This window comes from Hibiscus syriacus, unplaced genomic scaffold, assembly GCF_006381635.1.
Source record: "Hibiscus syriacus cultivar Baekdansim isolate YM2019G1 unplaced genomic scaffold, ASM638163v2 tig00004159_pilon, whole genome shotgun sequence".
Lineage (NCBI taxonomy): Eukaryota > Viridiplantae > Streptophyta > Magnoliopsida > Malvales > Malvaceae > Hibiscus > Hibiscus syriacus.
In genome coordinates this window covers 85,881-146,967 of record NW_024062003.1, presented here as the reverse complement: position 1 = coordinate 146,967, position 61,087 = coordinate 85,881, and the positions used below count along the sequence as shown (strand labels likewise).

The following is a 61,087-nucleotide window of genomic DNA, read 5'->3' as shown; positions in this document are numbered from 1 at the left end:
CCAAATAAATTTATTTCTGTAGTAGAGTAGTCCCCATCCAATTCATTAACTTAGATTCATCTGCTTACCTTTTTAGATTATTCTGCTTGATATAACCGAGATAAAATACGGTACTAGTTTTAACATGATAAATTCTTATTGTGACTCGTAGACTTGTAGTACATGAAAAACTAGGTCTTAGGCATCTCAGTCGAATACAATGAACTGAAAGATTAAGCGAAAAAGATGTGTTAAGAAGAGTTTCACTCTTTCTGAATTCTCATTCATAAAAAGCTTACAGAAAATTGCCTGATTAAAAAGGCTGTGTAGAGTCCTATTAGGTTAGTGTTTACATTAGAGTTCTACTTATCTAAACAACTTAATGGATGTCTAACTATCTCCTAAGTAGATAAACATAAAATACTCTTAAATACAAGGCAGAACTTATTTAATACTCGACTACATTCTACATGAACTAAGTACTGAATCCTTATTTTCTTGTGCTTTTCTATTTTGTTCGGCCTTATTTTCCCAGATACAATGTCGAATCTATACTCGAACAGAATATTTGGCTTATCGAACCTGTCCCATTTTTGTATAGTTGAAGGAAATTGATAAAAAGAAAGATATGGATTCATCACTCACGACTGTTTGATGTTCTTATATGCATTACCTGTAATAATTTTTACAGGAAGGTGGTTCAGGTTTGGAAGCTCTGGCCAGTGGACTCTTGACGCTTCTTTCTGGGAGGTAACAATATGTGAATAATCCAAATTATCTCATCATATATTTCTATGATATAGAGGTTCCGCTCTTGCTTGAGGTTTAAGTAAAAAGTGACTTTCCTATGGTTCTCGGCTCGGGAATGTTATTTTTCAACCACCCACAAGTCCGAAGTTACACTTGTTGTTGGTAAACTTTTTACTTGTTGACTTAAACACTCACTTTAGGCCGCATATATATCTAAATGGACATTTTTCCTCTCTTAATGTTGATGTTGATGAGGAAGACGGGGGTTAACACGAGAGCCATGATTCCAGTAGTTATTTGTTTAGCATTACATTCTGTATTTTTGCAGGACATCACATGGTTGAAATCTATTACAAAAACTTGCCAATTGATCAAGGGGTGCTTACTCGTGAAGATGGTAAGGTCCAGGCAATAAAATTATTCCTCTCCTTTTCTGCTTATTAGAAGAGTATCTCTCTCTCTTACTTATTTGTGTCCGTACGTTCCTCTTGGCTTGTCTGCTAATTGAATAACTTGAACTAACAGCAATAAAGTCCCTGGAAGTAGGTGTTGCTGGGATTATCGTCTCCAATCATGGAGGTCGGCAGCTGGATTATTCTCTTGCTACCATTTCTGTTCTGGAAGAGGTGCTCTACTCACTATAGTTGGTGGCTGTTGCATAGTTGCAGATCTAGAATTTTATACATTCCAAGTTAGTTAAGAATATAGATCATCTGTCAATTTTGTCCTCATTGAGGTCACAGGTGGTTCTTGCTGTTAGAGGAAAAGTTCCTGTTTTGTTGATGGAGGAATACGGCGAGGAACAGACATTTTCAAGGCAATGGCTATTGGTGCTCAGGCTGTCCTAGTAAGCTCTTAAACTCCCATCTAAAACTTCATCTAGGAAATAAATCCCATGTTTTGTTATCGGACTCTCTTATGCTAATAATTTTTATGAGTTTATGACAGATCTATAAGAGAACTTTGTGTGCTAATGGCGTTTTCCAGGTGGGAAGGCAGTCGTGTTCGGACTCACAGCAAAAGGGGAATATGGAGTGAAACGAGTGCTTGAAATGCTTAAAGATGAGCTTGAACTCACAATGGCCCTCTCTGGCTGTTCTAGTGTGAAGGAAATTACTAGGAGCCATGTCAGAACAAACATGAGCAGCACCTTGCCTCAATGCTTTAACAATGTTATTAACATTGTCACAAATATTTCTATGTACACTGTACCTGATAAACTTTTTTTAGTATCATGAGATAAAATTTTCTCAATGCCTTTACATGCAATCAATGTATAACATAAATGAAGTTATTTGGGGAAGATTTAGAAACTAATTTTGTTTTGAAAAGAGGGGATTCAAGTGCCAATGCCAAGCCTTTAAATATCACATCACTTGCAATAAATGTTACAATTAATCAATCAGAATTCATAAATTGTATAAAAGTCACTAAAAACATGAAGTCAAACTTATAAGTCATGCCCTATATCGTCATAATTAACCATTAACATGGAGGTTACCATCTGGGTATGTAAAAGTAGAGAGTACCAAATATGCTCAAACATCCAAACCTTAAGGAGAAAACACATTAAGAAGCTTCCTAGTAGACAAATTTTAGAACTCGAATATAATCTGGAATTAAAACACTAAAAGCCTTCTACTTTGAACTCGAATTAAAACCCACAAATGCAGGAAATAAGGATATTACCACAAACACTTTATTTCTTTATATGTTCACTGATAGTACATTAGCTGCTGGGCCGCAGCCACATTCTGAAATCCCCCATCATATATTGCCTGGCTTCCTCCAGCAGCACCCATTCCCATTGTTCCCGGCTTGAGATGCTGCTCCTGAGGGTGCATTAGGGCATGAACACCCATTTTGTTCATGGCAAGTTGCCGCTCGTAAGCTAAAAGGTCAGTGGCTGAAAGGCTGAGTAAAGGTGCTGCAGGTGGGGAAGCGGATTGAGCTTGTCCCGTGGTGTGGGCTTGCTGCCCCAAGAACACTGCACAAACAAATTAAAGATGTCAATTTCAAGGAGTTGAAAACTACAAGATTGAATCTAAGAAACATCAACCATCCCACAATCATCAAAACCTCTCAGTATGACTCGTTTCAGTATATTTACGGGTCAATGATTCAATGAACGTAATACCCAGTGGAAAAGAACACCTCATCCGAAGGTAAAAAAATACACATTATGTTACATGACAAACCTTTATTTGCTTGCCAAATAGGAATGACTGAGTGTTCCCCATCTGAATGGCCAAAGCTGCCTCACCATGAGTACTGTATCTCACAAAGCCAAAGCCTTTATCACGCTGAACCCGAACCTCCTCAATGACCCCAGCACCAAGAGAATGGAAGTGACGATGGAGTTCATGTTGGGTGACCTGCAGTAATGAAAAATAATTGGTTTTAATGGAGAACATAAGATGCTTAACAGTATAAAGACACTGGAGCTTTCAGAACACGACCAAATCTCACACAGTAAAAACCTTATCAGAGAGTAGTTCTCAGTGTCAAATACCAAAAACATTTCCCCTACATGGTTCAAAACTCACACCAAAAACAGTTGAAAAGCTTGAATCGAGGTAAAAGATCAATTATTCTTTATACTCCAGATTGTTCAAACCCATTTCACTTGTCCTATGAAGGTAACTCATAATGCTTTGTAGCACCCATTCCTTTTTTTCTTTTTTTTGTTTGAAAAATGTAGCACCCATTCCAGAATAGCTTGAATGTGCAATAAATAGAAGAGCAGTTGGAAAGTGTCACTTGCTCTGGAGCAAGATTGCCCACGTAAACCGTAGTATATTGAGGATTATTCTCAGGACCCTCACTATTGGTTGTCTCTTTAGCCTCCTCTGCATACCAAGGTAATAGATGTACATTAATTTCGCATTTGGCACAAAAATAAAGATCATAATAGGTTAAATAAAATGAAGTACTAATAGTTATGGGGTTTGCATTGAACAAAAGATTATGATTATCATAATGTTTGATTCTTTTGAATAAAAGATAATAATTATCATAAATGTTTGATTCTTTTGAATAAAAGATGATGATTTGCAACAAAAAAAAGGGCACCGGATGAGCCATGGGTTAGTTCCACCACACTTTTGGCATCAGAGCTCTGCTTGTCATCATTGCCAGTAGCACCCTTTGTTGCCCAGTTACAACGAATTTGTCGACTGCCAAGCCACTTCCCTAAAAGTATAAATTAAAAGCAAGATTGAAATTGACTGCAATGTCAATAATAAGAATTCACGCAAGTGATAATTCATCTAAAAAATCAGAGCTAAATACAATTCTTACAGCGCAACCACAAACAATTTAATGAATAAATACTCTACGCATGGTGATTTTACAGAAAATTTAAGGAATGGCATAATAATAGAAAAGACATTTTTTATTTTTAGTTTACTATTTCAGCAACCTATTATCACAACATGTGAAGAATATGAAAGAAAATTTTATTACAGATATAAATCAAAGCTTTATTTGATGAGCTCAAACCTACTGACTAGTGAAGACATCAATCTTACCACTTAAGTCATTAATTGCACTTGTGCTTCCTGAACAGAGAAGGGGGGGAAATGAACATCATTAGATGAAACAACATTATAATAGAAGAGACACAGTCACCGCAAACTTAACCAAGGAACAGCACCTGCTGGTTGCGGAATGAAAACAAACCCAAATCCTCTTGAACGCCCAGTTTTCTGATCCCACATAACCCTTGAATCCCTTAAATCAGTAAAGACGTACAGGTTTGTTATTCACTTTGACACCAATAAATCAATGTTGTATCATTTTAACACGAAAAACACTAATTAAGGTTTACTAACTAAAAAATTTGCAATTATAATAGTCTAGGATTTAGTTTTGAAAAGTTACAACGTCAAGCATCTACGGAAATCGAGATTAAAAAGAGAACACTTACGAACAACTAGGATAGACAGAAAAACAAGCAAACAGCGTTGCATCAGTAACTTCGGGACTGAGATCCCCAACAAAAATGTTGAAGTGACCTGCACAGGTTATGATACTATCAAACAGCATAATTATGAAAAGAAATAGTCGCCAGCACACCATAAATATAAGCTTCAGCAAACCTGATGTATCTTCTCTCTGACCACTAGCATATGCCCAATTGACCTTGATCGGCTGTCCAAACCTGCAGATTGAATTATATGATGGAAATGCACACTCAAAATAAAGAGGGAGATGAAAAAGTTAATACTTACAAGTGCCTTCCATTTTAGACAAATAGCAAGAGCTGCTGATCTACGATCGAAGTAGTGGACAAATCCATATGATGACTGCTCAAGTAGAGTAAAGAAACAAAAGAAAATCAAAAGGCTAAAGGAAACAAAAGAAAATCAAAAGGCTAAAGGAAACAAAGAAAAATACCATGCAATAAAGATAATCATTAGAACACCCTCACAATTTCAGATAGATAAAAAAAAGGTGCAATATTGAAAATAATACCTTGTCCTTTCTGACAAGCTTGCAACCTTCAACAGGACCAGTACTTGCAAAAACCTCTTGAAGTAGTGGTTCAGTCACCTGTGTATGTATGTTTCCACATACCTGCAGTTTCTCAAAAACTAAATAGATAAATAAATAGAAGGCTACAAGTAACTTTCTGAGTTGTTCGAAAGATGCAACAACATACAAGTATCTATCAAATTCCCAAAACCATTAAGCTATCAACCAAAGAAGCCATTAGCTTAAAATTTTGCACTAAGGACATTGGAAACATTTTTTAATCACCAGATTCATGGAGGAAAAGTGTCTCCAATGATATAATCACAAGCATAAAAGCAACTTGTACAGTTGTTTTAGCAGAAGGGAAATAACATACACAAATATAAAACAACAAAAGAGAAAATTTAAGCAAACACTCACACTGCGGCAAGTACTTGGATCAAAACCAGGAGGCAGATTTCCACTTGGAATTGGCTCTATCTGCAAAATTAAAAGAAAAAAATTGAGAGAGAATAAAAAAGAGGAAGAAGAAATGATGTACAGAAAAGTCCCTTCCACTGAACCAAATTCTAAAGCATTCAAAACCAGAAATGAATATTGAGTTCTATGAGGTATCCAACAGTCAACCTAAGAGATAACCATCAGAAATGAGAACATCACTTCTCCAAGCTCACTGATACTTTCAACTTAATGAAAAAATAGGCAACATGCTTCTTGCTTTAACCATGATCTTTTTTTCACCTTTGTTTTTTTTTTCAGTGACAAGAATAGCAAAGAGTTTCCGCCTAATCTAAGTACAACATGCTTCCAGCAGAACTGTAGTCTGCATGTCAGTAAAGGATAAATGCAACTCAAAATTCTTTTTAAGTTTGAACCCACCTCCAAATTGATAAAAAATACCCGTTGTTCTATAAAATTCAAACAAAGAGGTCTGCCAGAAATCTAACTTTGACAAACGGACAACACACTGAAAGTTTTCATATACTTTTTAAATTTGCTCATGATGATATATCAGAGGACTATAAGTTATAAACTTAAAGACCCGCAATGATTCAGGAACCAGTTTTATGCTCCACAACTTGGACTCTTGGGTGGGGGGGGGGAGAGAGAGATTTTAGACGTTCTTTCCTAATATTAGAAACAGGAGATACATATAGATAGATACATACATACACACATATACAAATAGATTGATTGATTAATTGATTGATTATAGGAGTGTGAAAGAAAAATGGCAACTAAGTTTACCTAAAACTTATTTAATCATTTCTCAACATTTGCAAAACAACGTGTAGCTTTCGATTAAAGTGGACAAAATAAAACCAAAGAGGTAAGAAACACAAGTTAATGAGAAAGAAAACACCAAAGCAAAAACTTTCAGCATGAGGGCTGCAATTTCATATACGAGAAATAACAACACTGGAATTTCACGCATTGAAAAAGTAAATACTAAGAAACAAAACAATCTCATCAAATTTAACCAAAATTATGAGCTTCAGTTTGCATCAAGAGCAATTAAAGACACAGACTTAGTCAACCTAAATGCAAATAATTCAACTTTCCGACAAACAAAAAGAAGAAAGATAACTATTAATGAACAAAAAAACACACACATTCAAAGCTCTCAAATCAGCAAAATAGAAACAAATCCACCAAATTCGAGCAAACTATGAAAAAAGCCATCACCACATAAAGTTATCAAACTACTCAAGCTCTACGAATCAATCACAAAGAAGTGAGCAAACACGAGCTCGAAGATCAAAATACGATATAAAAACACAAGAAGTCCCTAAATACGGGAATATACGTCAATAACCGACTAAAATAGAAATTGACAAAAAAATCGAAGGCATAAAAGAGATAAAGAAACAAAAAAAATAGCGGAGAAACCTGAGCAGGAGCTAAGATGCCAGGGTGATAAAGAGACTGTTGTTGAAGAAGAGCTTGTTGCATCAAGGCTTGTTGCTGTTGCTTCATCCTCTGGTGCTGCATTTTTTCTTTTTTTTCTCGGCGATTTACTGGGGAATAATTTAATCGAGGTGTCTGGTTTGCAAGAAATTTATGTTCCTTTTTTCCTCCAGCTAGGGTTCAAAGGATGGGAGGCCTCGAGAAAGTGAGAGAAGAAAATTTTGAAGAAAAAAATAAAAGAAAAGAAAAACTGGAAAAATAGAAGAGGCCCCTCAAGAGTGGAAGGGGATACGAGTGGTTCCAAAAATGTATGTATTTATAGCGGGATCATATTGAGGAAAGGGGAAAGATAAACTTACCACTCTATATTCCTTGTGTTTTGCTAACGGCAAATATAACAAAGCCACGTTTGCACGTGTCTTTTTCCTTTTATTTTAATATTATAAATGATAACTGCATGTTTATTATCTAAATTACAGTTTTAATATCTAACATTTTTTTTTTTAAATCATATCAAATGTATATCAAATGTTTTAGTTTAAGTTTCATTTTGATTCTCGTCATTAAGAATTTAACGGTAAACATTGATATATTATCATCAGATAATATCACATCATCATTGAAAAAAGTCACATTAGAAGTTATGATAATTTTTTAACGGTGGAATACTAAATTGAAATATAAACTAAACGTTATGCATGATTTTAGAAAAAATAAAATTTAGACACCAAAATAAAATAAAAGTAATAATGTGAGCATTAAATATGTAGTTTACCCTATTATAAAAGGCTGGTAAGATAACTGCAGGTTCTAACGGAATATATAATTATTTATAGGAATAAGGTTATGAAACTTCAGATTCACCATTTATTATATTATATTATAAAAAAGAGAAAGGAAAGGAGAATTGTATACTATTACTAGTTATTGAATCTATAAGTTGGGGGGAGGGAAGATGTAAATTTAGAGTTTTTAATCCTCTGTTGTAGAGATTGTTGATTGAAATGTATGACTTAATGTTTAATTAATAAAATGTAAAAACTTTAAAAGTCTATTATATTAAATTGCTTTTATAGTTTTTAACTTTCAACTTAAGTTATAGATTTAATATATTGATATATTAATAAGTATGAAAATAATTGCACGTATTTTAATTATAGTTATTATATTTTTTTAGTTGTCCTCTTAGCTGCATTGCATACTTGGTTTTCGTGGATGAGTCTCCCAATAAGAATCTTTTGCATACAAAAGGACTCATACTTGAGACATTGCTTAAGCGATATCAAGCTACTTACTACTTGAACCAACCCCTGTTGGTAATTATAGTTAATATATATATATGCATTTTATTTGTGGTTCAAACTTTTTATTTAGTATTTTTTACATGTGCAGTGTGTAAAATCAGTGTGTATAAATTAAAAGAATAATTTTTTTGATATATAAATTGTGTAAGTTTATATATATATATTTATTTAAATTTTAAAATCTATTTTTAAATCTTAAAATCTTAAACGGGCAGAGCCAATTACATAGTATAAAACTTTTTAGTTTTACACTTTTTAGGATCATTGGATGAGGGAAAATCAAAGGCTATGATTAACATTATGAAATGTGAAGATATTCACTGAGAAAAAATAATGAGTTAATCTCAACCTTTGATTTTTTTCATCTAACGATCATAAAAAGGTGTAAAACTAAAAGTTTCACACTAGGTGTAAGTGGATCTAACACATATTGAATTATGTACTCTATATTTTAAACCTAAACCCCTTAAGATAAAAAGTAAAAGTGTACTTGTCAAATGATCTAATTATCTAATTAAACATTAAAGTACACTTGATAGTGGTTTGATCAAATGAGTGTCATTTTAAGAATTGATTTAAAATTAATGTTTGGTTAAAAAAAAAGAATTATTAGTTAGGTGATATTTGGACAAAGAAGCCTGACAAAGAAATAGACCCATTTAGAAACAGAAATGGCTGAAACCGGACTCCAACATTGAGGCCCAGGATTGGCTAGACCTATTTTTTTTAATTCTTTGTGTTATTTTTCTTTACACATGTATAATATACTATATAAAAATTAAATATACGATATTATAATGCAAATATTTAAAAATTATTATCATTTAATAAAATAACTAGATTTTTAATAGAAATAATATATGAGAAAAACCTAATCATAATTGAATGGCGTAGATTTTAACTTAATTTGATATTTATTTTGAATCAATTTGAATATATATAAATAATTTGGGGTTAAAGGATTTGATTAATTACGATTTTTTTTTCGTATATGATAAAATAAGTACCAATGGATTAAAGTTGCATGAAAAGAGGGGGGAAATCAGATCTCAATTCAGTTGTGTCAGATTAGTTAAAAAAAAGAAACATATTGGTAAAAAGTAAAAAAAAAATGGCGAGCGACAATAGTTAATAATTTAGCATCCTTGTGCATATAATCACTAAAAGGTATAACGAAGTTACAACATATTGAACTCTCTATATAGACTATAAATTGAGATCATGCCTCTTGGGTGTGTCTTTTGATGATCGACCTTCCTCGCACGACGGCTTGTTTCCGTCGGGTTAGACGGAGGCAGCGAGACTCGGTTGTTGTTCGACTGGTACGGTGCTCTGCAGCCGCCCTGAAAACAATGCAGCATCAATTCAGTGAGATACCATTCAACAATATTGTAGTGAAGAGCAACAAGGTCGAATATGAACAACTTAAAATCTCTACCTGTCTTTTCTCTTCTCGAAGAACTGTGAAGTGAATTCCTTCTCGCGCGATCTGCAAATCCGAACCACCGTATTGACGTTGCTCAACCGAAGTGTCCTGAGCCGGAGTAATCGCAGTTGCGGAGGCGACGTTCAAGTCAGGATATCGGTATCGATTTTATCGACGTTAGAGCTCGGTTTTTCCATGGTGGGGTCGGAAACATACATCGGTGCATGTAGTTGAGCTTCCTTGGTTAGCTAAGGCCATGATTTCCTTCACCTTGTCCGGAGGGAAATCGTTGTATACACCACTTGGCCATTGAAAAATATGGTCAGCTGAGCATTCTTGTTTCCCCTGCTACCCGTTTCCTACACCGACAAAACAAACATTCCTAGTTCATACACGTTGTCTCAAAGTTCATACATGTTGTTCACCGGAAAACAAAACACAAACACACCTGAGAACTGTCTGTTATGGTGTCTTCCTTGGAACCGTGGCACCAAAGCTGCCTGGAAGAATCTGCAGCTTCACATTTGATGTAGGTGACAAGAGATTTGGTCTTGAACTCTCTGAAGAATCAACCATGGAGGACAAAAGATTCATTGTCTTTGCTTGTTTCCCTGCAAATAAAACCAATCATGAATATTATAACCATCCTTCTTCTCAAACCTGAGAACTTTCTTTCTTTCTAAAACACCCACATGACAAAAAGGAAACAAATCTTTGACAATCAACCAAAAGCCCCCATTATACCAATAGAAAAGCTAACAAAAAAAAAGGTACCTTTAGCATCAGGTTTTGAAGAGATTCCAACGCTGAAATCCCCAAGATTCCTCTTTTCTTTCAAGTACTGGCTTAGAAGATTGACAAAGCTTGCTCTGTCAAGACTTCTGCCCTAATTAGACATTCTGCTCCCTTGTTTCTTCTCCTGTTTGTTGTCTGAAAATCACCGTCGAATTTCTTACAAGATCTGGAATGGAAAATGATTTGTCTGTCAAAAAATCTACTGAAACATCAAAGATTCAGGATGGTACATATGTTTTTGCCTTAAAAGGAGCAAGACAGGAAGAAATATGAGGAGGAGAAGCAAGTTTCCACAAATGTCTCTCACGCCATGTATTTGAACCTGATTAGCTGTGAGTTTTCCTGGTTTCTTCATCATTTAATTATTATTATTTTATATTTTATTTAAAACACGTTTTTATTTCCATTGAATAATAGAATAACAAGGAGAAAAAGTCAAGTTGGATGGACATAGGGCTTTCCTTGCAATTGCCTACCTCTCTTTTTTTCCATGGTTGCCCTTTAACTGTAAATGGCTGTCTTTGTTCCCATATATAATGGGGTAAGAGGGAGGTGAGATAATAGGCTGTCCCCAACACTAGGTTGAGAGCAGCTTCTGTAGGAGACCTTTAAATTATGAAATGCCCTCCATGGGACTCGATCCCACGACCTCAAGATTAAGAACCTTGTGCTCTCCTTTAACTTTGTTTTCTTTATATATATTTGTGTTTCAATCATTTTTACTTTTATGGATTTTTATTTTTTTTATAATTTGAAAATAAATATTTTCATATTTATTTTTTAATTCAATTTTTTCTTATTTTAATAACCATTGAATTTAAGTAAAATGATATGAATACAAAAAAATATGAAAAAAATGTTTTAATTTCAATATGTTATTAATTTTTAATTTAGAAACAATTCTTTACAAAGAAAACAATCAACCTAATTAAATGACAATAAAATAACAATAACAATAACAATAAAATATTTTATTTTATTTTATTAAAAATACATGTAAATAATTAATTTCATAATAAGAAATCATTATTTCAAATAAAACTTAAAATGTTTTAATTTTTATCAATAATTGTAGTTATTTTTTATTTTTGATTTAAGTGATGAATAATATGATATTTATTAAATAAATTTTTTAATTAAAATATTATAAATAGACAAAATTAACATAGTGTCTTAATCATTGTCAAAATACATTCGAAAAATACAGTTGTCCGAATTTGAAATCTTTACATTATTGATCACGTTCAATAAGTTCATAATTTAATTAAATTAAATCTATAATATATATATATATATATATATATAATTTAATTTTTTTTATCACATTAGATAACAATTTACATAAACAAAATATTAAAACCAAAATAAAATTTCTATAGAAAAATCAAACTCTAATTAAATAAATATTTTTTATGAGATTACAGGATAATAAGGGTGGTTTAGTAATTCAAAGCAACATAAGTCCCCAGAAGCAGACGGAGCTTAGGCGCCATTTCAGAAGGTGTTAGTTAGGTAGATGCCAAGTGCCGACTGTTGGAGAGGCACACGTGGGCCCCATGAGCCTCAATTTTTTATTTGAAATGAATATTAATATGTTAGTTACAAACATTGACTAGTTTCGTGCAGATTAATACAGCACGTGATAAATAATAAAGGGGCAGTTACACTAACTAGTATTCGGATATTTTTTATTATTAAATTTGTAAAAGAATATTTTATAGATTTGTAACAAAATAATTATTTTATCAACTTTAAGACTAAAAAGTAAAATAAATAAAAAAAATGTTGAGAGAAAAAGAATATCATTAACATAATAATAATTGATCTGCTTGCCTTGACCTAAATTATAGATTTAAGTATTTAACTCATAGGTATTTAACCCATTTACGCATTATTTTAATTGAATGTACAAAAAATTAAATTTCCGACGCCTGAGATATTCGAACTCTCGCGGGTAAATACTTATCCAATTTATGAATTTGCTTTCATACAAACTAAGTAATGCAATTATTGAAGAAGGAAACATTTTCTAACATTGTCAACCCCACTTAGATTCACTGTTGTTGAACGCTATTGCGAATCACACGCCAGTCATGTTAGAATTCCTTAATACAATGAAAAAGCATAGCCATTTGCAAAACAAGGGTCCTCCCCAAATTTATTAACACACTAGAATCTGCGAATCAGATGGTATCTTGGGAGTCCCTGAAGCCACCTAACAGCACTGGAACTCACAAGATGAACTCCGTCGATCGATTGAGTCCTTGCGATGCAATGCCATACCCTCACTTGCAAACGTAATCTCATAGCTCAGCATCTGGTTCACAGCGATGAATTCAAGCTTACTCGGCGAAACAATGATTTCGACACCAGGTGGAGCATTCACGTTAGCCGTATAAACTGCATCAACTGAAATCCCAACAATCTTTACCCTCATCCTGTACTTAACATCATCATTAGAATGGACCGAAACTAATGTTGTGGAAAAGACATTTTCAAGCTAGAACTATAGCATGGGGAGTTTCGATGTCTTCTTCATTTGATTCTTTAATTTCACTTTGTTTATCTTCTTCTGTTGTTTCATGTGTTGGTGCGGCACAAGATCCAAACTTGGACCGATCTAACTCTATTTGTAACGGATAATATGTGAATTTTATTTTAAAAATCGAGTCGAATGAAAGACTAAAAATTCGATTTATGTCCATCACTAGTTGTAACAGTTTTCTACCCAATCTCTTTGGCTTTGTCTCACAGCACCGCGTGTACTATTCAATTGTTAGAATAATTTCATTTTAGACATTGACTTTTGTATACAAATTTTCCCAAAATCGTAAAGGTTGGTAGATATTGTGTTTGAATCGCAGAACGAAGATTCAAAGCTCATTTCACTATATGATATCACAACCATTAATATTAAAAACACAATTGGATACCATACAAACTCAAAAAGAAAATCAAGCACAAAAGAGCGAATTAAAACCTTAACCAAAACCCACAATGCCCAATCGAAGCAGTATCAACCACCACCAACCATTTTCTCAAACCTCGTCCTCAAGTAAAGCATATTCGAATTCCCTTATTAACCGGAAACTTCCGGCCGGTCTCGGGACAAAGAGGCGCTCCTTCCTCGAAATGAAGCTCTAAGAGGGCATGATGAAACCTCCTAAAAAACTCGACGTCCGTCTCTAAGATTTTAAAACTTTTATATAACTTAGAAATTTGTTATATTTTTCGTTAGTAATATAATTTTATATCTTTTAAAATTTTATAATTTTATATCCTAATTTTTAACTATAATTTATTAAAATCTGAAATAAAGTTTGACAAGCAAATTATATTAATAAAAAGAGTTAATTGCATCATATGTCTTCGAAATATGACTCTTATCTTAAATTGGTCTCTAAACTTTTAATATTTCAATTTCATATCTAAACTATGACTCTATGACTGTCATTTTAAATTAATCATCAAACTTTTAAATATTTCAATTTCATCCTCAAACTATGACCTTTGTTCTAAATTGGTCCCTAAACTTTTGAACATTCCAATTCTATCCCAAAATATATGTATACTATCACATCCCCTGTTAATAAAATCATTAGGCCAAGTTATATGTTATATGTTTGAAAAACAATTTAAGTTAAATTATGGTTAAAATTAATTACATATTTGGATTAATTTGGAGATGAAATTGAAATATTCAAAAGTTTGAGGACCAATTTAGAAAGAAGATCATAGTTTAGGGATGCAATTAGAATGTTTAAAAGTTTATAATAATTTAAAATGCGAGTAATAATTTAAGGATGAAATTGAAACATTCAAATAAAAAAAGTTCAATTGTCAACGCAAGCAGGCAAGTTTTCTAGAAACGATTATAAAAAAAAATAGTTCTATTGTATCATTTTTGTTTCTAGATATAAGAATCCCACGTTAAGTGAAAAAAAAATATTACTAAAGATGAACAGAGTTGGTTCAAGTGGTAAGTAGCTTGATATCGCTCAAGTAAGGTCTCGAGTTCGAGTCATTGTGTATACAGAAAATCCTTGTTGAGAGACTCATCCACCAAAACTAGGTGTGTGACGCGGGTCGATTCAGAATAATCAAGAAGAGACTTTAAAATCGTAAGGAAAAAATAAAATATATTACTAAGGGAGTTTATATGATCTTACTTCACTCCTTTATTAAACAGTGAAGTTAAGATGCAACACATGAGTGTCATTAATGTTGTCATCGCCCCGTTCTATTTGTGTACGTATTCATGTAAATATATATTAGGGCGCAAGTATTTATCTTGTGCATGTATTTTTCTAAAGTAAATTCATATTTATTAGGACACTACTCAAATGACAGTTACTATGGGTTGGTGTTAATATAATTGTCATACTTTTAATTTTATCAATATGATTACATAACTATTTAAGTGGTTTCAATCAAGCCACTTGTCGTTAACATTTGATAGAAGTGTTGACGTGACAGTTAATAAAATTGATCATTTGAGTAGTTTACCCTATTTATTATTATAAAGATTAAATAAAATTTTGGGTTGTTTTTAATTATTAAATAATATTAAGAAATATTTTATAGTTTTCTAAATTTATATTCGTTTTTTTTATATTTTTCGTATAATTTAGTCAATATTTTGTAGCATTTTCTATACATTGTAATTTACTGTCTATCAAACGTGTTCAATTTTGATAGAATGGTCATGAGTTGCATTTTATGACTTACAAATTAGATTTATCATCCATCTATGTTTTTGTAATCTCTTTTGTCTATTTTGTTTCGTTATTTATATCTATCTCTTTTGTTTAACATGTATGCGTGTTATTTTTATTATGTTACGTATGTTTTATTATGATAATGTTAAGGATGTTATGTTATAATAGACTCATGCATGTTAACCTTACGATTTTGGTGTACAATTTATAGTTTGTAATGATATTCTATATTCATGTCCTAACTTAACATGTTGATATGTAAGTAAATAAGGACATGTTGATACGTAAGTAAATAAGTAAGGAATACAATGGTACACGTTTTGATTGAAGGATAAATATCTTAATGTAAGATGATTAATGACTAGATTTAGTAAGTGTAATATGAACTCTGAATAGAATTCGACATACATGATGATTAAATGAATGTATAATTTTTATTTGTAACTTGTTTGTTTGTTGAGACATTGATTTATATCAAGTATACTTTCATATCAAAATTAGTCTACATGTGTTGATAGGTGATTTTAGTAAACTTTTAAGAGGTTAATTGATATAATTAACAATTTGGTCCTCATTTGGTTGTTTGAATATTATTTGAATGTTTAATTGTCTAATCTATTTCTAACTAAGTTTCAATCAGTAAATGTGCCATCTATAGTCCAATTTTTACTAATCCGGGTTGAGGGATGTTATACGTCGCATATCAATTTAATACATGTGATAATCCCCCATAATATTCACCCTACGTAGATATGTCTAGTAAGTGAAAAATGATCATTAAAAGCAGTTGGGTAACATGTCCTTATTAATAAAAGATAGAGATAGTGTTATTCCCTATAGAGGTCACGAGTTCAAACAATTGGGTATGCATGATGTGCGTGCGTTACCAGTGACTAAGAAAGATTCTGAATATATGTTTACAATGTAAATGACTCAAACTATTCTATATATTCGAATTCATGAACTTTAATTACCGAACTATGACAATTGTGTGCCGGCCTTGGCCCTTTCCTTTCCCATGGACATAACAAATTCCACAACATTATGCTCTTGCGTGGAGCTGATCAATTAATAATACATAGATTTTCTTTTTCTCCAAGGTGTCATTTTTGTCCACAAATCTTATTTTCATTTAGGACAATTTGGTGTCCAAAAACCACCATAAACGACTTTGCTTCACTAAACCCTGTCTTTTCGTGTTAGAATATCTCTCACTAATCCAGACGGAAACCTTATATTTCTTTTTCCTTGGCATTTTCTGCACTTCAGGACCAAATCCCAAGTGTTTTGCCCTAAAAAACACTCAATCTTGCGACAGAAAATTTGAGAGCACTTTTATTTTTTTTGAAGATTTCCAAGTTTCCAACTCATTGACAGAGTAGAAGACATTATATTACTCAAAACTCATCTCTCTATTCTACCTCGTATACCTCAACACAGCTGTACATTTCACTACAAAATATTAATAATTTAAACTCACCCTATCTGGCATACAACAATAAACCCTAAACTCTGCATTACAATCCACGTTTAATATTCCAACATGTTGCAGATAGTACCACCACGTTAAACAATACCATCCATACTCAATCGAACGATAAAAAAATTCGATATATTCTAATTTTATAAATAAACAAATAATCGGAAAAATTGCTTTCAGATATAAAAAAAAATTATATAATGATCGAACACCGAAAATCTCATACTAATAATTTAACCGTAAGTTTTGTTTAATATTTTTGAAGCAGAAGAAGATCATTATCATTAGGGTTAGCCGCTCGTGCAACTCATAATTTGAAGAGAAGTTTTTTTTAAAAAAAAACCCAATTCATCTGTTTTTGTTGTAATTAATTATATCTGATCAGTGATTCCTAAAACCCTAAGTTTCATTGTTTGTAATTCTAAGTTTCATTCTCTAGATATTTCGGTTTCAAGCAACTGCATCTAATGGATATGTGCATTATCAATTGATTAAGAAAATTATGAACATGTATTATCTTGTAATCACTCTAATTTTTAAAAAAAATATTTGTAAAATATGTATTTTAAACAATGTTTTAAAATGAGTTAATTCTACCATATGTCCTCAAACCATGGTTCAATTTTTAAATTAGTCTCTATGCTTAAAAATATTCTAATTGAATCCTCAGTCTACCAATACAATTGTAATAAGGTCCTTCCATCAATGTAGTCATAAGCTTGAACATTAAATGCCAACTTTAGATATGTTGCAAACCATATTTAAAACACAATATTCTAAATATTGTACACCAACTCTATGACCAACTTGAATATGTATGTGTTTTAAAAATCGAAGTATCCCTATTAATAAAACCGTTTGTTTCTTGCACACTAGACCCAAACTTACAATGCATATTGCTCAAGCATGTTTTAAATTTTATACTCAATTATAATGTTTTAAAATTTAGAGATCAATTTTAAATTTAGATTTAGTTTAGAGACCAATTAAAATGTTTTTGGAAGAAGCCAACAAGCCTAGTCTAGGGAATGTTAGATGGGCATTGGGCCCTTAAAATTTTAAAAAGAAGGCCCAGTAAGTCATATCGGGCACACTAAATTGGGCAAGCGACCCACCCAAATTTTAAAATACATTTTTTTTTCTTTCAATTATTCATCCACTAAAATTGCACTATTTATTTCTTTAAATATTTTTTCAGTTTCTTTTTCTAAATTAATATTTAAAATAAATCCTTAATTTTTATTCCAAAAAGTTGTGGGAAGTTCACAAGTATTAACCGGGAAATATCTAATCGGCGACTAATATAGCATGGAAATTTACATAGAAGAGTAAAAGGTTAAATTATAGGCTTGATCCTTTTACTATGATCAAATTAGATATTCAGATCCTATAAATTTAATTATTCTATATCAGTGAATGGTCCTACAAATTAACTATTTCAATTAAAACATTGGAGTACATTTTTTATAATGCCCATTCCAACATAAAAAATAATTAATGTCAACCAATATGACAAGTTGTAATGGGGTGGTTTAAGAAAAAACACACATGAACATTTAAATTATTAACTACTTAAATCAAAATAAATCGATACATTACATATAAAATATATACTTAAAATTATTAATTTTGTGTTGTGGAAATAATAATATTATCAATTGAATTAAAATTTAATTAATATATTATAAAATAATTAAATAATAATTTATTTAGACATAATGAAAAAGACAAAAACCATAATAATACCCAAAAGAAATAGTCAAAATAGAGAGTCCAAGAATATAATAAATCCATTTAAAAGGAAATTCCACAAAATAGACCCACTTCTTATTCTCTTTCAAAATTTCAGGTTCAGACAAAATCCCATCAGTTGCCTTACAAGACCACCGCCCACTTTACATCTCATTATTTAAATCTCCCCCTTTCCCTTTCTCTCCGCCAATAATAGAAACCCTCCGCCCCATCTCCGCCGTCTCCGCCCCCGCCAACGCCATAGACACAACTTTTCCTTTATTTTTACAGAAGAAAACAAAACCAAAAAAGGTTCCAAGCTTTGTTATTTTGCTTTATCTAAACTTTTCCCAGATTTCAATTTTTTTTTTGCAAATTCTTCAGTTTTATTGGGTGGTTTAATTAGTGGAAGTTGTTAATGGAGTTGCCGGAGAATCCTAGTAAGGATAATAACGGCTACGAATCGGCGGAGAAATTAATCCTACGGTGGGACTCAACTGTATCGGAGGAAGCAAGAGAGAAAATGATCTTCGAAACGGATCGTCACCAAGCCGATCTTTACCTACAAGCTGTCGATGAAATCCAACGATCCTTATCCAACGCATCAATATCGAACAACTCCAACGCCGCCGCCGTCGATGACCAGTCAAAAGTCAACTCTACGATCCAGATCGCCATGGCTCGTCTCGAGGACGAGTTCCGCAACATCCTCATGACTCACTCTTCCGCTTTGGAAACTGATTCCCTTTTTGATGATCCCTCGTCGTCTTCATTTTCAACGCCTTCTCCCCACGACCTCGAAGAAGACGATACCGTAAGCAACGAAGATAGCAGTCACAACGATCTCCTTCACCTTCAGCTTAAACACTGTGAATCATCGGATAGCTCCACTTACCAATCTACGAGCAGTATCCGAGAAGTGGATCTGATGCCGACCGAAGCGGTTTGCGATTTGCAAGCTATTGCGACGAGGATGATCTCATCTGGGTACTTAAGGGAGTGCATTCAAGTGTACGGAAGCGTCAGGAAATCAGCCATCGACTCGAGTTTTAGGAAACTCGGAATCGAGAAATTCAGTATCGGAGACATCCAAAGGCTTGAATGGGAAGCTTTGGAGAGTAAAATCCGGCGGTGGATTCGAGCTGCCAAAGTTTGCGTTCGGATTTTGTTTGCCAGTGAGAAGAAACTTTGTGAGCAAATCTTCGAGTGTGTTGGAACGGATATTGATGATGCTTGTTTCATGGAAACAGTTAAAGGACCAGCAATTCAGTTGTTTAACTTCGCAGAAGCCGTAAGTATAAGTAGGAGATCCCCCGAGAAGCTTTTCAAGATACTTGATTTACATGATGCTTTGATGGATTTGTTGCCAGGCGGTTTTCGATTCGAAATCATCTGATTCCATTCGAGTTCAGGCTGCCGAGATTTTATCCAGGTTAGCCGAGGCTGCGCGAGGGATTCTGTCCGAATTCGAAAGCGCAATTTTAAGAGAGCCCTCTAGGGTGCCTGTCCCTGGTGGAACCATCCATCCTTTGACTAGGTATGTGATGAATTATATCAGTTTGATATCTGATTATAAGCAGACTTTAATTGATCTCATAATGTTGAAACCATCAACGGGTTCGAGGTATTCCGGTGATCAATCAACCCCGGATATGGAGTTTGCCGAGTTGGAAGGGAAAACTCCTTTAGCTTTGCATTTGATTTGGATTATAGTCGTTCTGCAATTCAATTTAGAGGGGAAGTCCAAGCATTATAGAGATGCTTCTTTGGCACATTTGTTTATCATGAATAATGTTCATTATATTGTTCAAAAGGTTAAAGGGCCACCCGAGTTGAGGGAAATGATCGGGGATGATTATTTGAGGAAGTTGACTGGGAAGTTTAGGCAGGCGGCGACGAGTTATCAGAGAGCTACTTGGGTGAGTGTTTTGTATTGTTTGAGAGATGAAGGGTTGCATGTCAGTGGGAGTTTCTCTTCCGGAGTGTCGAAGAGTGCATTGAGAGAAAGGTTTAAGACTTTCAATGCCATGCTTGAGGAGGTTCATAGGACTCAAGTGACATGGTTGATACCCGATACTCAACTGAGGGAGGAACTAAGGATTTCTATATCCGAGAAGTTGATCCCGGCTTATAGGTCATTTCTCGGGCGTTTCAGGAGCCATATAGAGAGTGGAAAGCATCCGGAGAATTACATCAAGTATTCAGTCGAAGACTTGGAAACTGCCGTGTTGGATTTCTTCGAGGGATACCCACCATGTCACCAGCACTTGAGGAGGAGATCTCAGTGAAAGAGAGATCTGAGGTCAGATGAGACGAGTTTTGCCATGGTAGAAACTAGGAGAACATTCTTTCAATTTTTTGCAGGGTATTTGGGCAAAAAAAATGGTGCATGCTGGACCTGGGGCTGCCCCGAGCTCTCCAATTCGATTAAACGAGACCTGATCTTGTTGCTTCCTCAACATGTAAAAATGGTGCCTGAATGCTTTCTGCACTGTAAGCATTATGTTGGTCAGTTACCAAGTTCTTGATTTTCTTGATTTTGCTCCATTTGTTCATATGGTTTATTGTTGTATTTGTAATTTAGAATTTTGTATGTGTGTTCGCTTTTTACCATTATTAATGATATGAAGAAGCATTTTTTTACGCATCCTTTGTTCCCCAAGTTAAATTCAATCATAGTTTCCCCCAAATTGAAATGTTATGTTAGAACCTGCAACTTATGTTAGTCTCGATATTTGGAGGATCTTTAGAGGTCATATCCTCGTATTCAAGTGTTAGACACGAGTGTCGGACACAGATAATGAAAAATGAAGAGTCCGAGCAACATTAACGGATCACAAAATAGCTGGCCATGGTATTAATATAAAAGAAAGCATGTCATATATTGTGTTTTCCATTGGTGACATGTAACAGATCAAAAACTCAACTAAATTAAATATCTGATGAACAAAAATACAAATAAACAATCTGAATAGCTGACTCTTTTGTTGTGTAATAATTGGCTTGCCATGTCCAGGTTGATACCATTGTGGTCTTTTTTTCTTGTCAGTCTGTCTTGTCTTCTTCTAAATCACCATTTGTTGCTCCATTACTGCCCTGCAATGGTCTAGCCTCTGCTGCGCTTCTAAAATCTTTCAGAGGCGTTGGCGATGGTTTTATGAGTGCCAGATTAGTTTCGTCTCCGACCTCCAAACCGGAATTAAAAACACGGCCAGAGGCTTAGATCTCAACAATATATAGATCTTACCGAGTCAAAGTTCGAGAGGGTGCCCAGAGAATGCAGATGACGCATAGCATAGAGAACGATAAGACTTGCCAAAAGGCCGGGATGATCCAGGCAGTCTGCCATTGCTCATTGTAAACATAGTTCGACTTGAAATAAAGCTGAAAATACAGAGTTGCAAAAGTTGTAAGGTGCAAGTGGTTTGACAACAATGACATTCCTCATTCCTCAGTCACATACTTCCTATTCTAATGATGCGAGACTGCATAATGCTTGCGTGTAAATTATACGAAAGCAGCCGAAAGATAGCATCGAAAATAATGGATTCAACTACCTCGTAACATGTCCAACCCACGGATACGATAACGGCTACAACCAGTGCATTTGTGAATCTCCTGTATATATCCAGTTTTACCATCATCCTTCTGGCCTGTTGCACCAATATACCATTGTTAAACTAGCATCATAGAATTTCGGATGAAGAACCAAAGAATAAAGTTTATTTGACAAAGTTGAGAGAAAAACATACCTGAAGTTTATTTAAAGTTGCAGATAGAGAAGTAAATATCCAAAGAATGAATAAGGCATCTAAGATTGCGACAGGAAGAACCAAAAAGTCTCACCTTTCCCGAAAGATCACTCACCGCACCGGCATTTTCGACCAGTTCAAGAACCTCGGATGCCAAAAAGAAGGTTACTCCAAGCATGATTACCTTCAAAGTAAGCCCGCCGAGGGTCGGCCTCACAACACCATAACCCATGGAAAGCATCAAAATAATAATCCGTGAAACCGTACACTTGATAGTACCGAAGGTAACAGCCCACACGGTGATGGCGACAGGCCTAATACCATTCTCGTTGAATTCAGCATAATCAAAATACCAAAGAGCCATCTCAAGCATGCCGAGCGTTATCACTAATGTTATACAGTTTGCAAAGGAAGTACCTCTCTCCAAAATCTTGCATACTGAGAGAACCAAAAGATTCCGAGGATCACGAAGCAAGAGACATGAACATGCAGAAATTCATAAGCGGCGCCATTCAACCGGGTAGATAGCCGGCAGGATTTTTCCATACAGTCTTCCCCTCCACAGTCAAATCTTTAAGGTTTGCATCACAGTGAATGAAGTACAAGTTATACATCCCGGTTTTTGTAACCTTTATAGACCTATATCTCAAATTTGCAACCTCATCATCTTCCTTAAAAGCAACACCGAACACTTTCGGCCAGTTCGGAGTCACGGCAGAAGGACGATAAATGACTTCTCCTTCCGAACAAACGTCGAGTTTCGCAAGATCTGCTGCGCAACAAACAGCTCTTTGACCCCGTAAGCCGAACCCCCAATCGTCTCCCTATCTTCCACCTCGAAAAGAACTGCTTGTATCGGCTTTGTGCTAAAGTTAGCCAATTCTTTCGGTCTACGGAATGTAACCTTCTCGAAACTGGTTCAATATTACCCACAGTTTAAGGCGTTCAAAGAAGAAAATAAACTGAGAAACTTCTTTAATGTTTAACATTCTTCAAACATCTAAATACAAGCAATTAACACAACAAGTTTGTTGATGGAACAAAGAGGGTTATGTCGGCTAAAGTCGATTCACCCCTTCTAGTTTGGAAAACATTCTACCAGGGCAAAAGACCTTCCCTCATATCTTCTTCGAACACCAGCTGCGACACTCCGTTCAAATTAGAAGATGAACCGACTTTATCGACATAACCCTCCTTGTTCCATCAACAAAGTTCATATTCTCCTTGTTCCATCAACAAAGTTCATATTCAGCTAGAATCCTAGCTTTGAACAAAATTTGACCTTTTGTTTTCTGGGTACTAAAAGATTCAATCTTTCGATTTTGTTTCAGTTCAAAAACATAAACTTCAACACTCCTAATTCAGAATCAGATCCCAACAGTTCTCAAATCCCAAACAATTCAGCCAAAGCACCACTGAAACTATCAACAAAATCAAGAGATGTAAAAGCTAAATTCAGTAGAAACTTACATAAAAAAGGGGGAAATGAAGAACTTACCGAATATAAGAGTCACCGACAGTGGAAGTTACATTTTGGGGGTCGGCCAAATAAGAGCAAATGCCTTCGCTGCCGCCATGGACGACGAATGCATTGCCTTTACTAACGAATTTCACACCATTGTATTCATGGACCGAAGCTTCACCGATGGAAACAAAGCAGAAGCACAAAAGGGGTAGAAAAAAAGAATGAATTTAGAAGCTTCAACATTGCCAATAAACGAAAAACCAGTAACTTTGATAACAAAAAATGAGAAAAGATGGAGACTTCGGTTGGATCTGCTGATTTGCAAAGGAAAGGTAACTTTTTTTTGTTCTAAAGGAGCAAGTAAACTGTTGTAAAATAGAATTTCTTTTATCAGGTGCGGTGGAGTGGAAGCTGGCAGAGATGAAGATGATTTAATCCTGACCCTTAGATGTTTGGCTCTCTGGGTTTAATTTAAGATCATTTTTTATTAACAATTGTGAATTAATTTGGTTTATTAACTTGGAAAATGATCTTCACATGAAACCTTAAGATCAATTCATTGGAACTCAAAAGCAACACTATTTGTACAATCAAAGTGATCCACGGAACCAAATCTCAATAATCTCTTGTCAATCAACTATTCACTTAAATTCATCTTACACAAGGTGAACTTAAGAAAGAAAAATTGAATTCTAGCTGTGCCAGTGCTAATATAGATATCCTCCATTGCAGATATCTCAGAAAACATGGCTTGCACTGCCTCCCCAGTCAAAATCATGTCAAAAAGAAGTGAAACACAGCACAACTAATACAAAACAGAGATTCTTATCTGAAATCATACACCCTTTTCTTCTTGTCCTGTAATAAGTTTGATCCACCACATATAGATTTTATCCCTTCCTCCAAAAGGCCAATTTATATCTCTAGAACAATATCTGCAATATCAAAAACCATGTGATATGCATATGTATATGTATATGTATATGTATATGTATATGTATATGTATATGTATATGTATATGTATATGTATATGTATATGTATATGTATATGTATATGTATATGTATATGTATATGTATATGTATATGTATATGTATATGTATATGTATATGTATATGTATATGTATATGTATATGTATATGTATATGTATATGTATATGTATATGTATATGTATATGTATATGTATATGTATATGTATATGTATATGTATATGTATATGTATATGTGTATGTATATGTATATGTGTATGTGTATGTGTATGTGTATGTGTATATGTATATGTATATGTATATATATATGTATATGTATATATATATGTATATGTGTTTTGGCCAATAATTAGCTTTATTATGAAAATCCCAATATGGAACTTACATTCAGAATCTGTCTTCACCCATTTACCTCCATCTTCACTCTCTCTCCTGTGTTTCATCTGGATTCTTCTGCCTTTTGGGTGATTGCTTGTCCTCCAAGTATTTCTTCGTTGATGAAGCTCGATACTGGTTTTGATTGTAAATCTTCTTGTGAAGCATTACCCTCAAAAGCTATATCCGAATAAATCAATCAATCTCAATCATTATTCAAAGAAGTAAATGAAGTTTTAATACAAAAACAATGTCTGATCTTAATTATTTGTACCTTCTCCATTCTTGATTCTTGTAGTGTGTCTCTCAAGCTCGGTGCAGGTGAAAATCCACTTGAACAAACAAACATCTTCTTCAAAAGGAAAGAAATCGATTTATTACCAATGGCTTTTTTCTTGTTATCTTCACCGCATATGTCATTGCATCTGCCGAGGATAAAGCTGATGGTTCGATCGATGTCTTCCTCCAATCGATCCCCCGAATCGCTGCAAACCGCACTACTAAACCTCCTGTCAACTTCCAAGCTTGATGGACAATTAAGGAATCTATCCAAAGGTAAACTCGCCACTTCCTTTTTCGCGTCGGAGTTTGGTTAATTCTTTTTGCAGTTTCCGACTTCCTCGATCGTAAACTCTTGTAAATTGTCGGACGAAGACGGTTCCTGATCCAGAACATCGAAAGGTTCTTGTTGAATAGTTGTTTGGGATTGAGGGTTTTCTTTAAAGTCATTGTTACCAAATGTTCCTATTGCTAACAATCCATTAGGCCAATCACTGAACTCCTCTCGAGGCTCTTGCTTCATGTGATCTACAAGGGGATAACAAAAACACAACACATTACCCAGTTACTTAAATATGTTCCACTATGTACTCACTTCAGAGTCGAGAGACAAAATCTAACCGGGGACATTACTGAACTTGTGTAATGTACCCCTTTGTACGTGAACTCAAAGGGCTCTCGGTGGAGCGGAGGCATATCAACGCTCTTAAAATCAGATAAAAGAAAAGACAGAGATGCTTACAAGTAGCAGAAACTGTAATTGATTTAGAGCTCCCATGTTTCCTGTTGAGCTTATTTTGCATCCAACCAAAGAACTGCAATCAAACAATTTCAACATTATGCAGATTTTATCTCATCACCACATATAATTCATATCCAGACTGAAAAATCTCCATTCAGCAAAAAGAAAAGAGTAAAGAACTTACCTTCATTGTTAGAAATGCAGATCAAGATAAGCAAAACAGCTTATAGGGAACTTTTTGTAATGAATATTTGAACAATAAGCAGATCTAAAAAGCCAATGAGAAACGAGCTTTGGTGGGATCAAAAAAGGGATTAAACTTTGATGAATTTCATGATCATTTTCATTGGTTCAAGTTCCCAAGTACAGCGGCCTTGTGCAATCACATTCCCCCCTCCGCTTAACTTAAATACCGTCTCTTCACTTAATATATATACCACAACAACATATGCATGCATGTATGTATATACCATGTTAATGGTTTCAGGAACATTCGGTTTCATGGATCCGATATAGTCCATTAGATCCCCAAAATGCAGATTTCAAGACAATAATTTCTGGTAAAAGTGAGTTCCAAATCTCCATGAATTATCAAACGGTTGTGGGAGTGACACAATGGAGGTTTTGCCAAGATATTTTCCCATGAAAAAGGTTTAAACGACAACGTCTAACATGATAATATAAAAGAATATTGTGAACTGTACATATATGACTTATATTCATCATGTGCTGGGGGGATATATACATGTTGCACCTTTAGAAGCCATTAAAGTAATGTTGAAGACTACTTAAAATAATACAGTGCTTGTAGTGGAGAAGGACAATGTTTGTCAAACAAAGTCCATGCATATGGATATTATATGAAGAGAGTTTGAGTGTGGTTTAAATTATCTATTTTCTCTTGTATAATTTGTTTATATTATTATTATTATTATTATTTTAGAAATGGTTGAATTCCAATGCAAATCCCATGTTGATTTAGCAGGATCGCCCTAAAGTAATAGTTTCTTAGGATGATAAAGAGTGGTTTACATGTTATTATTTGTAGTCGTAGCCAAAATTTGTTAAAGATATTGAAGTTTAGGGGAAAATTGATAATGTATAACGTGCGAGATGGTCGTTAAGGTGATCAAGTGAGTTGAAGATGGTGGTGAAATGGTCAATTGATTGTGATTCGTCTCTTTTAGTATAGATGAATATATATATTTCGAAAACAAAGATTTTTGGATGGGATTTCACATGTGAGATCGAAAGATCCAAATAATATGAAAGAATTCTCTCATGTGAGAGAAAATTTGATTACATAATCTATACTAGGTGTGTCACGTGACAGAAAAATATAAGAGAGAATTGATCTCCTCTAATTGAAATCGTTCGAATAACAATAGAAAAATGATTATTTCTTCCAAACTACATTGTTTATTAGCCGACACATCAATGAATTGTGTTTGTTGATTTCAGAACATCGTTTCATAACAATGTCTTATGAATGGAAAGTACAACACTTATCCTTCAATTAATAGAACGTCATACAACGATATAATTAGAATTGTTCATCTTTTGTGCCGAGCCTTACTTTTTTTAACAGGATCGAGTTTCTTAAGAAATTATGTGCTATTAAAATGTTCATCAACTCCCTAAAGTGTTGGATTGACATTGTGACATCCAATTGTTTTATAAAAGGAATTTTGGTTGTTACTAATTTTGTTATATGCATAACTTTTTACTTCTTCCTTTTTTTCGATGGTAAACAAATTTTTAAGCAATTTTGTAAGTGATGTATTGTTCCAGATCATATGCATTATCGAAAATTTCATTTTCCATTTTTTTATATCTTCGTTAGATTTGTTGACATTTTACATGACTACGATCAGGGACAAAGCCAGAATTAAATATTGACATGGACCAAAATATTAGAGTATTTAAAAAAATATATTAAGTATTTAAACTTGAAATTCAGTATGAATCAAGCAACCTTAGCGATTAATGGATTATTGTTATCCTTGAGGTCCCGAGTTCAAGCGCGTATGTAGGGGTATGAGCGTTTATTGTCAAATAGTTGAAAGTTATTATACATATATTATCTTGCATTCACCCTAAATTAAAAAAAAAAAAACTCAAAACTCAAAAGACAAATTCCAATTTGTCTAATATTTAAACTTACAATGACTTAAATTGTAATTAGACCAAAAATTTGAGAACACAAACTTGTAATTCTTTAGTTCGACCTCGATTTGATTAAATATTTAATAAATTTTTATATTTTTAATTTAAATATTTATTTTTATATGAATCAAAATACTATTAAAATAAAATTATATCAAATATATAAATTTTAACAGAAATCCGAAACTCTTAAACGCTAAGGAGCTCCGTCCCTGACTGCGATAAATAGGAATATATATACAAATGTTCGATTACATAAATATAACTATACATCGTAGTCATGTAAAATTACATGTAAGGTGACTATTTTGTATAGTGGAAGTCATGTTTTTAGCCTTGGGATATTCTTATGTTCTTATATATATATTCATGGATTTAACTTGAGTGATGTACTGTATAGTGTATATGCGGTTGTCTCGTACGAGCTAGTTATTTGTATGTCACAGTTTTATTTAGGATTTCAATTAGAGATGAACATGGGTTGGGTTGAGTTGAGTTGAGTTGGGTAAAGTTTCTGATAACTCGATCTGATTCAAAAAAATTATATTTTTTATCTGAAATTTGATCTGAAACTCAACCCGACTTTTGAGATAAAACTCGACTCCAACCCAACTCGAAATAATATAAAATTATTAATTTTATCCAAGAAATAGGGACTTAATTGAAAATAATTAATATAAAGAGGGGTATTATTGTAATTATCTCTAAATATATAAGATATAATTATATTATTTTTCAGGTCGGATTGGGTCGAGTATTTTTCACCCTAAACCCAATTGATACTTTAAAAAATCCGATCCGACCAAACTCGACTTCAAAATGTTTTTAAAAAAATTGATCCAATCAAATCGAGTCTGGTTAGAATCTGTCGGATTCAGATCCCATAGTCATCCCGAACTTCGCTCGCCCATGATATTCCATTACGTCCCTATTAGTATGTAGCACATGTTAGCTTGCAATTGGTCTCTATTCATATATTTGATTTGAAATAACGACGGATCTAAAAAAAATTTAAAGTATACGCACATATATAGACAACATAAAAATTTTGTATGTGGGTGGGCATAATCAACTAAATAAATAATTAAAAGAAGAGAATTCGTATTTTAAGATATACACTTACCCATCCTAATATATGTGTGGATCCGCCACTAGTTTGAATTTAATTTATGAACTTTCGACTCATTTGGAAGAAAATTGTAAAATTTTATTCCTCAGATAATCAATCAAGAACATAATGAAATTTTAGGTTTTATATGATATAAAAATCTAATTGATTTTGTAATTTTTTATTAAAGAGTTTTTAAACCCTTTAAAACATTCTTTTTAATAGTCTAAAATGATTATAAGGCAATATATGTTTATAATTTTTCTTAACTATTGACAACGTATACCCTACAAATACAGCTGATCGAGCCTAATATCTCAAAAGAAAATAACACTCCTTTTAACCACCGAAGTCACTCAATAATTTTTTTTAAAACACTTAGATTAACTTTATAGTGAATTAGAAACAAAACTTTTTAAAAATTATGAAAAAGGCATCCTTTGTTTATTGTGTGGTGTTATGAGGACTAACGTGGCTTAATTTAGTTAATCACTTCGTTTAAGAATAATTTTAAGAACACGATGAGCTATGTGTAGGATGTTCTTTGGCTAAAGCAATGCACAAGGAGGATATGCCTTCAAGACCAAATAAAACAAAACTAAATAAATATTAGTCAAAAAAAATTTATCGTAATTTAAGATTCCATTCTTTTTAGAGATTATTATTAAAAGTATACATGATTTTTTTATCAAATATTATGATAAATATAAATTTTAATTTTATATAAGTATCTATAAATATTTATTCTTATTTAATTATACATATAAAATTTTACTAGTATTTATCCAATTGAATATATTTTAAAATAAATAATTTTTTTGGTGAATTTAAAATAAAATAATTTTGATACTTGAGCAATGTGTAAATGATGATTAATGACGATGTGGCTCAATAATTGAGCGATGTGTGGTAGTGCTTACATGGGTTTTGACTTTTATAGACTTTAAATATTATTTAATCTTAAATTGATAAGAACAGTGGTCTCGCTTCAAATTTTAAACTTTTATAAAATTTAAATATTATTTAATCTTAAATTGATAATATATTTTTCTTTTAAAATTTTATAAATTTATTTCTTAATATAAAATTATGTGTCTATTCTTACTTATGTATTTCCAGAGTTTAGAACGTAAAAATAAATAAAATATCTATATTTAATGTATTAATAATGTATAGCTTTGTATTTTTATTTATAGAAATCACCCTTTTTATTTAAAATAGAAAATTACAATAAAGATTTATAGTCATAATCATAAATTAAGCACATAATTAGGATAATTTCCTATAATCATTGAAACAAAACTAGCAAATTAAGATCATATAAAGACTATACAAGAAAAATTAAAATTTAACCAATAAAAATCGAACAAAGATAGATACAAACAAATCTGATCGCATCGACAAACGTGAAGATACTAATTTTTTACCCATTTTGATTTATTTATTATTATTATTACTATAATTATTATTATTATCTTTATTATTATTATTATAATTATTATTATTATAAATATTATTATTATTATTAAATATATTAAATATATATATATAAATAATAATAAAAAATACAAGCCCAAAAATCAAAGGCCCAATCAAACCGGCCCAAACCAAACTGAAACCCTAAATATTTAGGGTTTTAGCTAGGTTTCTAACCCTAGCGCCGCAGCCGCCTCTGCCTCCAGCCGCCCCACGTCAACGGTCAGCTGCCAGATGCTCGAATCCACTTCAGCCACGACGCCGCCGCCTCGCTGAAGAATCCAGAAGCTTTGTTGCTTCAACACCCGCCGCCCACGTCGCAAGCTCTATGGGGTGAGTCACCACATAGCTCGGTGACTCACCGAACTCCACCTTTCGGACCGGTCCGATGGCCAAACCGGTGATGGCTATAAAGCCATCACCCCATCTGCAAAGAAAAGGAGAACAACAGAAAACAGAGAGACAATACCGAGAGCAAAGATACGAAAACGGAGAGCAACAACCCAATAACCAGCAAGGAAATGAAGAAGAGAGACTTACTGTGAAAGCCACCGCCTTGATCGGAGTCACCACCGGCCTCTAGACGTCACCAAAAACCTTCAAAAACCGAAGGTATTTTTTTAGATTTACTCCGATCGGGAGCCGTTTAAAAGAAAAAACCATCGGAACCGTCATTAGGACGGTCCGATCTACGTTTTAATGTAAAAAAAATTTATTCCGGCCACCGAAGGCGGTGGCCGGCAGCGGGATCAACGCCGGCGAGCGGCTGCCGGCCGGAGAGCTTCTCTCTGTTTTAGAGAGAAGCGAGAGAATTTTTCTCTCTCTCAGAGAAGAGAGAGAGAGGGAAGAGATGAGAAATGAAGCTGGCGCTTCGGGCCAGCTGGATTTGGCTTTAAATAGCCCTTCCTGAACGACGTCGTTTCGGGGAGGACTATTTGTGTAATTTTTAATTGTTAAGTCCCGTCCGCCATCCCTTGAATTTGTAATCCTTACATTTTAGTCACTAAATCGAGTTTATAATCCTTTTAATTCAGATCTTTAATTTTAATTTTATTTATTTTAGTCCTTTGTATTAAAATAATATATTTAGGGTAAATAACAGATTTAGTCCTATAATTTTAATAATTAATATTTTAATCTGAATGGTATGTTTTAATTTATTTTATTCTAATATCTGAATTTTATATAATTTTATTTTAGTCACTAAATTAATAAATAAGAAAATAGCATGTTTAATCCCTATAATTTTAATTAATTATGAATTAGGTATTTAATTTTAATTTTACTATAATTTAGTCACTAATTTTAAATCTTTTCATTTATTTTATTGCTTTTAAATATATAGTTCTAATTGTATTTTTATTGTTTTAATTTTACTTGTTTATATATTTAAATATTTTTATTATTATTATGTAGTCATAAATATATATATAATAAATAATAATTTATATATTTTTTAAAATAAATTATTTTAACATTTATTTGTCAATATCAATTTAAAATAAATTATTTATTTTATTTTAAAATTATATATTATAAAAGAATTATATTTTAATATTTTTATATAATTTTGAAATAATAGGATTATAAATTAAATATATTTTGAATTTTTAAATTTTTAATAATAGAGACAATTTATAATTAAAAAGTACCAATTTTGGGCGTTGTAGGGGTGCTAATCCTTCCCTAAACGTAACCGACCACGAATCCCTTTTTATTATTAAAAAGAACGAATTTTTGGTTATAAACGCATATCAGTTCATTTTTTAATTGATGTTTTCTTAAAACTCTTTTAAAAAAATAATTTTTAGGTATTCGACCTACCTGACCCAAAAGGCCGATGGCGACTCCCAAATTATTTTCAAAACCATTTATTCACATTAATTTTCCCGCCAAATAAAAATTTCATGCCCGGGCGAAAACCGGTTACGACAAAACGAACCACGAAAAGAGATCAAACTACTGAAAGACCACCGACAACCCGTAAATTAAACTCGAGCGACGTTAAAAGTTATCCACAAATGCATAACAGGTATCCAAATTCAACCCGAGAGTCCAAAGCAAAGAAGATCACAATATAACATATAAACATCATCTTAATCAGTCATGAATTAACCCTTAAAAAAATAAATGTAAATTACAAAACTAACAATACGATAAGTAGATATATAAATCTACATGAAAATATAAAAAATATTTTAATTTTTAATAAAATTTAGATTCTTATTAAATTATTAATAATGTGTCTCAATCTATGATGTATGGATTGTGGACTATAGAGAGAAAGGGTTTGTCTGATGACATACACAAATTAATATTTTCTATTATCAAATCAATAATTAAAAGGCTTTATAATGTTAGTTTGATATTTCGTTTGACCGTTTCCATTTCAATACATTATACAATATAATATTTGACTAATTCAATTGTAAAATTATAAAAAAAAATATTAATCAAGCCCCGAGGAAAAGACTAGCAAGTTCATACAAAGAACTTACATCCCATCAATATTTATTATTTTCATATAAAGTATATTCTCTAAAACGATGGTATGTAGAATTATATAGAGTGACGGAGGCTTTTATCTCTAGAGATAATAATTTTGTTTGGATCCAATATTTTTATTTAATTTGATCTAATTAAGTTAAATTTTTATTTTAAAAATTTAAATTAAATTAGATTTAAAATTCAATTTAAAAATTAAATTAGATTATGAGTCAAATGAGATCATTTTGAACATATATTAATATGATACGAGTAGAAGAATTTAATGTTCTAATTGGATTCACATATGTAAACAACGTGACCATCTCTTTTGTCCCTCCTAATTATCAATTTAAATTAAAGTTGAACTATAGCCTCCTTCAATTCATAAAATTAAATATATAATAAATCTTTATTATTTTCGACTATAATTTATCCATGCTAATATTTTATCTAAACTCCCTCTTTAATTTAAAACAATTACATTAAATCGTGCTCAAATCTACCATTTAAATATTACAATTACACCAAATATTTAATCCACATTCCATCTATAAATTTTTAAATAAATATTTATCAAATATAAAATAGTTTCCGTTATAAAATCTAAATTGTAATTGTATTATTTACGAGACTAAAAGCTCGATTTACGGTCTTCCCAATTTTACAATGCTTAGCTGACAATCAAGAGATGAACGGCCAGATTCAATCATTGCCTTCTCACTATCTCTCCCATTTATAGGTGCTTCCGAGTGGAGAATTTTGTGCAACACAAAAACAAAAAGTAATCCCTTGGTTCCAATCTCTTTGTTTTCTGAGTATAAGGTCAATTTGGATCTCTGGGTTCTCTCAAAATTAATTATAAAAAAGGGGTCTTTGAAGAGATACCACAAAGCTACAAGTAAAGGCTTTTGAATAGGAAATGGTTTTCATGTGTGAGATTTTCTTCACAGGAGGAAAGTTAGAAGAAGGAGAATGGGAAAAAGAGAGATAAGAAGAAGAAGAAGAAGAAGAAAAGATCTAATTTTTGTCTTAAAATTCCATAGTTGCAGAAGTGGGGAAAAAGGGGGGATTATTAAGCAAAGAACAAGAACTATAAGTTTTCGTTTCATCTTGCTTAACTACTGGTAATTACTTTGAACAGCCTTTTATTTTCCTTTTAATTTTCTTGTGTTTGTCTGTTTCTTTTATGTGAGCATAGGAAATTCAATAGGATTATGTTAAACTGAAATTTCATGGTTAGCTGCATTTTGGTTATGATAATTGTCCTACGTGAACACAAGATTTTGAACAAATTAGCAGAACTGTCAAATCTCTTTGTTTTTAGTTGAGAAAAAATTATGGGAATTCATTGGTATAATTGTTAATAATGCGATTTCTAGCTTAATCGTAGGTAACCTATAATATAACTCAAGTCAAAGTTTGATACTTTAGGGTATACAAGCTTAACCAAGCTTATGGTATTTTGTTTGGTATCAAACAGGGGAAATTGGCAATGTCTGCTACAATAATTAGCGAGGTTGTATCAGCCCCAACGCAAGAAACTCAAGCAACTCCGGTGAATGCACAAACCGATGTCGAGTTTGCCAATTGCGATTGTTGTGGACTTACCGAGGACTGTACCCCGGCCTATATCGAAACGGTACGCCAACGGTACCAAGGGAAATGGATATGTGGCCTCTGTGCTGAAGCAATCAAAGATGAGATCCTAAGGACTGAAAGGCTTATCAGTACTGAGGAAGCAATGGTTAGGCACATGAACTTTTGCCAAAAATTCGTCTCCTCCGGACCGCCTCCCGATCCTACAGTTCATCTGATATCTTCTATGAGAAATATTCTTCGGAAAAGTTTGGATCCTGCAAGAGGTTTAAGATCTAGCTCTCCGATTAGTCCTACCGGAAAGGTCTGCAAAATCCGAGTCCCGGTTTTACTCGGCCTGAATATTGTTTCACTACCATGTCTGATTGATAGAGGTATAAGAGATGATGGGGAGAGAATAAAGAGCATGGAATGAACATTGGGTGGAACAAAGAAATGGAAATCAAAAGAAAAAAAAAATCAAATTGTCGTTTAAGTGTAAACTTAGAAGCTTATGTAGATTTTAATCTCAAAATATATATAACTTGCTCTGTTGTTTGGAAATCTTTTTCTTCTTTCTCGGGAAAAAAAATTACAGTTCTCTTCGTTTAAATCCTTGTTATTAGAACTTAGGGAAAAGGTAGGGTCTTGGCCTCACTTGGTTAATGGTAAATTTTGAATTTTAGTCCCTTTAAAATTTAATTAGTTGAATTTTGTCTCTGTTAGTTTTTTTAATCAATGGAAATTTTGTATTTTTACACCTCTCACAGATAGTTAAACATATTACGATTGTCTGCGATGTAAATTTTTTATGAGAAAATTTGAGTTTTCTGATTTTGGCAGTTTTTTTTAATTATTTGGATAAAAAGTTATGATCGGTTATTATATTTGTTGAATATAACGATGATCAGTTAAGAGAAATGTACAGAGAGGTTGAGTTAGACCCTCCCTTCTACACCTTTTTCTCAATGATTGTTCCTCGTTGTTTTTAGTCTACATAATCATTGATCGTAATTTTTCCCAAACCTAACAAAAGGATGAAAGATTAAAGATGTCGACCATTGTTGGATTAATGAGACAATTAGGATAGCAACAACATTAATCACTTGGGGACAGCTGGGCTTTAGCCGCAATTGTTAAGTAACCTTAACAGGCAGAAGCTTCTGGAAATGGGGGATTGGGTTGTTAAGTGAAAATGATTGAAACTAACAATTATATAACAAGTGGGGTCTAGGATTTGGACAGATCATCTGACTCAGCTATAGACCCACCACCCCCAACCAAATCAACTTTTGAAATAAAATAATAATTCCAGCACATGTAATATATTATTATATAGGGACATAATCTAATTATAAGGTGTAAAACCTTTTAGTTTTATATTTTTTTTATGATCGTTGGATGAGTGGAGATCAAATGTTGAGATTAACAGTAAAAAATGTGAAGATATTCACTAAAAAAAGAAAATAATAAGTTAATCTCGTTCAACGATTGTAAAACTAAAAGTTTTACACTATGTGTAAATGGATCATAACCCTATTATATATGTATAAAAATAATTTTAATAATTTTAAATATAATTTAAATTAATATATTTTAAATCTTATAATATATTTTTAAAAATAAATATTTTATATTTTTAAAAGTAATTTTTAACAATAATTTTACACAATTAATTTCTAAATCAAACCTTTTAGGATCATCTCTTAAAAGAACTTAGGCACATAACTTTTCATAAGCAATATCAGAAATTTAGTGATTAAATGAATTATTATTATTCATATAATTTTTAAATTTGAACACATCGTCTACGTGAATCTTTAATGTACATTATTAAATGATTAAGATTTTTATTGAATATTTAATAATAATAATACTAATAATAATAATAATAATAAAACTCCAATAATGAGCATCTAAATTATTATATGGATAAGAAGGAACAATTAAATTATTTCTTTTTTTCCTTCTTTCAACCTTTGCTTTTGAACAATATGATTATTTTGTGTTCCGGTTATTCCTACCCAACTTGGGGTTTGATTCAAATAAAGCAAAATAGAATAGCGGTGAATCCTATATGAAAATTGGTACCTTATTTCATAAATCTGTTTTGAAGAACAAATTTGATTAACTTTTTTTTTTTTACAAATTAAATGCTGTTTTTTTATATAAAAAAATATCAAATTGCAAACAATACCTCAATAATCCATCGAAAATCCCAAGTACATGCAATATTCCCCCCAACCCCCAAAACAAATACACATGTATGTTAGAATATCCAATTTTGTTACAAATATCTACCCGACAAGCAAGCAACTACCGATTGATTGATCAAAGTAATATTCATTACACCATTTTTGCCTCTCATTTTTAAAAACAAACTTTAAATTTTATTGTCTGTTCACATTGGTTGTTAGGTCCTTAATCATGTAAGATATAAGATTGAAATCATATTGATCAAGTTAGCTTTGTGGTTAAATGGATTGTTGTTATAGTTAAATGTTTTAGGTTTGAACATGACATCTATAGAAATATTTCAATGTCATTATTTTTTTTGGTAGAGAGAGGATACTATCATATATCTCGTTAAAAACATTCCTAAACCTAGTCGGAGAAAAAGAATACCCATAATAGTATTACAACAACAAAACGTTGAAGAAAATCTCAACAAAACAAACCAAGAAGCCAACAACTTAAATGGCGGAACAAACAAAATATACTAGTAAAAAACCCTAAACCCTAGAACAAACAAAATATACTAATAACAAACTAGTATCAAAACACTAGACATTTCCAGGGACATCACGCTCACTAACAGTAGGAGAAGTAATTATTTCATCAGCATGCAGCAGCTCGAAGGTATTTTGAGGAGGTCGAAAATAGTGAACAATATCAAAGATATCATGGTGCGCTATCTTTGCAAGGCAATCCGCCAGTGCATTGTCATCACGTCGAACATGAAAAAAAAATTAAAAAAAAAATAACCACCCATTCTTTTTACGAAAAAATATTACATTATAATCACTTTATACTAATAAAAAAATTTATTAAAAATTGTGTTTATGTGATTCTATCTTTACTGTGAACAAAAATGGCAAACGTAACACCATACATATCTTCAAAGACTCTCCCTTTCATCCAACCTAATAGATCGATTTAAGTCAGCTTTGAACAAGTTTTATTTTTAAAAATTAATTGTAATATTAACATCTTGGAGTGAGCCATGTAATAGGCAAGCAATTTATTTTGGGTAAACTACACAATTTAGTACCTAAATTATTATTTTTATTTCGTTTTTATACCTAGACTTTATTTTTTTTCCAAAACCATACTTGCATTTAGTTTAGGTTTCATTTTAGTATCTACTGTTAAAAAATTAACAGAACTCTTTTTTTAAAAAAAAATTATTTCAATGACAATGTGGAATTATCTTATGGTGGCACATCAATGTCACAATTAAGATTTTAACGGTTGGGTACCAAAGTGAAATCTAACTAAACGTTAGATATGATTTTAAAAATAAAGATGATACCAAAACATAACAAAGATAATAGTTTAGATACTAAAAATGAAGTTTACCCTTTATTTTATTTTTTTTAACATGAATTCTTCTATCACACGAAAGAAAGAAACTTATTTTTCGAAAAGGATAAGATAATATTTACGATACGTTTGATTTGTTCGAAATGAGTGATCATTCTATGAGAATGAAATACAGTTGTAATTGAATAAAGCGAGTATAACAACAGTTTAGTTGGGCGTAGGGGAGAAATCAGCAAATTTTTAGGGAGGCAAGAATAAAATTATAAGATTTTAAAGAGTTTAAATATAATTTAAATTATAATTTTAAAAGGATTAAACTAAATTTTTATCATATTAAAAGACCAAAATACAATTTTACAATTATCTTGTCTTAAAACTTTAAAGCTTAAAAGGACTATACTTGTAGTTTTAGCATTTAGGGTTTGCCCTTGGTAACATAAGAAAAAAATTTAAATGTCCATGGTTGCTATATTTTTATGCTACTTCCTTTATTTTAAGTATATTTTGATTTTTAAGTTTTATTTTGATTAAATTTGAAGTATATGTTCATGAAGAAAGCATATATAGCTTTAATTCATCTTTTGATAACAAATTTTATATTTTCTCAATTTTGGATGATTTCCTTATTTATTCAATTCATTATTTTTAAGTTTATTTTTTATCAAATCTAAATCGCATGATCCATTATCTTTTGATAAATTGAATTTATTAAATATATTATAATATATCCGATAACGCCATATATTAACCGTATATAAACCCGCATTTTCTGAAAAAATCCAATAAAAGGGATAAAATGGAGACATTCAATTATTATCCTCTTACACCATGCATTGAATATCCCATTTCCCCATATATCAATGACATGTAATATCTTTAAAAAGACAATGAGTGTTACAATTATAATTAAATCGATATCAATTGTCTATAAAAAAAAACTGATTTTTTATTTTATTTTTTTTCCTCTATCAGTTATATTTTCTCTTTTGTTTTTCTTTTTTGCTAATATTGATATTATCCTTGTTACCGATCATCGATCATCTGTATTTATTTTCATCATTATTCTTTTATATTTCACTTTCGTTTGTTATTTTTTATTTGGTTTTCATTCTTTTTATAAAATTATTTTTTATTTGACTTCTTAATTTTCATATATTTTGTGCATGTTTATATGCCTTTTTTATACATTTTAACTCTGCTCGTGTGGCATGTTTTTTATGCCTTATAGTACGTGATTCGTCTATTTTTGTGGTAGATATGTGATTGTGTAAAGATTCTTACGTCAGTCATATTTGATTTACGATTATTGATAATCTTTTAGTGATTATATTATTTTTTGTGATTGTATGCGTTGATATATTCAAATCTAATTGACGAAGTAACATATATGTTTGCTTTGATTTGCTGGCCACTCCAACACTTATAAATTATCGGACAAAGATAAAGGAATACTATTTACTATTATTGAGTTATTTAGAATGATGGACATCATATTTAAAAGAAGGTTTCATCTGCCATTACGTCTTTAGATTTTATTTTATTTTATGTTTGAATTTTTTATAAATAAAATCCTTACAATTATAGTTTAAATTAGTTACATTATTAGTATTGTAACTTCTTTTATTTCAATAAAATTTATTATCATTTGAAGATTAAAAAAATCTATTTTATTTTTTAAATAATTTTTCATATATTTATATATTATCAAAGTTTTTTCATTCATATAAATAAGTAAAAACTAGTATTTGTTGAATCTTAATATTTTACCATCCAAGTTTTTTAGGGCACAATTTTGTTGCTGTCCGCCCAATCAACGATCAAAACCAACAAGGCCGCGGGTGTGGACCATTTTTGCAGCAAATACGCTATCAAAGACATCAGTTAATGTTTCCCCGAAAGAAAGCTAGTTCTAGTAATTTGTTTTTTTTTTGTCGGTTCTTCGTATATTCAACTACTCCTATTATCAACAATTTTCAGGCATAAAGAGGATGATTCAAACTAATTATTGTCTCCCCATTTCTCTCATGGCCACCACCATTTCCATTTTCTTCTTCATTTCTCTCCTCTTAATCCCTTTCTCCTCCTCCTCATCAGACCGTCCACAGAACTTCATCGTCCACGTGTCGAAATCTCACAAGCCCTCTCTTTTTCTCCTCCCACCATCACTGGTATTCCTCCATCCTCCGTTCTCTTCCTCCTTCCCCTCACCCCACCAAGCTCCTCTACAGTTATCAACTCACCATCAATGGATTCTCCGCCCGACTCACTTCCTCCCAAGCAAAGAAGCTCCAGCAACTTCCCGGAATCATTTCTGTGATTCCGGACCAAATTCGATACCTCCACACTACTCGGACACCTCACTTTTTAGGTCTCTCTGACGGGTTAGGTATCTGGGAAAACTCCGATTACGGCGACGGTATTATAATCGGAGTTTTGGATACCGGAATATGGCCGGAAAATCCTAGTTTTACAGACTCCGGGCTGCCTCCTGTTCCGGATAGCTGGAAGGGTATATGTGAGATCGGATCTGAGTTTCCTGCTTCGGCTTGTAATCGGAAAATAATCGGTGCTAGAGCTTTTTACAAAGGCTATGAGGCTCATGATGGACCGATTGATGAAACTAAAGAATCCAAGTCTCCGCGAGATACTGAAGGACATGGCACGCATACAGCTTCCACTGCTGCCGGATCTGTTGTTTCCAATGCCAGTCTTTTCGGGTTTGCAAGCGGAGAAGCTCGGGGGATGGCGGCGAATGCGAGGATTGCTGCTTACAAGATTTGCTGGAAATCTGGTTGTTTTGATTCCGATATACTTGCAGCTTTTGACCAGGCTATTGCGGATGGAGTCGATGTGATATCTTTGTCTGTGGGAGCTACAGGTTTTGCTCCACGATACGATCATGATTCCATTGCCATCGGCGCATTTGCCGCTGTTAACCATGGTGTCCTTGTGTCATGTTCTGCTGGGAATTCTGGTCCTGGTTCATTCACCGCCACTAACATCGCGCCGTGGATTGTAACAGTCGGTGCTTCCACGATTGACAGAGAGTTTCAGGCTGATGTGGTTCTCGGTGACGGTAGGATTTTAGGAGGTGATTCGTTGTATTCCGGTGAACCCTTAGTTGATTCCAAGCTTCCTTTGGTTTATGCTGGTGATTGTGGAGATCGGTTTTGCCATATGGGAAGTCTAAATTCATCAAAAGTCGAAGGAAAAATTGTTGTTTGTGAAAGGGGAGGGAATGCTAGAGTTGAAAAAGGAGCTGCAGTGAAGCTAGCCGGTGGTTCAGGGATGATACTGGCAAACACCGCCGAGAACGGCGAAGAACTCCTTTCCGATGCTCATCTTATCCCGGCTACAATGGTGGGTGAAGCAGCTGGTAATAAGATCCTAGAATACATTAAAACAAGTCAGTCTCCCACAGCTACGATTTCATTCCGTGGAACGGTGATTAGCCCTTCACCACCATCTCCAAAGGTTGCGGCCTTTTCGAGCCGAGGTCCTCACCATTTGACAGCGGAAATTCTCAAACCGGATGTCATCGCCCCCGGTGTTAACATTTTAGCAGGATGGACCGGTGCTGCCGCACCAACCGATTTGGATATCGATCCGAGAAGAGTTGATTACAACATTATTTCAGGCACTTCAATGGCTTGCCCTCATGTTAGTGGATTGGCTGCTCTGCTTAAAAAAGCATACCCCAATTGGTCACCTGCTGCCATAAAATCTGCCCTGATGACAACAGCTTACACTTTAGATAACTCGGGAAACACCATTAATGATCTTGCTACTGGGGAAGAAGCATCACCGTTTGTTTATGGAGCTGGTCACGTGGATCCCAATAGAGCTCTTAATCCAGGATTGGTATACGATATCGAGAACAGTGACTACGTTTCATTCCTTTGCTCGATCGGGTACGATTCGAATAGTATTGCAATTTTTCTCAGGGAGCCTACTAGTTCAGATGTATGTGAAAGCAAATTTGCCACACCAGGGGATCTTAATTATCCATCATTCTCAGTAGTTTTCCATTCTAATGATCACGTTGTCAAGTACCAGAGGAGGGTAAAGAATGTTGGAACCTCAGCTGATGCGGTTTATGTAGCTAAAGTGAATGCTCCACCCGGTGTCGAAATCAGTATTTCGCCGAGTAAGCTCGAGTTCAGCGCCGTAAACCAGACTCTGAACTACGAGATTGTGTTTGCAAGTGACGGTTTGTACTTGTCCGGCATTGCAGCGCGAGGATTCGGATCGATCGAGTGGAGTGACGGAATTCATCTGGTGAGGAGTCCCATTGCAGTTAGGTGGCTTCAGGGACTGCTAGATAGCATATGATTTGCAGATTCAAGTTGGGTAAATAAATTTGGGAAGGACCCTTTGCTTGCAAATGCGTTTTTATGAATCTGCAGTTTTATGATCTGATGAATCAAATTGGAGCATATTGTCATAACATTATCATTGAACTTGAATTTTCTGTAGCATCAATTAAGAAGAATCCATTGTATTGAGGAATGGTAATAGAAATAGTGGGTATTTGTCAACAGTGTTCAACAACAGTGAATCCGCAAAGTTGTTTCTTCAACGATTTCATTGTTTCAATATTTTATTTGACGGCCAATAAAAGAGATTGATAAAGTTTTTATAGAACATGATTTTATTGACGACACTTTGGCCGAGTGGTTAAGGCGTGTGCCTGCTAAGTACATGGGGTTTCTCCGAGAGAGTTCGAATCTCTCAGGCGTCGTTGGATGCTTGCATCTCAAGGGAAATATTTTATAGAAAATATGAGATCAAGAAATATTTGAAATTGTTATGAAAGTTTAAGAGAATAATATTACCTTTAGTTAAACACTTTTTTTTATATATTCCACAAATGGATTAATATATATGTATTTATTTAAGATTTATTTTTTTACATAAAATATAATTATTATATTCAGGTCGGACATAAAATTTTATATTAGAATGCGAATTTCTAAAGTTTTAAGGGAGAGTGAATTTATATAATTCTATGAGGCGAGATTATCGATAAAAAATAAAAAGACATCTAAAATATATATTAATTTAATTTTTTTTAAGGAAGATTATTGTCTCTACTTAATCTCTTCGGTCTATCCTTGTTTGTTCTGGGTGTTTCCTTATCTTGTTTCACTCATGTTTCTGCATCAGATCGCTCTAAAATATTATTGTTTTAAGTTGAGATAACAGTTTCCACAAAATTTATGTGCTTTAACTTAGAATGTAATTATTTCATAAACAATTTTAATTTGACCAATTTTTTTTAACTTAACTTCAATAGATTATTTCAATTCAAATCGATATATATATATATATTTGAATTGAATTGAAAGTAGCTTAGACAATTAAACTATAGTACTAATAATTATGAAACTAGCTAACGGAGAGGTCCCTGGCTAAGATACTTCTCGGGTCTTCAGGTGGGGTGTTGTGGATTACCAACTATAAGCGATGCGGTGGAGCAGTCTTGGTTAATTTGTTGATAACTTGGTTCTCCTCGCGTAGAATCCGACAGATATCCGTTATCCATGCATGTTCCCTCAGACTTGTGATATTTTTAAAATTGAATTAGAATGTTAAAATTATAATTTATTAACTTAGCTAACTATTTCCACTCAACTAGATTAAATGTTCACCTCTAATAGTTATTTAAAACTTTGAGTTTTCGACCAATTGGGTCTCAACGTGTATAATTCTAGTTATATTTTTTTTGGATAAACTACACAAATGATCACTAATGTTTGAGTAAGTTCTTATTTTCCCACTAAAATTTCAAAAGTAATAAATTGGTCATTAATATTATCAATTTATAACAAATCAGTCACTCATTATTAATAATAGTTACTGTAGTAACAAAATGCTATTGACCTTTTTGACATCATTTGACCATGCTCATTGCTTAAAATTCACATTTTATCTTCCATCTTTGTTCTCTCCATGCCTCTCTTACTTCTATATCTAATATCAATGTGCACGTTAATGATGTTTGAGTAAGGATGCACTCTCCATGCTTCTCCCTTCTTTCAATCTAAATAGAACCATACAAGGTGTTGACCTAACACCTCATTTCCGGCCAATTTTGCTTCTCTCCTGAATTAAGTTAAAAAACATGCTTTAAATGTGGTTGAGAATCGAGAAACATGGTTACATTAATGACATTGTAGTCAGGGTTCAAGTTGCTTTGAGTATCAGCTCCATGCAATTGGAGGAAACATCAACCAATGCAGCAGTAACCACAGCTATTCCCATTTCATTTGTTTGTCTTTTCATTGGTTTCATTGCTTCTCCCCTCCATCACGTTTTCCTTCTCTTCTTGATACTTATCTGCAAACCATATATGGTGTAGGAATCCATAGTTGCTCCTATCCGCTAGCTTTTGTACGAGAACAGGTTCGATTTTTTATCATGCAAAAAAGAGTTGCAAATTCACATGTGGTGTGGGGGCAACCACCTTTACTTTTTGGGGATAACCCCATAGATTCCCGAGAGAAGCAAGCTAAAAGAGGATAAAATTAAAATGTCATCAACATATATAAAAAAATGTTTAAAACTTAAATACGATTATAATTTGAGAAACAAAAACGGTAGGACATAAAGAAGGGTAGTTGAAGTTAGCTTTTGTTTTTCGTTAAGGAAAGAAAGTAATTCACATTTATCTTGTAAGAGGTTTTGAGAAAAAATTGGATGATTTCTCTAATCGCATGGAGTTGATACTCAAAGTAACTCGAACCCAGATTACAATGCCATTAATGTAACTCTTTCTCGATTCTCAACCAAATTTCAAGTATTTTTTATTTTTACTTGATTCAGGAAGAATGTAGCAAAATTGGCTGAAAATGAAGTGTTAAAACCAACACCTTTCATGGTTCTATTTACATTGGAAGAAGGGAAAAGCATGGAGAGTGCATCCTTACTCAAACGTCATTAACGTGAAGGTGTAAACATATCTTCAATTAGTTTAGTGATGTAAGAAGTGAGTGCAACCATTCATACAGTGATTTTAGAGAGATAAATAAGAGAGACGTGGCGAGAATAAAGATGGAAGAGAAAATGTGACTTTTGAGCAATGAGCATGGTTAAATGATGCCAAAAAAAATAAACTAACACGCCGCATCAGCATTTTCTTACTACAATAACGATTACTAATGACGAGGGACCGATTTGTTATAAAACAGTAATATTAATGATTAATTTGTTACTTTTAAAAACTCAGTGGAAAAAAACGAAAAATTACTCAAATATTAGTAACTATTTATGTAGTTTAACCTTTTTTGTAATTGCTCATACTCAACTAATTATATTTGTACCTGTATCTCCTAAAAAAATAGATAATTTATAATTTTGGTTTATGTACTATATTCAAATTTAATATTTAGTTGATACAATTTAATTTAGAACAATAAAGTTTTCTTATTTGTACAATATCATTAATTAGTCTATCACTAATTATTTTAACTAGAATAATAGTGTTAACTTTTCTTTAAACACAATTAAAAATACAATTAGCGCAAAAAGTTAGAAGAGTATATTTTTTTGAATAATTTAAGGTGATTATAAGGTAATATAATTAATATTTTTTTAAATTTATTAACCACGTGTAAAAACTCTATAGACACAACTGCTCGAACTCATGATCTCTAAAAAAAACATCATTTTCTTTTATTATTTAATCCAATTGATAAGTTTAGAAAAGTGTGTTCTTAGGGGGAATCATATAAATATTTTAATAAGAGTAGTTAATGAATATTATATCAAATATATACAAACATTTTTAGTGGCTATGGATACGAGTAAGTGGGAGTAGCTATTCATAGACTTGTAGTTATTGCATTAATGATGCCTTAATAACATTTGTAGTGGACACTTGATCGTATTTTTTTAATCTATTGGTGATTTAATTTTGTAATTTCAATTCTTTCTAAATTTTAGTATAACTTCTTGAAAAAATCGTACACTGACATAAAATCTTACGTTGTTCTTGATCAACACTGAATTTACCACGTAAATTCCTCTTATCGCCTTAATAACAACTTTTAATTTCATTTAGACAAATATAAGGGGTGAACAGGATTTTCCATTTTTTTAATATTTAGAGTCTAATTCAAATTCCTTTGAGAATTTGAATCTTGTTGGCGAATGAACGTCAATTAATAAGAGAATTATTTATTTTGGTTGAGAGAGATTTGCAAATATTAGTAAGCCACGAATATAATATAGATATAGAATGGTGTCGGAATTAAATATCAAAAGATTTTTTTATTCGATTTAATGTATATATGTTTTTTATTTAATATTTTTGGGTAGAGTACACAAATTATCCCTCAACTGTACGACACCGTCTTGTTGAGTCTCTGACTATTATAAGTTACAAAATAGTCATTTAGGAACAATCGTTCCTATAAGTTATATGTTCGAGAACCAATCACTGGAAAGATGATTGAACGTTCGTTATTACTTTGTAATCACTTTAGCTTAATAAAAAATAATAAAATGACTTAAGTGACTTATACCAATAGATTGAGAATATATTTATAATAAAACTATAAATTGATTTTAGTGATTAAATAGAGTGTTGTTTTTTAGAAGTTATGAGTTCGAGCCGTTGATTTTGCAGTTATGTGTAGGTTACCCATAGTTAAAAAAAAACTCAACATATATTATCTTATAATTATCTTAGATATTCTGGTTTCATGTCCTAGGTTCGAACCACGTTGGCTGGGAATCCTGAAAAAAAGCAGGGGGACAGAGTGGTGGGTTCTTTGAGCCCCTCCGGAGGTTGCCTTGTAGGGTCGGGTTCTTTAACCTGACCTTGGGAGGTCATACGTTATCAAAAAAAAAATTATCTTAGATATTAAAAAGAGAGAGAGAGAATCTAATTAGAATATTTTGAACTTTGAGATTTAATATAAAATAATAGCATAATTTAGAGATGTTTGGTGCAATTATTTTTTAATCACTAAAGTGAATTGGTTTGTGCAGTGATTAAGTGATTTAATCCACTAGATCTGTAGTTAATTGATTCGCATTGGGTCCAAAATTCAAAGGTATTGCTAAGAAACAGCCTTTAAAGCAACCCATAATTTTAATTGGAGTCAATCAGAATAGATAAAATTATGAGATATTATTTAGAGATAGTCCAAATAAATTTCTAGAAGTTTGAGGAGTAGAGTGTACATTTATAGAAGTTTGCATAGGGTTGATAGGTTGTTTGGTTTTGTTTAGATGAAACGGTGTCTAGATTTTTACTCTCTCCCGTCTAATCTTGAGAAAGATTATTTTTAAAATATTTTATTAATTAGAATAAAATAATTATAATATAGTATATATTTACAATTTTTTTAATTCTTAATAATATACACATCATGTATCCGTGAACTCAAGTTTTTTAAAAAGTATAATATTTTTTATTATTAATATCATCTAACGAACTCTGATTTAGAGGTGATATTTGTGGTAGACAATAGTGGAGTGTTCATGTGGGGCATGGGTTTAAGGTGAATAAAGGGAAGTGAAAATGTGTGAGAGATTGTAGAAGAGGTGATTAGCGAGTTGAACAGGTTAATTAAGTGAGTTGGGGAGTTGAATGAGTTTGAACTCGATTTTAAGTTTTAGGGAAGAATGAGTTTGGTAAACTAGGTACAATTGGATTGGATTTGATCAGATTTTAAGTTCGGACAAATCTAGTATTTAAAATTGTTAAAGAAGATAAGATTTAATCGAAAATATAATAAGTTGATCCATCGATACATAGAGAATTGTTAGTGTTGATGACTTAAAATTTATATATAATGAGTACTTATAGAGGGAAATATAAAAATGAAACTTTTTAAATAAAGAGATAAAAATAAAATTATTTTTTAACTCTAAAATTATAAAACGATAATCATAGAACAACTGTTGATGATAATTGATAAGAATTTTGATATTAATACTTATTTTAAGGATAACAAATATCAACATTTCATTATTTATTATTGTTTGATGTAGTTGTGATACTTTTCCAAAAGAAATTAAAACAAATAAAATTAAATTAATAAAATATCAATTTGACACGAATCAAGTGGTCATTGTAATTTAAAAAATTTTATATTACTTTTAAAGTTTCGAATTTGAATATCATATGTATAAAAAGTATGAACCTTCATTGTTAAAAAGGTTGAAATTCTTCGAGCCACAATTTGTCAATTTTTTTTATCGATTTGGGTTTAATGCACATTCTTAGCTCAGGGTAATACTATTGCCATTAGGTCATTTAATCCCCTGCCCTCCCCACTCTCTCATTGCTTTCCGCAACAGCGCGTTCACTCGGAGAGATCAGAAATAAAAAGGGGAAGATTCTCTTAAATCACTCAATTATTAATAAGATTATAAATAAACAATTAAATTATAAAAAAGTATTCAATTAATCAATTGATACAAACAATTCACTCTATCATTAAAAAAAACACTAAAATTTTCAATTACAATCAAATCATTCTATAGTAAACATAATCAAATACTTTATACGTTCATACTATAGTGGATTTAATCAAACATTTTGTACAATCATATCATTTGTTTTTCGAAACGAAAGTTTTGTATTATCAGAGAGAATATAAAATATTACAACTACATGAATCTCATTAAAAAATCCACTTAAATCTTAAATAAGGACAAATATTAATACAAAATAATTGACAAATAATAATTTATCATGTGTTTGTGGATCTTAACGAAGTCGCCAATTAGAAACATAGTCCATAAAATTTGTGTTTGAAAAAAATAATTATAACTAAAAACTTAATACTCATTATACATTTAGTAATTTAATTATTTATGGGTTAGGATCTACTTACATATAGTGTAAAAGTTTTATATCTTTTTAGGATCATTAGATAAGGGAAATCAAAGGCTGAGATTAAATCCTTTGATTTAAAACTCATATTTTTTTTTCAGTGAATATTTTCACATTTTTTACTGTTAATCTCAACCTTTGATTTTTTTCTCCTCCAACGATCTTAAAAAAAAGGTAAAACTAAAAAAATTTTACACTATGTAATTGGATCTTGCCCCATTATTTATTTATAACAATTAATTAAATAAATAATAAATATGGATTTTATAATTTAATGATTCATTTATAACCTTACTAATCATGAGATTTTATGAAATAATTTATTGAAATTAAAAACACCAGTTACTGTTAGAACTCACGAAGAAGAATTTGAAAAACGTGTGGACGGTGAGAAATCCATGCTACTACTCAAATACAATAGTTATTGAAGTTCAAACACTTGTGTTTCCTCTCTCTGTTGTCTATATATAAATAACTGATCATCCACAATTGAATTCTCAGAAAAGGGGGGGGGGAAGAATTCATCAGCCAAAAAAAAAACCCAGATTTTTTTATAAGCAAAACAGAGGAAGAAACATGTGTTTTAGGCAGAGAAATTGGATAGAAAAATAATGGCAATGACAAAAGAAATGATTGGTTGTTCTTTGATCGAGAGATCATCGTTTGTTTCTTCGTCAAAACTGTTTCTAACATGTTCCGGCAATGCAAGACTGAGACAGAACCGGCTCCTGCAGGTGAAGCCTGTCTCGGTTCCGTCGAGGAAGGTTTCCCCTGTCGTGGCTGCCATTAGTGAAGATTTAATAAAGGCGCCGCTTAATCAAAAGGAGAAGTCTGTTAAATTCAAGGTGAGAGCTGCCGTCACTATCAGGAACAAGAACAAGGAAGATTTCAAAGAGACTTTGGTTAAGCTTTTCGATGCTTTTACCGACATGTTCGGAAGGAATGTCGTTTTGGAACTCATTAGCAATGAACAAGATCCCAGTAAGTCCTAAAAAAATTCTTTATTGCTGTTTTTTGAATTCTGGGTTTTATTAATTTTCCAGCCTTACAAAATCTGGGTTCTTTTGTTTGTTTGATTGATTTTCAGAAACCAAGGGTCCAAAGAAAATCAGTGAAGCAGTATTGAAGGATTGGTCCAAGAAAGCAAACGTTAAAACCGAAAGAGCTTATTACACGGCGGAGTTCACGGTGGAATCGGATTTCGGGATTCCAGGAGCTATAACGGTTACAAACAAACACCAACAGGAGTTTTTGCTGGAAAGTATTACCACTGAAGGATTTGCATGTGGCCCTCTGCATTTTCCTTGCAATTCCTGGGTTCAATCCACCAAAAATTTATCGGGAAAACGGATTTTCTTCTCTAATCAGGTTTGTTTCATTGAAAATTTTCAAGTCTCTGTTCTTTTTGGTCTCTTCAAAAGGTCAAAACTTTTTATTCAAAGTGTTTGAATATTTCATCAAAATGACTGAGTTGAACCAGTCAGAGCTGGTTGAACCATGACTCTTTCTTATATGATTTCTGATAATTGAATCGTCCTTTTCGTTTGAGCAGCCTTATTTACCCAACGACACACCGAAAGGTCTAATAGCATTAAGAGAAAATGAGCTAAGGGATCTTAGGGGAGATGGCAGAGGTGTTAGAAAACTCTCGGACAGGGTTTACGACTACGATGTATACAATGATTTGGGAAATCCGGACAGGGGCATCGATTTCGCCAGGCCGACGCTCGGTGTCAACGAAATTCCGTACCCGAGACGGTGTCGCACTGGTCGTCTTCCTTCCGAAACAGGTGAATATATAAGTACATATATATGGTTACTGTTTTTACATATTGTAATGGAATGCTGAGCTCTTAATTCTTGTTTGTAAATTGACAGACATGCAAGCGGAGAGCAGAGTTGAGAAGCCGTTGCCTATGTACGTTCCGAGAGACGAACAATTTGAGGAGTCGTAGCGAAATGCTTTCTCTGCCGGTAGGCTTAGAGCGGTGCTTCACAACTTGTTGCCACAGTTGAAAGCCAGCATTTCGGTTCATAACCGTGACATAAACTCGTTCGCCGACATCGATGACCTTTACAAGGAAGGGCTCCTCAATTTAAGTTTACATTAAGAAACTGTGAAGAAGTTGCCGAAAATGGTCACCAAGTTACAAGATTCTAGCGAAGGACTCCTCAAATAAGAAACCCCAAAAGTTGTTTCCAGTAAGTACAATATATGCACATTCTATATGTGGGATCAGAATTTTTTTTAAAGGTTACTTTGCCGAAAGCTAACATGTTATGTCCACACATGCAGAGGACAAGTTTGCCTGGTTTTGAGACGACGAATTCGGCCGGCAAGCATTGGCAGGTGTCAATCCTGTCAACATCGAGCGACTTACATCTTTTCCACCGGTAAGCAAGCTCGACCCCGAGATCTATGGTCCCCAGAAATCTGCACTCAAAGAAGAGCACATTGTTGGACAGCTTAATGGTATGACAGTTCAACAGGTAAATCTTATACTAAATTTATCTATATATAGCTTTCTTATTTTACCATATAAAGATGTTGATTTTTATTGTGTTTGGTATACTTGAACTCAGGCTTTGGATGAAAAAAAGTTGTTTATAGTGGATTATCATGACATTTATCTACCGTTTCTTGATCGGATTAATGCTCTTGATGGCCGGAAATCATATGCTACTCGTACCATATTTTTCTTAACTCCGACCGGGAGTCTCAAGCCGATCGCCATCGAACTAAGCCTTCCATACACCACACCGCAGTCCCGAGCCAAGCGTGTCGTCACACCTCCCGTTGATGCAACCACAAATTGGATTTGGCAACTTGCGAAGGCTCACGTTTGCTCCAACGATGCCGGGGTTCACCAATTGGTTAACCACTGGTTACGAACACATGCATGCATGGAGCCCTTTATATTGTCTGCACATAGGCAAATGAGCGCAATGCACCCTATCTTTAAGCTTTTGGATCCACACATGAGATATACACTAGAGATCAATGCTTTAGCTCGCCAAAACTTGATCAATGCCGATGGAATTATCGAGAATTGTTTCACTCCCGGTCGCTACTGCATGGAGATGAGTGCTGCGGCTTATCGGAGCCACTGGCGCTTCGACCTGGAAAACCTACCAGCCGATCTTATGCGAAGGTAAATACCGAACTTTGAGATGGAAACAAAACCAATAATGGAACTTCAATAGGATATATATTAGAACATAAGGACAAGTTTTACTTTCTTCACATGGAAGTTAGGTTTTGTTACTTTTGACAAACTAAAGAATTGTCCTTTCATTATACAGGGGAATTGCGGTTCCTGACCCAACACAACTCCATGGTCTAAAGCTCCTGATTGAAGACTACCCTTACGCCACGGACGGGCTACTAATATGGAACGCTCTCGAGAATTGGGTTTGAACCTATGTGAACCATTACTACCCAAACTCAAGCTTGATTTGCAGTGACAGAGAGCTACAGAACTGGTACCATGAGTCCATCCATGTAGGCCATGCCGATCTCAGCGATGAGTCGTGGTGGCCCTCTTTGAAAACCCCGGATGATCTTGTATCCATCCTCACCACCCTCATTTGGCTCGCATCAGCCCAACATGCTGCACTTAATTTCGGACAGTACCCTTATGGTGGCTACGTGCCTAACCGTCCACCTCTAATGCGGAGACTAATACCCGATGAAAACGACCCCGAGTATGCTAATTTCCTCTCCGATCCACAAAAATATTTCCTTTTAGCATTGCCAAGTTTATTACAGGCTACAAAGTTTATGGCCGTTGTTGACAACTTGTCCACACACTCGCCAGACGAGGAGTACTTAGGGGAACGACAACATCCATCGATTTGGTCCGGTGATGCTGAGATCATCGAGGCCTTTTACAGGTTCTCGGCTGAGATCAGACAAATAGAGAAGAAGATCGAGAAAAGGAATGCCGACCCTAACCTCAAGAACCGGTGCGGAGCAGGGGTGTTACCTTATGAGCTTCTCGATCCTAGCTCGGACCCAGGGGTAACATGCAGGGGAGTTCCTAACAGTGTTTCAATTTGATCTAAATTTGGAACTCATGGTACCCATGTTCATTTATTCTTAATTATTATTGTGCAATTAAATTAAGGTTATAATTACTTCCATAAAACGATTAATAAGTTTTACAAATTTCGAATATGAACTGTCGGAACCGTCTTTCGGTTAGGCCCAAAATTGGGCTTCGACTTGGATTAAATGGTTAGAGTCGCCACCGATCATTTATTTCAAAACCAAATAGGTAGATCGGATACCTTATTTCGTACCTGATCTGCGTCTTACCAGTGATGTGTCGGATTCGGGAGTCGATTACAGTCAAGGAAGGGTTAGCACCATTGAACTGCCCTTTCGGTACTGTGTAATTTCCAGTTATCTTAATTTAAGAAAATGACAACTTTAAATAAAAAAGTAAAATAACGAGCTAAATTACTTACCTTTGACGAATTTGAAATTGTACCCTAAAAAAAGAATGTTAGATTTAATTAAACAAATATAAATGAAAAATAAGGATAAAGAAAAATAGAAATGAAATAAAAATAATAATAAAAAGAATAAAAGGGAAGATAATAGTAAATATATAATAAGAGACTAAACATGAAAATATAAACAAAAGGTAAAATATACATATACATATATACAAATGTTAAAATAAAAGAAATATGTAAAATAATAGCATATATTAAATAAAACAAATAAATAACAAAGGGTATGTACATAAATAATAATATCAAATAGTTAAATCTTAGGGAAAAATATTAATAATGGTAGAGAAACAAAATAATGAAAATAAAATATAATAATAATAAAAATAAAATGAAAAAAAGTAAAAAACAGAGAAATAAATAAATATATATATATATATATATATATATATATATATATATATATATATGATAACAGTGGGGTTAATTTGGAATAAGAGTAATAATAAGGGGCCAATTTGAAAAGGAATTGGGTTTTAAAACCGGATTTGGGATCAAAATAACATACATTAAAAATCGGAGGGACCAAAAGGGTGGTTTATCTTATTTACAGAAAAACACGCGGACCCCTACAAGGTGGGTCGGGCCGCGCGCAGGTCGTGGATCAGGCATGGGCGAGCTATAAAGCCCAATTTTTTTATTTCTCCTCATTTCTCTCCCTTCACAAACCGAGCAAGCCCCATTCCTTTAAACTTTATCTCAAATGTTCATCAACTAGATGAACAACGGCCGCGAATTCCAGAATTCGATCGCCCTGTCTCGTCGGCACCGCCGTCCACCGACGGTGGAAAGGAAAAAGTTTCAGTTTTTTAAAAAGATCTCCCTCCCCACGTTCCGAAAATCAAGGTGGTTTTTTCACAATCATCTCGGGGAGGGCTACATCTAAGATTGAAAGTCTCGACGCCCTCCCCCCTTGTCATCGACGGTTCAAAACAGAAAAGAGAAAAATAAAATAAAAATAAGAACCCACAAGCAAACGAAGATGGAAGCTGACTGAGGTAAAAATACCTTTTTATTTCTTTCGAATCGGTACAAATGATGCTTCGATTTCACTATTTTCCTTGTAATTTTTGTGTGTATTTCGTGAGTAATCTCGTGCCTAATCCTCGTGTAATCTTGTGTTATTCTTTTACACTTATTTATAGTAAAAATAGAGGTCCTATTTTTAGTCTATTTGAGTGTTTGATTCAATGTAAAACACTCGGCTAACATTGTTGTTGGTTGCCTTGAGCGAAACGGCCGGCGTTGGTGGCGTGTGGCCGTGAAATCCGAAGGTTGACCGAGGGGCTTGGTCGAGCAGCGTGAGCAGCGAGGACTCGTGAGGCGCCGCTTGGAATGCTAGCTGGAAACCCTATCTCCCGTGCATATTTAAGGTTTACTGGGTCACCTGTTCATGTTGTATACTGTTGGGCCATTGTAAACATTTGGTGGGCCTGAAACGTGTAACAAAACAAAAAATGCATATAATATATAATATAATATATATATATATATATATATATTATATAATATACACTTAATATGTCATACATATGTAACACATATATACTGTATAATATATAGTTATAAGAAAGGATGAAATCGTGTGTCAATAGTTGCCCCTCTTTGCCCATAGTCGTGTAACGGGGATAGGGCAAAGATTAAAAGACACATTTTTCGTCTAACATGAATATATCAAACACCATAAACATAGGGGTCAATCCCTATCGAATATCCTCTGTTGTATAGTTGAAATCCGATGCTGAGACTGATTTGTCAATTTGAACTGAATCCTAAAATGACTCCCTCGTCGTGAGGTTGAGTTGTGAATGGCTCCTTAGTTGCAGAGTCGGGTCCATCTTGAAATGGAATTGAAGTCGCAATTCAGAATCTGAATCGGAGTGTGGCTTCTCGTTACCAAATTGTAGTCAACTCCAGTCTTCTTCTCGGTTTAAAGACCTTGGTTTGAAAATTCGACTGGAAAATAATTCTTTGACTTCACCAAGTGGTTGATAGGTACTCAAGCTGAATGAGATCGAACTCGAGAGGTCTTCGTTGACGAATAGCTTTTCTCGACTTAAGCTATACTGCAACTGATATGCCTTTGAGCTGAACGTAACTGAACTCGAAGGTTTGGTGTTTCAAGAGAAACATTTTCAAAGGTTTCTTTCAAGAGAAACAATATCAAGACTTTTTTTTATGTTTCAAGAGAAACGATTTCAGAGGTTTTTTTGTGTTCTAAGAGAAAACGATTTCAAAGGTATTTGCTTCAAGAGAAATTATCTCAAGAGAGATAAAACTTTCAAAAGAAACTGTCTCAAGGGAGACGGAATTTGTTTAATGTAAAACATATTCAAAGATTTTGTTTCAAGAGAAACTGTCTCAAGGGAGATAAAATTTGTTTCAAGGGAAACTATCTCAAGAGAGACAAAATTCATTTCAAGGGAAATGTTTTCAATGTTTATGTTTCAAGAGAAAACTGTCTCAAGGGAGACAAAATTTGTTTCAAGGGAAACTATCTCAAGAGAGACAAAATTCATTTTAAGGGAAATGTTTTCAATGTTTATGTTTCAAGAGAAAACTGTCTCAATTATTTCAAGGGAAGTAAATTCAAAGATTTTGTGTTTCAAAAGAAACGTCTCAAGGGAGACAAAATTTTTCAAGAGAAACTGTCTCGAGAGAGACGAAATTTGTTTAAAGGAAAACAGATTAAAAGATTTTGTTTCAAGAGAAACTGTCTCAAGAGAGACAAAATTTGTTTTAAGAGAAAATGTCTCAACAGGGACAAAACTTTATTTTGAGTAAATTAGTCTTGAGTGAGGTGACCCCTTGTTTCGAGAGAAACAATCTCAAAGGTGATCGATAATCCGCTTGTTCATGCATGTTAAAGAAATCCTTTTAGAAGCTTTAATCGTTGACCTAAGGAAGTCAAATCTTCGGATGGCATGTTTGTTGTGACACTAAATCACTTTATTGGGCACAATATCCTTCTTCGTGAAGTTGAAATTGTGGATGTCTCATTCGTTGTGAAATTGAGCCTTTAATTGGATGTTCTTTGTTGTGAAGTTCAGATCCACACTTGTAAATTGCACTTCTTTTGAGTTCAATACCTTTCGCTGAGAAGTTGAAATTGACTCTAGCATGAATCTGCAAAATTATGCACATATGCGATGCTATGGATGTGATGCTCTTATGTATGCCTAAAATGTATATGCAAAACATGTTATTTTAGGGTTTGGATAAAAATCTCAATCCCTAGTTGTTATTCTTGATGACTATTGATGCTGGAATCTTGAATTTTTTATTCTTAATCTTGGATTTAGGGATGGCAAAAAAAACTCGAACCCGACGGGGAAAATCGAAAATCGAATTAAATGGGGACGGGGGAAAACCGTTTATGCTAAATGGGGACGGGAACGGGTTTGGTAATCTCCGCCCCGATTACCCGGCCCGATAAATATTTAAAATAATTATTTTATATATATATATATATATAATATTAATAAATTTAATTTAAATTAAATATATATATATATATATAATATTTATATATTTAATTTAAATATATGTATACCCGACCTGATACCTGGCCTGATACCCATTTAAATAACCGTTTATGCTAAACGCGGATACCCGTTTCCCCGCGGTTTTCCCCGATTACCCTATGAGGATCCCCGTTTAAATCCTCCTGGTTTTTTAAGCGGGGACGGGTATGAATTTTTTAAACGGGGACTAGGAAGGGGGATCAATACCCGGCCCGAACCCAGCCCGTTGCCATCCCTACTTGGATTCTTCAATATGCTTAAAACAGAATATTGCTCTATGAAGGGAATAATCGCGTGAGCACTCTTCATTCTATCTCTGACTCAATTTGTCTTCATTTCCACCAGGGTGTACTCTTGCAAACCTCGACCTAAGACAATTTATTTTCCTTGCTCCAACAAATTTTGCCCCAAAAATTTGGCTTCTCCTGCCCCAGTTTCAATCTTGAGCTTCGGAGAGACATTCGTTGATTTCCAAGACATGATTCCAGAGAACTCATCTTGTTTGAAAATGCTTTTTTTCTTCAAATTTTCAAATTTTCGAAAAATATTAAAAGTAGTTTTGAAAAACATTGTCTCATTCTAGGTTTCACAATTGAAGCAAATCATAAAACAAGAGTTTATTGAATGTTAAAAGAATCAAACTCTCTTTTAAGCTTTGATAGCTATAAACCTTTGACAAATATCAAGATCGAAAAGTTGGTTTAGAGGTGGGTTATTAAGGTTTGTTTCATCGATTCGGTTATCGTGAAGATCATGTCATACCCTTTTTTCTTGATTTGACATTTTGATCGGAGGCGAACAAAATGACACAACTCGCATAATCAATGGCTAGACCTTTCAGAATACTTATGTTTCAGTTCTCTGAAATCTTCCATTTGTTCAAGTTTTGTAAGCTCCTCTAACAAAGGTAGTGCGGATATATAGGTCTAAAAATGAGATTCTTGTGTGCTCGTGTGTATTTGACTATAACAGGTATTCCTTAACTCCCTTAGTCCATTTTTATCGAAACTCCCTATTTAAATTTTCCATTAAATGGCTAGATGGATCCATAAAGCTGGGGCGTTTTACCAATTGCTCTAGATGTTCAGCTCAATATATAAACACCTTTATCAGGTTAGCTGAATCTTATCCATAAAATCGGGGCGTTTAACCAATTACCTTAGAGGGACAGCTCAAGCTTTATTGTATAGTATAATCACCTTTATCAGGCTAGCTGAATATTATCCATAAAGCCGAGGCGTTTAACCAATTGCTCTAGAGGGACAACTCAAGCTTTATTGTATATAAAATAATAATGTGGGCATACGGGTCCAATTTCTTAAGTTTGTTAAAAAGAACATGTTATAGTCTAGGTGTTTTTGAAGGTCAGAAAATCTCATTGTTAGAGTTCAATTCCCAAGCAACTGACCTAAACTAGATTTACCTACTTGACCATTCCATCTGAGAAGATCATGATCATCATTGAACGTCTTAAACAAAAAGTATAAACCAATTAGTTTTGCAATCTCATGTGATAGTTGCCCCATTCTGTTCGCTCCTAACACATACCTAAATACCAAACCTTTGATGGACTCTTCATGAGAAGAGAAAACTAGCTCGGTCCCTATAAGAGAAGAGTGTATAGTCTGATGTTTAAATTAAGACCAAGGGGTCTTTGTTTTGCAGGGTTTAATCTTGTCATTTGTCAAATATTTACAACCTCAATTATTAAACAACTTTTAATTAAGGTGATACTCAAGGAATTCAAGATTAAAATTTGTTCATTTCACATAAGAAAGCATTTTATTTAAAATGATTAAAATGTCAAGTGACTTTTGAACATAAAAAGCACAAAAGAAAATTAATTTCAAACAAGATGAGAACACAACAAAACTCCTGATGGATGCCCCAACCAACTCGATCAGAACGCCTCATTACTCATTGAAAGTCAATGCCCCTGAATCGATCAGATCTTGGACCTTACGTTTCAATGCCCCACAATTCTCAGTGGTGTGCCCTGAGCTCCCGATATGATTGTTGCATATGGAGTTAATATCATGGCCTTCAGGATATGGGGCCTCTCTAGGTTTGGACTGAACCAGAGTCACAAGATTCTTCTCAACTAGCGTTGGGAGCAACTTCTCATATATTATTGAGATTGGACTGATGCGAGTCTTTTTATGGAAGATATTATGAGGTCTAATCCCCAAATTAGTCAGGTAAGATTCCCCTTCGTTCCTTTGTTCTCTTTGAGTTCATTTAGAAGTACCGGATGGTACAACTGCAGTGGTTGAGATCATAACACCTTTGTTAACGTTGTAGGTGTTGATATTGTTGATCTCTCGCTCTTTGTTCTTCACGGGAGGCTTCACACTGGAGTCACTTCCCTCAATTTTTCCTTGTTTTATAGCTAGCTCGATCATCTCACCAGCCATAACTAGATCTGAGAAAGTTCCCAATGTAATTGCCACCAGGTGCCCGAAGTAAGGCGTCTTCAAGGTCTGTACAAACAGCCTCTTAGTTTCTTTTTAATCCAAAAGTGGATGTACCTGCACAGCCAAATCTCTCTATCGATGTGCGTATTGTCGGAAACTTTCATTGTGTTTTTTCTCAAGGCTTTGTAGTATAACCCGGTCTGGTCTCATATCGTTAATATGTTTGTATTGCTCCAAGAAAGACTTGGCTAAGTCTTTCCATGTCTTAATATGAGTTCAACTGAGATGGTTGTACCACCGAATAGCTGAACCGGACAGGCTCTCCTGGAAGCAGTGGATCAAGAGTTGGTCATTTCCCCCATATCCCGTCATCTTCCGACAGAACATAGTGATGTGTGCGGATGGGTCGCTATTCTCGTCAAACTTCTCGAATTCTGGGGACTTGAATTTTGGAGGAAGAACCAAGTCTGGGACTAGACTAAGCTTCGTGGCATCGACTCCAGGGTAGTCATGGTCTCCTTTGACTACCTTCATTTGCTCCTCCAACTGCTTGATTTTCTCATCCATCTTCTTTGATTTGTCCTCTTCGTCCGAATCTGGTATATGGTAATAACCCGAATTGTTCTCAGGGTTAACTACAGAGGAAGAGGGCTTCGCTTTTGCAGAAGATGAGTCCCCTCGAAGTTCTGGTAAGTTTTCAAGTGAGGCAACCACTTGTGGGGTAGGTGGTATAGTTACCCCTTCCGGTGAACTTGCACCAGGCGCACTGGTCTGTTGTAGGCCAACTAACTTGGCAACGATCTGAACCACCAAAGATTCTTGGTTCTTTATGATTGTATTCAGAGTACTCAGACTACTCTGGTTTATCTTATCTTCAAGCTCCTTCTGTAATTTTGCCATGTTCTCCCCGATCTAAGCAATCCTAGCTTCAATTTTCTTCTTCTTCAAGCAGGTGTTATGCGGATGGGGTGTGTCAAATGCTTGAGGTGGAATGTCCAGTGTTTATTCCTTTTATTGAAGCATTATTCCGTTAGTTAATGTGGATGAAATGAAAAAAAAAACGGAAAAGAAAATGAAAATAATGTGGAATATGCAAGAATGCATGATGCATGAAATGTTCGAGGCATTGATCCAAAAAATGTGTCTGATATTATGAATAATCTTTATTGGGGACAAAAGTGTTTTATCTTTTAAGAGACAAAAATATCGTGATAGCTTTTGACATGTTGACTAGTCTTCTGTCTTCGTCTGTCACCG

General features: G+C 33.5%; 1 protein-coding gene, 1 long non-coding RNA gene, 1 other non-coding gene and 7 pseudogenes across 3 annotated transcripts; 6 read left to right on the top strand and 4 right to left on the bottom strand.

The window, feature by feature from the left end:
- Positions 1-670: 670 nt before the first annotated feature.
- LOC120191659 lies at positions 671-1,631 on the top strand (annotated as a pseudogene).
- A 714-nt stretch (positions 1,632-2,345) lies between these two features.
- On the bottom strand, positions 2,346-7,402 carry LOC120191650 (annotated as a pseudogene).
- A 2,939-nt stretch (positions 7,403-10,341) lies between these two features.
- On the bottom strand, positions 10,342-10,975 carry LOC120191825. The gene is made up of 3 exons (XR_005522734.1): positions 10,898-10,975; positions 10,618-10,825; positions 10,342-10,454 (listed from the first exon to the last, which is right to left on the bottom strand). It is a non-coding gene; the product is annotated as an uncharacterized LOC120191825 (long non-coding RNA).
- Positions 10,976-18,703: 7,728 nt separating this feature from the next.
- Positions 18,704-21,227, top strand: LOC120191794 (annotated as a pseudogene).
- A 372-nt stretch (positions 21,228-21,599) lies between these two features.
- On the bottom strand, positions 21,600-24,155 carry LOC120191813 (annotated as a pseudogene).
- Positions 24,156-24,421: 266 nt separating this feature from the next.
- On the bottom strand, positions 24,422-26,360 carry LOC120191642 (annotated as a pseudogene).
- Positions 26,361-34,197: 7,837 nt separating this feature from the next.
- LOC120191803 lies at positions 34,198-35,546 on the top strand. Its single transcript, XM_039194715.1, has 2 exons — positions 34,198-34,531; positions 34,888-35,546. The coding sequence occupies exon 2, from the start codon at positions 34,900-34,902 to the stop codon at positions 35,416-35,418; it is 519 nt and encodes a 172-aa protein (XP_039050646.1). The 5' UTR covers positions 34,198-34,531; positions 34,888-34,899; the 3' UTR covers positions 35,419-35,546.
- Positions 35,547-40,496: 4,950 nt separating this feature from the next.
- On the top strand, positions 40,497-43,034 carry LOC120191783 (annotated as a pseudogene).
- Positions 43,035-43,184: 150 nt separating this feature from the next.
- TRNAS-GCU lies at positions 43,185-43,266 on the top strand. The gene has a single exon. It is a non-coding gene; the product is annotated as a tRNA-Ser (tRNA).
- Positions 43,267-49,870: 6,604 nt separating this feature from the next.
- On the top strand, positions 49,871-53,455 carry LOC120191772 (annotated as a pseudogene).
- Positions 53,456-61,087: the final 7,632 nt, after the last annotated feature.

Bases quoted from the DNA above. Each gene is read 5' to 3' on its own strand.
- LOC120191803 (XM_039194715.1), top strand. From the start codon at position 34,900: ATGTCTGCTACAATAATTAGCGAGGTTGTATCAGCCCCAACGCAAGAA.